We start from the raw sequence: 72089 nt of genomic DNA, 5'->3' as shown, positions 1-72089 counted from the left end.
TCTGCTGTCGTTGCCGTCGTAGACTTCACGCTGGAGACGCTAGAGTGCAGCAGCTTTTAGCAAAATTGTGTGTATAATAATATTTTGCATGTATATGGGAATTAAATGGGCGCCGCTAGGCTGGAGTTGTGTATGAAGCAAAGTAGTGTCTTGTGAAATATGCAATGTCATGTACCCAGTGAACCTAACTGGATGTGTCACAGTACCGAAGGCCGGCTGGCAGGATGTGACAGGTACGTTCTGAAATAATCCTTGGTATGTCCATATCTGCCTGTGCTTGTATTACTGGAATGAACCAGTACGAACACGTAGGACAAACTGGTACTTGAAACCAGTTCCACATTGGTATGACAGCTGGTGTGAGGGCCACCCCTGCCCGAAGCCTCGTAAGCACAACTTCCGCTTCGTGACAACTTGGTGACAACTTTTCTTGACAGCATTGTGGAACCTATATAACTAAAGCGCATGAATAGGGCCGGTCTAGAAATAGAGTACTTAAGTTTAAAGTTAATTTTCTCATTTGTCTTCCTTAAATGAATACTGCTTTATTTATTATAAGACTGAAACAATGGAGACAAGTTCTAGGATGTAGTTGTTGTTCACTTTGCAAGAATGGTTTCCTTTTTTCCATTTCTTACATGTTTTCTATGGAAAGATGATGCCTGGACGCCAGCGTTTGGACGCAAACATGCAGTTTAGTTGCAGGAAAAATGTTCTCTTAATAGGACTCTAAAATGTTCACCGAACGAGTGAAATGTTTCTGCCATTCGAAGTTTTCGTGCATGTTTTCCTTAACACGTTTAGCCATGTGAGGGAGCAAAACCAAAACAAACTCGATGCTGCCATACTACTTGCGGAGCAACACGAACATGGGAGACCGCCGCCTCCATAGCCTTCGCTCCGATGTTAATATAAGTTGTCGGATTGTAGTAAGACGAAGGAAGAGAGTGCAGACAGATAGTGACATAAGAGTTCGTGTATCCGGCTGGAGAACATGTTTACGCGCACGGAGCAGGTCCAGGGGTTGAAAGGGGAATAGCTAGATACAGTCGAACCCCTTTATAAGAGACACTGATATAAAAGACAGATGGGTATAAGAGACACCAGTGGGCCTGCAGTGAAATACAGGTTGATAAGAAAATGCATACGAGGTACCCTGCTCTTAAGAGGCATCTCATATAAAAGGCAAGAATTGCTGCCCAGAGCATGCCTCTGTAAAGGGGTTTAACTGTATAAGGTTCTAGACAGCAGCAATATTGTGAGGGTTTGCAGCATGGCCTTGAATCGAGTCTATCCTGACGCACGCTGCTGTATTATGGTTCATCTTATTTCCTTGCAGTTAATTAGGGAATCTCTCCCTCTTTGAGCCTGTTATGCACGTTTTTAGATGTGAAGCATCTTATGGTCGAGCTCAATCCGGTGAATGGCGAAACCGCCCTTATTGCGCATGAGCGTCCCTTCCCTCTTCTCCTCTACCTCCCCCCTTTTCTCTGCTGTGTTGTTGGAAATTTGAAGGAACCTGAGATGTTCCATCTGCGAATAATTGTCTTAACATGTGTGTTTGCTCCCTGGTTCTTCCGAACATCAAACAGCCAACTAGCTCACTGCCTGGCTCAGAGGTTTTATTTTTGACCAGATGTATATATATATTTTTACATTTGCCGCACATGTTTAGAACATTATGAGCACATGCGAAAAGTATGCTTACTTAATTTATATGAGTGCCTGATTTTTTTTTTGGCACACGAGGGTTCGTTTCCAGTGCACAGAGTTTTCCGAGCAGACATGATGGTCATGGAATTAATTTGCTCTTAGTCATCATGGAAAACCTGGAAAAGTCATAGAACTCGGAAAAATCAAATTGGTAGACATTCTGGAGAGGAGTGACGAACAATAGTCCTCTCTGGCTGCCGGTCAGCTGTGATGCGCGCCCCGCAAGTGTTTTTTACGTCCAAAATACTTGCTTGACCTCTTCGACATTCCGGGGAGGCCCCCTGTTCACGTCAAAGCCCAGAAAATGTCGATTGCATCTGAATTCCCAGACAAGCTGCACCCTTTTATTAAAACCAAAATATAGTAAACGCTCTTCACTAATAATAGGTCTGTATGTACTATAGCAATAACAGTGTGTAGTAGTAGCAGCAGTGTGTTGTAGGCATTGAGGTGATGAGGCCAGGCGAAGAAGCGGGTAAATAAATTAATAAAAAAAGAAAAACAATGGTGATGCTCGAAGTCACACGTTCACAAGCTTCGGTGTCCAATGGTTTCACCGCATGCAATTGTCTTGGAATTTTTCAAGGTATTGATTGACCTGTATAGCTGCTCACAGGGGTGTTAAAGAAAAGGCCCTCACCCACAAAAATCTCTGCCGGACACGAAACATTTTCAAGTATTATGTGCGATAGATGCTGGAAATGCGAGAGGTACATCAAATACAGCATTGCGTATCTAAATACGCACGCTTTCCCAGCTGTCATATAAGACTATATCTCTGCACAAGTGGGTGCATTTAACAACAACAACAAAAAAAAAACTGCATGTTCATGAAGTGAGCGATCATGAGTGGACGAAGCAGTGAGGTCGGTCATTGTTGCCGTAAATTACCTGTGTCCTTCGTGCATGTAAATGAGTTTCGAAGCAGTGTACATTTATATACAAGGTTTAGTCATAAATGGTATGTGTTGTGTTGCGAACTTCATTTTGTCTTCATTATTACTGCCGTGGTATGGGACATAGCCTGAAGTTGGTAAATATGAGGTCTGTGCATGTTCCCCTAGTGGTTGTATGACTAAATACATCATAGTTCATATCGAGACGTCATATACTGCAAAAGCCAGTCATCCGTGATCGTTATCGATCGTCACCTTCATTGTCATCACTGCTACGGCGCTCGCCGACACCGCAAATGGACAAGCTTTGACATTAAGGAGCTTCACTTTCAATATGGAACGCTGTTATTTTGACGGAGTATTTCATCAGAATATTTGTCTTTCAAGAGGAATTCGCCTTCAGCCACACATCTCCTTCTTGTAAGGAATGAGAACGTAACACATACGCCTGTACATTTGGAATCGGCAGCATAAAACCAATGTTCGCCTTGAATAATGAGAAAAAAAATATTCTTGAGGAAATGCTTGCGCACCCAGAGATTTAACGTAAAAATGGCTTCAATATTGTGCTTTGTGCTGGTGCTCTAACATCAATGTTTTCATGTGTACTTTCTTTTGCTAATAAAAGAAAAGCTCTGTACACATGAATCAATTGGTGGCGAGGTGTTAAAATTAGGGCTATAAATAAATATACGCAACAACCATAAACAATAAAACAAAGAGAAACGCAACTAATTTTCATTCATTGACATTGGAAATGGATCGTTTGATTCACTTATATATGGGGTTCAACGTCCCCCCCTCCCCCCCCCCCCCCCAAAAAAAAAGAACATATGATTTTGAGAGACGCTGTAGTGGAGGGCTCCGGAAATTGTGATCACCTGGGGTTCTTTAACATGCGGACACTTGAAATTGATCGACCGCCCATCTATCTTGGCTGTTCCTTCAGTCGAGGTACGAACGGTGAATCGAGAACGGGAACTGCTCATATTTTGTAATTACACAAAGAACAATTGCGAATATCGCTGCAAATAATGCTCAAAATGCCAGAAACTAATTTTGAGAACCTGCATGAAGTTTACTAGTTATAACAGTGAATCTGTTCTTGATTGGCTCTTCGCCGTCGTCGTTATGCGCTGCAACGATGAAAACCCATCAAGTGCCTATGTAGTTCCCATCCTAATAAAAAAAAATCACTCATTTCCTAGCAGTGGCGTGGCAATCCCATCTTAATTTCTTCGCGGTTCTCATTCGGCTGTGGCACTTCAATGACCGGAACAAATGTTTTTTACATTTATATTTATAGAGCACTGTCAGTTTAGTATGAAGATAACTTTTATTAGATTAGTTCATTTGTAGTCTGGAGTTGCTATTCATGTTATATTCCGTGTTTTAATGTTTTAATGACATTGCAATATTTCAACATTTTGTTGTAAGGTTTATTATATATATATATATATATATATATATATATATATATAATCTGAGGTAAGTCTGGTCACTTGATAAGCATTACATGGTAAGTAAAAACCACTGATTTTTTTTGTGTGTTGATCAGAAAGCAAGAAGACAACAAAAATTCTAATTAACAGTGATGTGTGACCCAAAAAAAGTGCTCCAGACACGCCTCTTTGTGCTCAAGAGCTGCTCCGAAATGCCCCTTTTACTGCTCTAATGCTGCATCAGAACAGTGTTATTCCTGGTCCCAAAGCTGCTCCAAAACACTGAAGCTCGCTTCCTGTCATTTACACAGATTGCTCTACTGTTTCATTTGTTTACAATAAAGGCTTCGTTTTGTATTCGCTTAAATGTTATCATTGTATCCAGGCCTCGTTGAATATGAGGCCCACGGGACGGCTTCATGCTCTCCCATAGAGTGCCTAGTACTCTAAATCGTTACGCACCTTTTCTAAACACACAATAAGACGTTCAGCTACGAATAGTTTCATTACCAAAGCGAAGCGTGCGCAAACCCGCCCTTGCGACTGGCATATTGATGTCGATCCGGCAAGCTCTCGCTTTCTGTTATTTAAATAAAAATGTGCAAGGGGTTTTCACACATGTGTGCTTGATTTCGGCTACTTTTACTGCCTTGCTTAAGTTTGCTATATTTTTGCCAGTTTTCCCAGGTGTTTTTTTTTTCTTTGTCTTTTCGGCCTGGCAACCCTACTTCCGGGATAACAAAGGGCCAGTGCTGGCTGTTTAAATCCGCCCTTTTCAATCCTATCAGACAACTCATGGGAACCCCGCACATACGTTCGATGGCGTACCACCCCACGATTAGTGGCGTCGTGCAGCACTTCCACCGTCAACTGAAGGCCACTCTCACGACAACCAAAGAACACAACTGGATGGAGACCCTTTCACTCGCCCTTTCGAGCATAAGGTCTACGCCCTAAGAGGGCATTGACTGCAGCGTCGCTGAGTTCGTCTACAACACGGCACTAAGGCTGCCGGGAGAGTTCTTCACGCGTGGCTCAAAGGAGGCATCCATAGTTCGTTGAGCCGTATCTCACATCGTGCCCATGTACGACACGCTGTGGTTCGGCAATCTCTTTAGCCACCCTGTGATTGGCCATTCAAATCGCTCCGCGGCGGGAACACACATTTCATTTTCAGTAAATGCGGCCGTGAGGAAGTTGTGTTTCTTCACCGCATCAAGCTAGCTCGCATATAGCGAACATGCAGCGGTGTTTCCGCACAAAAAAACTTTCGCCAGTAAACTTTACTTCACTGCTATAGCTCAAGCAAATGAGGCTCGGGTTGCCGCACTTCGGACGGCTATGAAGAGCGGCCACTCACGTGGAAACACTACAAAGACGGAGGTACTGTGGTGGCCGTCACCAAATCAAGCAACGAAGACGCGAGAGTTCCCCAACCTAACCGTTTCCCCCTCGCCTACTCAACTACACCTGACCACTCGGGGAAGAGGAGAGAGAAGACAGCGAAGAGACAAATATGAAGTTTGTTGAAGTTCGTGTTCACGTCGTCCGGTCAATTGTCTTCCTTCACTAGGCGTAGAAGCATCCCAACACCCTGTTTCGGTGAAAAGTCGTCAGCAAATAAATCGGTTTTGTCAGTGCTCCAAGAAATTCCAAAATTATCTCAAAACTGGAGATAGCTATATATTTATAGCTATATAAACTGGAGTTAGCTATATATTTACCTCTTTCTTCAAGAAGTTTGGCAAAAAAATTGTATTCACAAGAGCTTGGACACAAATCCAGCATGTAATGTTTAAAAATTGGCTGCATAATGCACAGACAAACATTTAAACCATGTTATCACGACCATGGCCATAGCCGAGTCGGTAAGGTGTCCAGGTCTAAACCGAAACGGCGCTGGCTCGAATCACGGCACCGGTAGTATTTAAAAAAAAGCCACAAGGGTAAGGAAGCTAAAATGCTGAAGTCCGTTCTTTTTGAACTAAGACCTGCAGCAGTGAGCAGACCAAGTTTTAAACAATGCATCCTTTGCCGTGCTGGTAGCTAAATGCGTATAGTGTTCAATTCGAAACCAAAAGGTAGGTGGTTCGAATCACAGAGCTGGGATCGCTGACACCAGGAAGTCATCCAGATGCATTACTGCCGAAATTGAAATGTACGTACTGTCACATAATTTCTGAAACTGAAGACAAAAAATTCGGAGAATCACATTGCGGGTGCGCCTTATAGGCCATAAAGTTATGGCGGGCCTTTTTTTTTTTTTCCTCGTAAGAAAAGTTTGTATTTATAAATATAGGCAGCACGCACTACAGCGGCATGTGACCATGAAACCCGTGGTTCTCGTGCTGCCAAGTTGCCACAAGCAAGAATGTGACAAAATGCAGAAGAATAAAAAAAAAAAAAAACTTGAGGTTTCAACAAGTTCTAGTTCAAAATTCGGGATCACAATGGGATTTGAACTACCGACTTTGCGGGTATGAAACGAATACTTAACCTCTCAGGCACTGTCACACTGTGGCATTGAACCTGCAATGTTAGGATGATCTTCGCCTTTTAGATCTTTAGGAACTGATAACAGCGTATGACCGTCAATGAAACGTGAAAAACTTCACCTGAATTGGTAAATGTACTTATTTAGTTATTTATTTATTTATTCAGGTACCTATGGCGCATAAGGGGCATTATTGTAATTATGGCGCAATTCAATGCAATTACAGTGGCTCGGGCATATAAATGAGCCATTTAATTTAAACTATGGGCTAAAATAACGCGCATGCCTTGTTGCATGTTCGTTTCATGACCGGAAGGTTACTGGTTTGAATCCCACTGTTGTCTTCATTTCAAACATGAATTTGTTAGAGACTTTAATTTTTTTTCTGAAGTTACTCAATTTTCCATTAGGTGGCCTTCAGCAGGCCCGAGGTATCGAACCCGGTACCTCCCACTCTTGAAGCAGACGTTCATGCGTATTTTGCGAGCTAAATGTTGCCTGGTACGTTGGCTTCCCTGCAAGACACGTCGAAAAGCAGTCGAAAGAGTTGAGGCTCTTATCACCCATGATAAGGCTCAACTTTTGTCTGACGTCACAGATGGAAACGATGCACTCGGAATGCGTGTTTTCCGAGCTGCGCGTTTCCCTGGTACGTTTTCTTTCCTGCAATACAGGTAAAAAAAAACGCAGTAGAAAAGGTTGATATGCATGCCTGGTGCATCGTTTTGAGCTGTGACTTCAGACAAAAGTTGAACCTTATCATGGGTGATAAGAGCCACAACTTTTTTGGCTGCTTTTCGACATGTCTTGCGGGAAAGCAAACGTACCAGGGAACATTTAGCTCGGTAAATACGCATGCTGGGTGCATCGTTACGAGCTGTGACGTCAGACAAAAGTTGAGCCTTATCATGAGTGATAATGACCTAAACATTTTTGGCTGTTTTTGACCTTCTTACGGGAAAGCGAATGTCTCAGGGAACATTTAGCTCGGTTAATACGCATGCTGGTGGTGTCGTTTAGAGCTGTGGTGTCAGACAAAAGTTGAGCCTTATCATGGGTGATAAGGCCCACAACTTTTTCGGCTGCTTTTTGACATGTGTTGCGGGAAAGCAAACGTACCAGGGAACTTTTAGCTCGGTAAATACGCAAGGTGGGTACATCTTTACGAGCTGTGACGTCAGACAAAAGTTGAACCTTATCATGGGTGATAAGGGCCACAACTTTTTCGACTGCTTTTCGACGTGCCTTGCGGAAAAGCAAACATACCAGGTAGCGTTTAGCTCGGTAAATACGTATGCTGGGTGCGTTGTTTTGAGCTATAACTTCAGAAAAATTTGAGCCTTATCATGGGTGATAAGGGCCTCAACTTTCGCGACTGCTTTTCTACGTGTCTTGCGGAAAAGCTAACGTACCAGGGAGCCTTTTGCTAAGTAAATACACATGATGAACGCATCGTTTCGAGCTGTGACGTCACATAAAAGTTGTGCCTTATCATGGGTGATAAGGGCCTAAACTTTTACGGCTGTTTTTGACGTCTTGCGGAAAAACAAAGGTACCAGGGAACCTTTCGCTCGGTAAATACACATGCTACTCACGTCGTTTCGAGCTGTGACGTCAGACAAATGTTTTGCCTTATCGTGGGTGATAAGAGCCACAACTTTTTCGGCTGCTGTTCGTCATGTCTTGCGGGAAACCAAACGTACCAGGGAACATTTAGCTCGGTAAATACGCATGCTGGGTGCATCGTTACGAGCTGTGGCGTCAGACAAAAGTTGAGCCTTATCATGAGTGATAATGACCTAAACATTTTTGGCTGTTTTTGACTTGTCTTACGGCAAAGCGAGCGTCTCAAGGAACATTTATTTCGGTTAATACGCATGCTGGTGGCGTCGTTTAAAGCAGTGGCATCAGACAAAAGTTGAGCCTTATCATGGGTGATAAGGTCCACAACTTTTTCGGCCGCTTTTTGACATGTGTTGCGGGAAAGCAAACGTATCAGGCAACATTTAGCTCAGAAAACACGTATGAGCGTCTGCTTCCGCTGCGCAACGTAGCGGCTTAGATAGCCAGGGCCTGCCGAAGGTCACCTGATTTGAGAGCACAGTGATCAAGAAACTTCAGAAAAAAACTTTTAAGCCTCAAACGAATTCATGTTTGAAATGAAGATGACAACGGGATTCGAACCAGTGACCTTCCGATTATGAAACGAAGATGCAACTAGGGCTGTGTGCTGTTTCAGCCCATAGTTTGAAATAATGACTCGTTTAGACGTCTGAGCTACTATAATTACATCGATTTACCAATTCAGGTGAAGTTTTTATGTTTAATTGAAGGCCGTATGTGGTTATCAGTTCGAAATGATCTAAAAGGCACTGATCGGCCTAACATTGCAGGTTCAGTAATTATTGTCATGTGACAGTGGCTTAATAACCAGAAGGTTGGTGATTCGAATCCAATTGTCGGCTCCCTTTTTCAACTTGCATTCGTTAAACCATTTTAAGTTTTTTTATCGAAGTTTTGTTTCCCTCTACCTTGTGGCAATTTGGCGGCATGAGATCCCAAGCCTGACGGTCTTGTGCCGCTATAGTGTGGATCCCCTCTTTTAGTAAAAACAAACTTTTTTACGAGTGCAAAAAAAAAAAAAATAAAAGCCAGCACTAACTTTGTAGCCTATAACTCCTACCCGCAAAGTTGTTCTGCGCATTACTTGTCTTCAGTTTCACAAATGATATGGCGGCGCGTACATTTGAATTTCGGCAGTAATCTATCTGGATGACTTCCTGGTGGCAGCAATCGCAGCACTGTCATTCGAACCACCGACCTTTCGGTTTTGAACTGAACTCTATACGCACTCGGCTACAAGCACGGCACAGGATGCTCTGTTTAGAACTTGGTCTGCTCAGCACTGCCGGTCATGATTAAAGAAAAACGAACTTCTGCGTTTTAGCTTCATTACCCACATCGTCCTGTGGCTTTCTTTTAACGCTACCCGCGCCGTGATTCGACCCGGCATCCTCTCGGTTTACAGCGGAACACTTTACCAACTCGGCTACCGACGCGGGCTTTTAACACGGTTTAAAATATTTGTCTGTAAATTATGCAGCCCATTAGTCAATATGAAATGCTGGAATTCTCTGCACGAGCCTCCGTGTACAGGACATTTTTCTGGCCTTCTTGAAAAAAATGGGTAATTCTATAGCTGTTGAAAATATTCAGTTTTAACGCCATTGAGTTAAAAAAGCTCGTTTCGCAGAAATTCCAGCGTCTGTATTGTTTGTTGTGAGCGAAAAATCATCATTTATTTGTGACCGAGAAATCGAGAATGAATGAAATAAATTAAATGATAAAAATTCATGGGTCACAGGGGGGACCGAACCAGGGTGGCTTGGGTCCGAGTGGTGGTCCAACCCGGGTCGTTTGCGTACCAAACGAATGTTCTTCCACACGACCAAGCGTCTGCTTGTGAATGCATTCGAAATAGCTTTCTCTGCTTGGAAATGCAGCGAAAGTATCGTTCACGCTTTAGAAAAACACGCGTCCTGTATACATGGTTCACAATGCCACGTGAAATATTGCAGTAATGGTGCGTGGTTCAAGGGCCCATTGCCAGCGGGCGTCGGAGCATCCGATTATTATGATGGATTTGTGGTATAAAGCCGGTCAGGCAAGATCTTGCACCTATTCCCTTAAGGCCACGTAGGGGGTGCATAGCAAGCTTGAAAAGGCTTCATTCACCAAGTGTTTGAAGTACGCACTAGGAACATGATGATATCGCGTTGAACTCTAGAAGGAGAAACTCTAGGGTCGCCTAATTTTTTGTGATTGTAATTTCATACAGTTTATGAAATTCATTTGTTTGCACTTTAGTGTCGAAATGGTAAAGTCTTTGCAGAACTTCAATCCTTTGATTACTTGAAGTTTTGTAGCGGGCTGATAGTTGCATTTGCTGACCACTTTGCACCGAAGGTGTTGGGACGCGTGAACGCGCAGTGTAGAAAAACAACCGAACAGCGTGAATCCCGACTGTGAACAAACTTTATTCTTGTCTCTTCTCTTTCCTGGCCCCGCCTTTCCTAAGCGCAAAACGTATTCTTGAGCGAGTCTGAGTGAGCTACATTTTATCTGCCGACCTATGCCAACTAGCCCAGCTTTCAATCCTTGTACAGTTAGTGGGTATCTGGCTTTCTGAGTCCCGTCCGTAGTTAAAGCAGGCCTCGGCGACTCCGGGTCAAAATAAACCATTTTAAATAAACGCGGCATATGGGAATGTTAGCCCAGAGACGAGACAGCTGTGCGGCGACCATAATGTGCGGGGGCAGCAGCAATCGCCAAGCGCGGGTGACAGCATCCGTCCTTCATGGAAGCCAAGGCACCTCTCTCCTGGAAAGCACGCAGGCGGACCCTATTGAAGAGCGCAGGTCCGCCACGCGCAACGCAATTGCGCAATACGAGGCGCTATTTCTGGAAAGCTGGTGTGCGTGGTTCCCCCACCCCCTCCCGCCCTTCCCTTAAGAAGGTGAGGTGAGGACCAGAAGACCGCTCTTGATATCCGGCCGCAGGGACCCTAAAGCGTAGCGAGAGCAAACAAAAACAAATAAAGATTTTCTTCTCGCCACCAACAACAGTATATGCATCCTGCGCCAAACGACAAGGTGAACATAGCAAACCTACACTTCCGGGAGAAAAAAAAATGAAGCACAAAGCAAGGAAATGCGTCATCTTCCCAAACCCCTCCCTCATACGTTACCACGCTCGCAGGTCGTATACCACGTGCTGTTGCTGACTGGATGGCCAAGCTCTGATGAGGAATGTATGGATGCCTAGCAGCTGAATCTTGTCATGCGAAAAAAAAAAGGGGGGGGGGGGGGGGGTTGAGATAGAATAGGCGCGTAGTGAGAAATTTTTTTCGGAGGGGGGGGGGGGTACCAACTCGTTTTCGGGAGAATCACCCTCCGAAAATGGCCATTTTTCGCTCTCTACGCCACGGCGAAAAAAATTTAGGGGGGGGGGGACACGTGCCCGGTGTGCAACCCCCTGGCTACGCCCCTGAGATAGGATACATGAATAGGGTCATACGCTTGATGAGTCAAGCAATCTCAACATGTACGAAAGCTTGGATTTAATCTCAACATGTACGAAAGCTTGGATTTCTATGCCATTCTTTAAGGCCCGTCCTATGCCGTTTGCTAAGGAAGCTGAAAAACATTTCCAAGCGCCACTGATCGGCTGCGTGCATTTAAGCACTGTCACTAAGCTCATAATCCTTCCGACTTATCATATTGTCTGGTCTAATCCGTCGAGGTGATGTCTGGATCGCTGTACCGCGGCGTTCAGCCGCTGCCGCTGGTTATCTGCAAACCTTACACAAGGCCTCGGAGAAGCGTTAGTACATATCAGAGCACCGTCCTACAGAAAACTCATTTTATTGCCCACGTTTAGTTGAGCAGGAATGAAGCCTGTTGAGCGTGTAACTATTCTTCTAGCCGTAAACGCTGTTTTTTAGAGTGACGTCCCAGTCTTTGTGACGCTCAGTACGTGCGAGAAGCATATATTTAAGATTTCGGATTACACTTTGCCTGATGTGGGCTAGCGAGTGTCACACAGACGTGCGCTTGTGACGAATTCCCAGGGCGTCACAGGAACCTGGGAACAGCTTGCTAGTGAAGCACGTCACGTTGTCTATGATCAGCTGGGCAGGAAATCAGAAACTGGCCATAGGCTTTGAGAAGACAGTCGGATACTTTCTCTGAAGTCCGCTTGCACAAAGAAAACTACGACCCACTTTGTAAAACGGTCAGTCAAAACAAGCGGGTATTGGCTGCGCCCCGGACTCGTTGAAAACGAGCCCATTACGACACATGCTACTATTTACAAAGGCGCCGTGCTCTCAGCCGATTGCATTGTTCCTATAGCTGTAAGCCACCTCAAGTTTTACTGAACAGGAACGCGCGTAACGCAATACATCCTGTTTCATGCCTGGTCAACTTACCGTACGACACAACTTGTCGTAAGTTTTCTGCCCTGAAGAGTGAGCAGCAATAGCATTGTTGTGGTAGTACATCATGAAATATTTGCAAAGTTTGTGATGAATAACAACTCGCAATCGCGATTTGGCATTTTCATCGCCAACTTGGGGAAAATACCGGCACAAGAGGCCATCCTTCAGCAAGCAGGTAGCAGTCCGTCTCCTCCTCGCTCCCTGTGACCGCTGGATCATGAGCCGCAAGCTTTTCTTTCACTTTGCGACAGAGTACAGAGTCCGACACTTTGCGCTGCAAGAAGCTTCTGTTTAGTCGCCTAAGTATCCCAACGTGAATGCATGGTTTCAGGTGCTGTCGCGACTATATACACACACACACGCACGCGCACGCGCACGCACACGCACACGCACACACACGCACACACACGCACACGCACACGCACACGCACACAGGATCAATAGATAACGGCGTACGTTGAATTGTGTCAGCAACTGTCCCTTGTACTCAATGACGTAATCATGGCGATGTAAAGTAAGCAGAACATCAGGCCAGTCATCCGGAGAGATTAAGTAATCGCTTCAACCAAGACAGTACTTGATCAGTCTGAACAACAAAGTGAGCTCCATTCCAAAACATGCCAAGCTTATTTAGGGGCGAAGCTCCTCAAGGCGGCACCCGTTCGTCCCTCGTAGCCGTTGTAGTGTGTAACAAGTATAAAACCTTCACCTCCAAGGTGGTGCCAGTGAGAGATTTCTTCTGTGCGTTGTTGAACAATAAAAAATAGGCTCAATGTACATGCCAATGGCTGCTAATGGGGAACCAGAGACAGGAGCATTCGGCATTTAGTTCATGCGCGCGCTGCGATCCCCATTAGCAGCCATTGGCATGTACATTGAGCACTATCTGACAAGAAAGGGTTGCTACGTTATACTTGCTGGGTGTAACCTCCTTAGTTTTAGAAAGGTTTAGCGAGCGTTGAGCCGCAGTGCCATGAATACAATGAACTAGTATATACCATGAACTCGAGGTGGTTAAAGGTGGGAAGTGGACCCGAAGCGCAAGTCGTAAGGAAGTGTGCGTGTGCCACCTCTCGTTTAGTCCTTGGAATGTCCACTGGAATGCGGTGCTTCTATATGGGGAATATATGACGAAAAGATGCGAGATGGTGGTACTTGGAGTGTTGAATAGATGGACGAACGGAAACACAGACAGATGCATGGATGGACGCATGAACAGACGCAGGGGCGGATGCATGGACGAACGCAGGGATGGACGCACGAACAGACGCACGCACGGACGGGCGGATGGACGCATGGACGGTCACACAGACGGACGCATGGACGGACGGAAGCAAGAACGAATGGGCGGACGAATGCTTCGCCCCACTCTATTATTGACTCGGCGGATATGCTGCCATTTTTTTATAGCTAAAATGATGGTCACACATTCCTTCTCTGTAATCGAGCAGTTACGTTCCGCACCGGTCAAAGTGTGGCTTGCGACAACAACGGGCCTTAAAGCTCTGGCGCACTTCTGTAAAAGTAGTGCGCCAAGGCAATAATAGCTTGCGATGGTCTGCAACAAAAAGAAAATTCCGCAGATCCCACGTACGAGAATCCACATTATGCGAAGCATGCGGAAGAAAGGTGACCGTGTTGCAATTTTTTGTTGAGCGATACGTCATGAAATGACGCTGAATTAATGCACAAATGTCACACACACAAACATATGTCGAAGAGTTGCAGATGTTTACATAACCAGTTGTTTGCACTTGCGCAACGGTGCCAAATGGAACATGCGTATTAGCAACACCAGAAGCTGATGCTCGCGAAGATGCTTGCCTTGGGTACTGCTGCATAAATCAACTTCAGCGCATGGCAACTTACCGCATCTGACGTTAACCCGAGGTGACAGCTGTATCGAAATAGTACATATGTAATGTTTATAAAATTGCGTAGGCAGCACTGAAACCACTATTGCTGTTTCACGAAGATTAGCGTCTATTTGAAAAGTAGTTCCGAGACCTGGCGTAGCTCTGTGGTGAAATGCTTCATTGGCACCCAGAATGCTTGGGTTCGATTCCAGCTGGGACTCGTCGGGTCGACGCTTACAACGTCGGGTATTTCTTAACAATCGCGCGTTAAAATTTCCTATGTGTGTTCTCGTCGTTTCTGAGCAGATACCAAGTGTCAATCAGCTGCGGCACATACCCGCATACCAGCGACACATATCCGCCCGTGGGTATGTGCCATTGTCTGGCGGGAAGTGTTTGACAACTTACGCGACGGGATTGGGAGATTATTCATGTCTTGACAAGTGCGTCGTATTCGTCAAACCATCTTACCATCTCATGCTAATTTTTGTTCACACCGAGTAAATGTGATGACCACGAGAGCACCCAAACGTAAGCGGCTTGATAGACAGATAGATAGATAGATACGCTGAAAACCGCCGAAGTTCGCTAAAAAATGCTTCGCATTTAAAAGAAAAAAAAGAGGTTTGTTAAGATCTGGCAGCTGAAGAAAGGCAATGCTGGTGATCGCTCTTAAAAGCGTGTCGAAAACTGCTTGTTGCTCACTGCTCCAGAGTAAATTAACGCCTTTCTTTAGCAGTAAGTGGCCCAGCGATGTCGGCGCACAGTGCAATGAGATCACGATGCAAAGCAGTCATACCCAGAAACCTTTGCAAATTCTTAGTGTTTGGAGCGGAGGCAAATTTGAAGTTCCTGAAGCTATAAGGGTTTGGTTTTAGTACACCATTGGCAACAAACTTAAGAAAGTTGATCTTTTTAGTAGCGAGCTGGAATTTTCCAGGATGAACTGTTATACTGGCTGCTAAAATGCGCTGCGGAACGGTATGCAAGTGTTCCAGATGCTCTTTGAAGGTGCGCAAAAATACAGCCACCTTATCAAGATACAAAAGTGCATAATTAAGCTTTACATCACGTAAGCCCTCATTCATCATGAGTTGATAGGAACTTTGAAAGATCACATGGCATGCACACGAACCCAAACTACGGCACAAAAATGCCGTTTTCTGGATGTCTATGTGAACCTAAATTTAGAGATACCTACGAGAGCAGGGATATCGGCGAAGAACTGCGCATTTCCCAGCCTAGGTCATGCTAGACATTGCTGGCAAAGGATAGAATCTCTCACCCTGACCATGTTGAGCTTGCGGTAATCCTCTCAAATACGTACCACACAGCCTTTCCGTGAGGCCAGTAGAATGAAGAGGGCCCACGGATTGTCTGAGGGTCGCACAGCTCCGGTGTCTATCTTGTCCAGCGCTTTATTGAGAAGGGCTCGCTTGTGCTGGCTTCACGGTCTCGGGTTGCAAGGCCAAGGCTGGGCGTCGCCTCAAGCACTAGGGCGTCGGTCTTCCCAGGACGCTCCATGAACATTCCCGAGAAGGACGTCACCAGGACCTCCAGCTGCTTTCGCTGGTGGTTCGTTCCCTTGATTTCGCCACTGCTTTGCTTGACTGGCGGCAAAGTGTTGCGCATGGCTGCCATGCCTTCCGTACTTCCTTGTACAAGCATGAAGTCTCCTTTCTCGTCAAAGGGCGTTGTCTGGGGCTATCCATGAAGGCGGCAGCCTGTTGCCGGAAAGTACAGCTTGAGCCCCTGGATTGTAAAAAGATCGCGGTCAAAAAGCATGGGTACTGACAGACCAGGCAAACAAATCACTGGCTCTGTTTTTTTCACAAAAGTTATCTCCCAGCGAACACGAGCTTCAAGGTTTAATACGAGGTTTGATGCCATTCGCAAATGAACATTTGCGTTACTCAGCTTTCGATTTTTAGCTTTACACTGCTCCAAGCATGCGTCACTGATTAAAGAGATTCCTGATCCAATATCAAGAAGTGCTGGTACGATAATTCCCAGCGTGTTAACATTCATTGTCGGTTCTGGTGACTGCACCTGCGCTATGCGGCAAAGGGAACGATGACCGACTCACCGGCTTGTTTCTCTGCACGTACCGGGCAGCGTTCCACGCTCCTGTCATTGATGAGCGTGCACTGACACGCACTGCCATTGTTTACTGTTGCCGGTCGCAGCAGTTTCCCGAACGACCTGTATTCGCGCTACAGCGAGCAAAACACTGCCACCTCACATGACCAGTTCGGCCTCACTGGCTGCATACGACAGCGCATGTCTGCGTTGGCTAGTTAGCCTATCATTGAAATCACGTCTTTCGGTGGACTAGCCTCGGAGTGCCCATCACAGGAGCACCTGGCACAGTCGGCTCTCGCAGGACTTGTGAACCCGGCATATCAAGACTGGGGATCCTCCAGATTATGCTCTTGTATGGCTCGAGCAAGGAGTGAGCGCTCGGACTGTTACGCTGCACCGCGGACAGTTGCTCCCAGGAGCAGCTTACTCCTGATACGGGGCTGAATGGGGCCCCGCTCGCCCTTGGTCATACGTGAAGGGGTCCAGGGCGAGGGAGGAGACACCCATGAATGCGTCTAGGATGGTCAGGTCGCATAAGGGACAGGCAACGGGGGTGCGCCAAGCCACTGACGGCTCAAGAGCAGATAGAGGCGCTGGCGCTGGCACGTAAGGGCTCGTCACTAGTAGGGTGTCTTGTTGACCGCGGGCCTTCCATTCGACAAGCTCAGAGTTTCAAATGTGCGCCCGTAAATAAATGGTCTTAATCTGGGATGACTGTCGAATGACCCGAACGAAATTGTCCATTTCCGAGGCCATATGTGCTGCTCGGCGATGCAGTTCCCCCATTGTTCGGACGTACAGTACTCACGGATTGAAACAGGACACTCGTAGCGCGTGGCCACCGGTGCATGTGCCGCCGCTCGTGGGTGCTCGGAACCGGGGTGTTGCATTGTGGTATATAGCGAGGACGAGAACAGCTACGAAGGAGGCTTACTCCTTCCAGTCGCTAAAGGATTGGCATTTAGTTCACGAAGTTCACACTACCAGCGTGGCGCTGCACTGCTCGCGCGCTTTTGCATGCATGCAGCTTGAATTGAGTGAATGGTGCGAACCATCTATATTGTGGCGCATGCAGATGACGCTCTTGATTGGTGCCCTTGGACGATGGGACACGTAGGCTGCGCAAGTAAGAAATTGGATACCGCTAAGATGTCGCGCCTGAAATGCGATCGTAGACATAATAAATAGCTGCACAAAAACATATAAAGTTTTTCAGGCATTTTGTCACGACGAAAAAAAAAAGCAGCAGTCACGGGCCTGTTTCCATGCAGCATCAAAACGATGACTTAGTATTTTGTTGTTTCGCTCCGAGCAGCCAAAAGTGCGGCTATTCTGCGCGGCAAGCATCTGTAAATTGATTCTCATGCCTCTTTTTGAAAGTATCTTTCTGTGGTCATGTGTTTACAGTTTGCGCGGTATACAGGCCACCGCCTTCCCCACCCGAGTTTCTAACGATGCTTTAGGATTATATGACAGCAACAAATCTGGGCAAGATTATTATGCCGGGTGATTTTAACATGCCATCTATCAACTGGACAAGTAACCACCTTGCTTAAACAGAGGATAACCCACTTCTTGACATAATGATGGCATGTGACTTAGACCAAGTGGTAAAGGAGGTCACCCGTCCGTCTGGTGATGGAGGCACAATTTTGGATCTCCTTTTTATCAGCAAAGCTACGTTACAGCATGATGTTTGCATAGAAGAGGGTATATCGGACCATAAGCTCGTTTTCATTACTTGTTCCGTTGAAAACTGTGCTAAAAACGCTAAGCCCAAGGCAAAAGTTATTAGTAACTTTGCCCGTGCTGACGACCAGGCAATCTTAGACGAGCTTTGGGCGTTTGCCGACAACGTATCAAATGCAAATCCCCTCTCACTCTGGCTCGAATTTAAGAGGATGGTCCTCGATTGTATTCGTACCTATGTCACTCGTAAAAAAATCAAAACAAACCAAGCTAGTCCCTGGGTAGACAGGAATATCGTTCATTTATAGCGGAAACTGAAACGGGCCAAGAAAACAAAACCAGCTAGAGCTGAACTCATTCAGAGTCTTAAAAAAGAGGTTTCAGCAAGTTTATCTACAGCCAGAAAGAAATATTTTTGACCACGTTGCCAAAGTTTATAAAAGCACAACCACAAAAGTTCTGGCGCTATCTGGGCGGCAGTAAAAAAAACGCTTGGAACAAATTGAACAAAACAACGTCCTTATAACTCAACCGAAGACCATTGCTAATACAATGAATGAGTATTTCCATTCGATCTTCTCTCCCCAGACTGAAACAAACGGGCTGTTCACGAGTGTGACTGATATTGATCCTGAATTTATATCTTGCGAAGGCGTTCTTGCACTTCTGCTGGATATAAATGAAAAGTCGTCAGAAGGGCAAGACCTAATTCCAAATGCTTTTTTGCGCCATTATGCCGAGCCGATATCGCAAATTTTGACCGCCATCTTTCGTTTATGCTTGCGCCACTCAGTCTTGCCTGATAATTGGCGCCTAGCTCGCATTGTGGCTGTCTTTGAAAAAGGAAATAGCTTGAAAATGGAAAATTATCGACCCATCTCACTAACATCAACCTGCTGCAAAATTTTGGAACACATGATCGCCTCTTTTATTAACAAATTTCTGGAAACAAACAGCGTCCTTTCCGAGTTCCAACATGGGTTCCACAAAGGCCTTTCTACCACTACTCAACTTGTTACAGCCACTCATTAAATCGCACAAGCTTTAGATTCATCCAGCCAAATAGATTTAGTCTTCCTTAACTTCAGTAAAGCCTTTGATCGCGTACCCCATCATAAACTACTCACTAAGCTTTCTTCTTTGGGCCTTCCTGCGTTCATAAATAACTGGATCAAATCATATTTAACGAACAGAACACAGTTTGTGGAAGTCGACGGGTGCGCATATGAAAGACTTGGTGTAACATCTGGCGTTCCACAGGGCAGTGTTTTGTGACCGGTTATTTTTAAATTTACATCAATGACATAACATCTGCTAGTGACCCGAGAGTTTCCATAATATTGTTTGCAGACGACTGTCTTATTTTCAAGGAAATCACGGGCACCGATGACCAAGTCTTGTTAAACAGCAGTTTGACGGGAATTGGTCAGTGTGCACTACCTGGGGTATGAGCTTGAACGCTGACAAAACAGTTATACTTCGTGTAACGAAGAAAAAACAACCCTTTTAGTTTTCTTATTCATTAAATGGTGCACCAGTGGTAGAAAAAAGCCAGTACAAATACCTCGGGATAACAGGGGGGGGGGATAAACAACAAGAGGGAAGGCAGGAAGGTTAACCAGGCACATGCCCGGTTTGCTACCCTACGCTGGGGAAATAGGAAGGGGGCATAAAGATGAGAGAGAGAGAGGAAAAAGAAGAGAAAGAGAGAGAGAGAGACAAAAAAAGGAGGATTGTCAGTCAATCCGCTGGCGCGTATACAGCGGTGGCACTACACAAAAGTTAAAGGTGGTCACATAGGCCTGTAGTCCTCAAAAAGCACAAGATAGCTTTGACTGCTTTTTGAGCCGACGAAAGGCGATGACGGTGTTCCAGTAGCATCTGCACAGAGAGTGGCCGATCGTCTAATTGTCGCAATGCGTCCGAAAGCTTCTGTCTTTCAGAGGCAAATCGAGGGCAATGACATATCAGATGGTCGATGTCTTCTTTGGTGCAGCAGACGTCGCATTCCGCATTGTCGGTCCATCCGATGAGGGTTCTATATGCTTTTGTGAAGGCAACCGCCAACCAAAGGCGACAAAGAAGTGAAGCTTCACGTCGACGAAGTCCGGATGGAGGTCAAAGTTCCAGTCGAGGGTTTATTTGATATAGTCTCGTATGTCATATGCTTGGGGTGTTCCACTCCTGCAGACTCAGACTACGTGCCAGGTGACGAAGTTGCTTTGCAGCGTCGGTCCTCGAGAAAGGAATCGGAAGGGTGTGTTCTTCTTGGTGCGATGTACGAGCCGCGTTGTCTGCGGAATCATTGCCACTGATCCCACAATGGCCAGGAAGCCACTGAAACTTGACCTCGTGGCCTGTTTCTGTGACGTGGTGAACAAGCTTGACAACTTCGTAAGTTAATTGTTCATGGCAACCTCGTCGAAGGACTGACTGCATGCTCTGTAGGGCTGGTTTTGAGTCGGAAAACACAGCCCATTTACTCGGTCTTTGGGATTTGATGTACTCTAGGGCGCCACGCAAAGCCGAAAGTTTTGCCGCTGTGGACGTAGTGACATGTAACTGTTTGATTCGCAGAGTGATTCCTCTAGCTGGAATCACCACCGCACCACCAGAACCAGATGCTGTGGTTGAACCATCGGTGGATATGTGCACGTGGTTGTTGTACATTTCGTGCAGATGGCTCAAGCTCAATTGTTTTAGGGCTGAGGAAGGCAAATTTGATTTTTCTGCATTCCTGGAATTGAAACACGTACTTGTGGAAGTGTCAGGCCAGATTCACCACTTTCTACACCAGTTTCTATACACCAGTTTCTCAGCAGGCGTAAAACCTGACGTAAACGACGCACGATGAGCACAGACAATTGCACTAAATTTCGTGCGGGGCCTCTCAGTAGCGAGGGTTGCCAAGTGGTGGGAAGGATTCCTGGCATGTTGCCTGAGGTACGTACGCATCGTTTCAATGGTGATGTGCGTCATGATCGAGTAGTCCTGTGCAATGGCAATTGTTTCAGCTGTCGATGCGCAGCGGGGTAAACCAAGGCATATCCTAAGCGCTTGGGCTTGAATATTTTGGATTGTGCGCAGGTTCGTTTTGCACGTGTTAGATATCAAAGGTAGGATATACCACAGGAATCCAGTAAATAATACCTTGTACAGCTGTAACATAGACTCGACAGACATGCCCCAACTTTTCCCAGCAAGAAACCTGAATAAGTGACAAATGGCAGTCAGCCGCTTTTTCACGTAATTTACTCGGGATAACGTTCACCTATACTCTATCGTGGTCAAAGCAGATAGAAGACATCTGCGCATCTGCCACACGCAAGTTAGGCTTTTTACGGCATAAACTCAAGGCGTCACCAACTCATGTCAAATTACTGGCCTTCAAAATGATAATACTTCCTGAACTGCAATACGCTTCGGTCTTATGGGCTCCCTTCCTTAAAAAAATAAGTACCGGCTTGAAATGATGCAAAGACGCGCTATACGCTTCATTTTCAACAAATATAGGACCACTGACTCACCAACTTATCTAATACTGGCGAATAGAATTTCAACCCTGGAAGATTGACGAAAGATCGATAGGCTGAAACTGCTGTTCCACAAATGTAAATGCATCGGTATACATTCAGCCGTTTCAATCGCGCCCCACGGGGCATGCCCACACGCACAATTTGCTTCCGTATCGATCCTACACAAACATGTTCAAGAATTCGTTTTTCCCACGTACAGTATCGGAATGGAATTCACTGCCCGAAGTGGTCTTCACATCTCAGTCTCTTTGCCATTTTGAGCGTGCCATAATGTCTGTACTGTAGTCAGTACTCGACTTGCTTTACCGTTTATCGCAATTGTGAATGTATAATATGGAGATAGACCCATCTCCGTTGTTCTGAAGGCCGTATTAACCTGTGTTTAAGCTCATCTATATATCTCGGTATAATGTACTTATCTTCTTGTATTTTGTGCACATCATTCATCTATTACGCTTACGTGTGTTTTCCACTTAATTTTTGTGCCTCTCTTGCTTGGTCTTTTCAAGACTGCAGTATGTTGTAAATAAATAAAATAAAAGTGCTGTCGGCCACGAAGAACGAGCGAGCGTCTCGCATTTTTTTCGACAATAGACCACAGATTGCCCTAACGATACTAATACATGATATCATTTCCATGTTGCATCAAGGCAAGTCTGTGACTCATTTTCTTTTTTGTCGAGGCAGAAACCACGAAGTAAACTTTCCATGCTTTTGTGCAGATGTTTATCATGGCTACGAATGCGCGCAAGACGCGATCTCTTGACCGAATCCTGTGTCGTACTTGCACAGCATGCATACCACATCGCCTAAGCGCACAGAACGAGGGGGTCGTCTGCTGGCGCGGCAATAAAAGTGGTGCGCAGCAGTGAGCCAGTTTGGTCGACACGCAAATGTGCGTGAGCCTTGCAGTGTCACCTTAGCAGTGTACGCATGGCGAACTACAGGCGACCGGAAGGAGTAATGCTGCTCCGCAGGTGTTCTCCCTCTCGCTCTATACCACAATGCAACACATTGGTTCCACGTGCAACCACGAGCGGCGGTACATGTACCTTAGGACACACACTCCGAGTGCCCCGTTCCAATCCGTGAGTACTGTACTCGAGCCAACTTTCATCCGGGTGCTGGGTTCTCTGTTCGAGCTCCTGCTGGACTCGCAGCTCGTACCCAGAGGGCAGAAATTCCTCTCTGAAGCGCTTTACAAAATCTGCCCATAGGGTGAAAGGTGATTGTAGCCTCCACCTCCGTACTGCGGCATCCCCTAAATCTAACCACAAGACTCGAGCCATCACGTACGTTCCGGAGGCGCCAGTAGCTCTGACATAGCTGTCTACCGTTCATATAGAAAGTCATCCACTGATTTCGGATCGTCGTAGCCCATATAAATGGGTCGCTCGACCTGCGGTTGGAGCTGTGGCTCACCCACCATATGTGGCTCCACAACCACACTACTCATGTGGTCCATGACCATGTTACACAGCTAAGCGATACGCTGAAGTGTGAGCAGCTGCTGGGCCAGCAGCTGCTCAGCCAGCTGGGGCGATGAATCCTCATTGCGGTCGGTAGCCAATATCGTCCCAGATCGGAGCTTCTTGCCGTCTGCCTGTGTCATTGCAAGAGAAAACAAAACATCGCGTCTTAAAAAGCACACGCACCGAAAAGAAAGCTTTGCACTTGGTACACGGCAACTCTGCAATAAAATAAAAAGAACCACACATAAATACGCCATGCTATTCCTACGGATGGGAGCAAAAACCACGTTGGGCGCCAACTGTGGGTATCGGGCTTGCGGTGTGCCGTACGTAGTTTAAGCAGGCAACGGAGACTTCTGTCAAAACAAACAGCAACAATTTACTTAACTAAACGTGTCATACGGCAGGGTTGGCCCAGGAATGAGACAACGGCGCGGTGACCATAATCCGGGCAGAAGCCATCGCCGAGCGCGAAATACAGCATCCGTTCGTCGTGGCAGCCAAGGCACCTCTCCTCAAGGCAGAACGCAGGTGGGCCACGCGCAATTGTTGCTGCGCAACACGTAGATAGATATGCAGCTTGGATATATCTCTGGATAGCCGGTATCAAGAAGTGCAGTATCAAGAGGTGCACGTGGGTTCCACAAGTTTCAGGGGCACAGCGAAAATGTTTTTTTTTTGGGGGGGTAGAGGGGCGTACGGTGGAACCATAGTTCCTATATGTTCTTGCGTGGGTTTATATGTGTACGTGTACATATACGCAATCAAAGTTGACAATTTTAGGAGAAAATTTGAATCCCAATTTGAATCACCAACCCTCCCAACACCCCCCTTCTTTGCTACGCTACTGGTTATAGGCTAGGGCAGGATTCCCAAAAACAATACTCCATTACCTTCTTGGTCAGAAATATCAGCACTATAACATATATCCAAAAGCGATGAAACTTTCTGAAATTGAAAAGTATTCCTTCTCAGAAATTCCGGCAAATCAAATTTTTTCTAAAGGTGGCGACACTCTTTGAAATAAAAACTACAGAGTTTTTGAAGCTCATAGGCTTACTGTATTCCTCAGTAAATTATCCTGCACATTGCGATTTATCGAAACACGATAAAACATTTTGAAATCAGAAACTACAAGATTTCCCAAGGCTTACCTTTTTTTGTCTGAGATGCCAGGGCAGAAAGACTCATCGAAATGTAACGAATGTTCCCGAAATCCCAAACCACACTTAACAATGCCTTTTTAGTTTTTGTTGTAGGATGTGCCCACCCAATGAAATTTATGAAAAATGCGATGCCCGCAGAATGTCTATTTCAATCCGATGAAACTCCCTGAAATCGAAAACAACAGAACTTCTAAATTCTATAGGCTTACCATATCGGTTAGTAAGTCAGTGAAAGCTTATAAGATCTCAACAAGGGTTGATCCTGGCGCAGCATAGTTGTCCGCCGCCAACGGTATCCATAACCACTATCGCACAAAATGAAAAAAATAAACCAATAAAAACTACCTATGACACTATGTAAATCTAACCAGGGCACTGTGCGTTGCAGCCCAGAACTCTACCACAAGGCTAAGTTCGTTTTGCTTTGTTTTTTATTGCTTCTTTTCACAGATTTTACAGTAATAATTTTTTTTCTTTATTTCCGGTAAACTTTTCACAAACGGGTTGCTAAGATACATTACAATTCACTACGAACAATACTAAAGAACTTAAAAATAACTAAGCCCGTTAAGCATAACTATAACACATCACGTCCTAGAATTCCTTCATGGTCAGTAGGGCTTCTACCCTTTCTATCCATAAAGGTACACATTCGTCTGTTCTTACTACCTCAAGTAATCTTGAGATGCTTTCTTTAAAATACTCTCTTGCTGGTCTTCTGTCTGGGTCACAATGAAATCCAGCCATTCTAGAGTGCCATATACTGTGCAAGGCAGTCATCATGATAAAATCCAAAGGTAATCCATCCTAATTCTCTTTGCTAAATACCTGATCCCATGAGGGTCTAACGGGAACTCTTTTTTGATTGTTCTTTGTAATACGTCCCAAAAATAAACTTCTTCCCAACAGTGCAGGAAAACATGATCGATAGTTTCCGGTTTCTTACATATTAGACAGCGAGATCCCCAAGGCTTATAAAACCCACGCTCCTCTAGGAAGGTTCTTACAGGAAGTGTTCCAGTGTGTAATTTGAAAAAGAACGTTTTCGCACTTGGAGCTGCTGGCATTTTTTTAACTCGTTTAAGTACGTTCTGACCCTTGCGTGCTGTATATAGCACCCTGTAAAGTGGGATGGGGAGCATCGTGTCACATAAATCTTTGTACAGTTTTTTCTTTCCAACAGACCACAGGTAGTCAGTTGAAAAACAAACACACAAAAACCGCACGCTGGCTACTATTTCTTTCATGTATCCTTGCACAGCCCCTGTGGTAACATGGGTGCTCACAACAAACTCGGGCAACAGTCTACTTAGTCTTGTTTGACACACTGTTAGTAGGAAAGGATCTCTTGGCTCACGAAAAAAGAAAAACCTATTTACTAACTGCTTGATAAACAGATGTCCTAGCCCAAGGCCTGCACACTTCACCCGTCTAAACAAATTCGTGCGACTGCACCTTTCCCAGTTAGACCCCCACACAAATATTGCAAACACCCGATGTAATTTTTGCACATTGACCCGGGAACAGTACAGCACTTGCATCACATACCACAGCTTAGACACAAAAAACCAGTTGCATGAAGTAGCCCTAGCAAACATGGACAGATAAGTTGCATTCCACCTATTCGCTTTCTCTTTAATTTCTTTTGTTTGCTGTGTCCAATATTCGTCAGTACTTTTGTATGACTCGAGCGGTACTCCGAGATATTTAACTGGCGTTTTCGCCCATTTAATGGCTGCGAAAAATTCTGGTTTTGAAGGCCAATATCCATGCCAGAAGCCGAGGCATTTACCCCAGTTTATGTGGCTTCCTGTAACTTCGGCGAAAGATTTAGAAACTCTGATTGATTCTTCAATACCGACATAGGAAGTGCTACAAATCGCAACATCATCAGCGTATGCGAGTAGTTTGACCTCTGAAGATTGTACTCTAAAGCCATTAATGATGTCATTCTGCAATATCGACCGACATAAAGTTTCAATATAGATGCCAAACAACAGTGGACTAACAGGGCAACCTTGACGCACTGAGTGCTCAATTCTAAGGGGGGGGGGGGTGCCCAATGTCTTGTTGATAATTAGTCTAGTACTATCATTCTGACATGCCATGGCTACTCCGTCAATAATTATCTTACCAACATTAATGTGCTTCAATACTGCAAACAAAAGAGCGTGGGCAACGCAATCAAACGCTTTCTCCAGATCCAGCTGGAGTATGGCCACACGAGCTTGACTGGTGTCAACACATTCGAGGATCGCATTTTATGAACATTTGTAAGTATGGACCGACCTTTGATTCCACATGTTTGGTGTGGACCGACGATATATTTTATTACTGACTGAAGTCTAGCCGCCAAAATTTTCATTAATATTTTGTAGTCTACGTTTGTCAGTGCGATTGCCCCGTACGCTGTGACGTGCCTGCGCTTTTCAGCCTCGTCTGTTTTCGGAATGAGAACAGTACGCGATTCACCAAAGGACGGTGGTAATTTCTTTTCCTCATATGCCTCATTAAAAACGCCTTCAAGTATAGGAGACAGTTCACTTTTAAAACATTTGTACCACTTGGCACAAGGACCATCTGGTTCTAGAGATATTCCGGGATTTAACTTATCAATCGCCCGTTGAATTTCAGATGCAGATATAGATAATTCCAAAGCGTTTTTCACTTCCTCACTCGCTTTCGGCATGCGTCCTAAATATTCTTCTTTAAATCTTTCTAGGTTTACCTGCCTACACGCAAAAAGGTTTTCATAATGACTTGAAAATACGGATAAAATGCTGTCCGTATCAGTTACTTCGTGACCATCCTTCTCTATTTTTTCGATATGATTCCGTCGAGCGTTCGTTTTCTCCACCCCTAACGCTCTTTTTGTTGGCGTCTCTCCCGCCGCTAAAGCCTCAGCCCTAGAACGGACGAGTGCACCGCGGTAGCGTTCCTCGTCATGCAGTGCAAGTTTCTGCTCAATATTGCGTATGTCAATTTTATACTCTCCCGGTTGTTTGCACTCCAAGTCTATTAGTCTTTCCAAAGTCTTTCGGAGTTCTTTTTCTGTCTTTTTCCTTTCGTAACTCAATGCGCAAGAACGATCAATAGCTTTTATTTTTATTCGCTGCTTGAACTCTTCCCATTGTTCTGCAAGTTTAACTTCATCGTCCATTTTTCTTTCATTGATACAGTTCATTACCTGATCTAAGAAATATTCGTCAGTGATCAAAGTGGAATTCATCTTCCACAGCTCCCACGAGAAAGTTCCGCCTTTTGTTTTCTCTCCCATATCATATTTAACTAAACAATGATCACTGAAGTGTATAGGGTAGACAGCATATGTCTTACAGTGAGCTATTAATTCAAGCGACACGTAAATGCGATCAAGACGCGCTATTCCCCTGAAAATGTGTGAAACGCACATCCCGCGTTCCCTCCATACAGCTGCCCACGTCTTCTAACTCGAATTCAGTAATTACGTCCGCTAGCGTCCTACTACTTTTATCGTAAATGGCGCGTCCATTTGCTCGATCTCGCCCGTTGAGGACGCAGTTAAAATCACCTAGTAATACATGTTTCCTTTCCAAAGTGAAGTGCTGCTTTAGGCTTGAAAAAAAAAGTGATCGCTCCTCGCAAATGGTTGGTGCATAAATACACACTATACGCCACTGACATTCATTGAATACAAAATCACAGCAAACCAATCTACCAGACGGGCAAGAGAAGGTATCTTGCACTACCAGACCCGGTAACGTCTTAATGAACAAAACACAACCTGCAGACGTGCCTATTGCTTGACTTACAATTGCGTAGTAACGCGCCGTAAACCTTAGCACCATGCCCCGGGTCTGCTTCTCACCGTCTACTTTTGTTTCTTGTACAGCTAGTATATCCAGATCTTGATCCACGAACAGCCTGTAGACTTGGCTCTGTTTCCGCTTTGCGGCAAGACCTCGAACATTTAACGTTGCCACTCTAAGTTTTTGTGCAAAAGCCATGTCTACACCATGAAGAAGTTAGCCCGGGGCATGATGCTTACCTTCAGCGTCTAGCATAGAGCTAGACATCTTCGGAGCCTCCAGGTGGACCCGTGCCACTGGAGGGCAAAGGAGGCCAGTGTTTGTCCAATGTCGGGTTGGGACGCATCCTTGTGCTGCTGCGTCTGAACGAAGTCGCCTTCGCAGGTAGCCCCTCTTCATGCTTTTCACTGGACACCTCACGTCATCCTGCAGACTGCTCGCGGGGTCTTTTGCTTGACGCCCCACCACTGATACTCTCGCACGACACCGGAAGTTCGGGTAATTCCCCCGGCTCCAGCTCCTTCGATGGGGTACTTGTGAAGCCCTCTTCGGTTTGGCCGGCTGGTTTTTGAGTAACCTCCCCAGATTCTATGTCTGCTTGTACTGTTGGTTCCTCACCCCCAGTCGGTGTGGCAGTACCTGTTGAAGCTTCTGGGTTCACCACGTCGCCTGCGCCTTTCGCCGCGTCTTCAGCCTCGGTCACGTCCATCACCAACTCCGCTGTGTCTTCACCTTCAGCTGATCCTACAGCCGATGCGTACGTGCGCATGCACGCGTCTTCGCTGTGGCCAAACCGCCGACAACGCGAGCATCGGGGTACCTTGCACTCTCTTCTAACATGGCCGGTACCTTGGCAGCGCAGACACTGCATTGGCCGACCAGGTGCAACCACAAGTGCCAGTTCACCAGCCACCCTGATTTGATGCGGGAGATGTTCAACCTTCACGCCACTCTTGAGCTTAAGTAGCACAGTCCGCGTGGTTAACCCCTTGTCGCTGACTCCTTGAACACGCCAATTCTCCCTATTGAGGTGTACGACCTTCCCATAAGCCGCCAACGCCGTTCGCACGTCTTCATCGTTGACGCCGTACAGCAGCCAATGAAGACGCAGCCGCACCTGCTGATCCTGGGGGTCTACGATGATGCAGCGTCGACCCTTGACTTTCAGTTCCTTCACGTCCAACAAGCGTTTCGTAGCGTCCGCGTTGTTCATGGTGACTGCCCAGACATGATTTATCTGGTAGGCCCCCAGTGCCAACACCTCCGGCAGCAGTCCTGTAGGTCCGAGCGCGTCTCGGGAATCTTCTACTCGATACGGTCTGCCGCGCACATCACCGTGTAAAAACACAGTGTTTTGCGCGACGCGTCCCTTGGGCAGTGGTGGCAAAATTACTTCGTATCCTGCGTCTTGCTCTTCGCTCATCCTGTTACCGCGGCTAGTATGTGCCGCAAACGCCGCTACTACGGAGCACATGATTCATGCGTCCGACGCGCGTGAGTGCCGACGAAAGAATGAGATCATATAGTAATAATACAGCGCATAAACAACACGAACAGAGATAACGAGGAGTATGGCGAACATATAATTGATTGTTATGTGGGGTTTAACGTCCCAAAACCACCATATGATTATGAGAGACGCCGTAGTGGAGGGCTCCGGAAATTTTGACTACCAAGGCTTCTTTAACGTGCACCCAAATCTCAGCACACGGGCCTACAACATTTCCGCCTCTATCAGAAATGCAGCCGCCGTAGCCGGGGTTTGATCCCGTGACCTGCGGATCAGCAGCCGAGTACCTTAGCCACTAGACCACCGCGGCGGGGCTGCGGTGAACATATAGTCATGATGATTCATTTATACGCCTAAGTGGCTGAAGTTTTTGGAGACACTCTGCTACAGGGGCCCTAATTCTTCAATATTCAACGGAGTTCAAGATCACATGGCCTAAGGATTCATGAATAGGCAGTGTGTTTGTGTCGGCTAGGCGGACTGCCAGGTATTTTCTCCATATACTGCAGAGGCCGAGCAACATAACAGTATGGTTAAACGCCCCGTCATTTCTTTTTCACGAACTTGTACAAGCCTGATCAAGTAGTCTTCTAGCGAAAACTTCCTGATCCCGTAAACCTGAGCCCGTAAATATTAAAAAATAATTATTAGCTATTATAGTATGAACAATACGCCCTAGGTTTGCTTCCCGTGACGACGATCAAATTTTTTATCGAGCTGTGAGATAGCTGGGACGTCTTTTATACACAACCAGCTCAATGTGCTTTCCATAAGAATTAATCGAATGAGCTTCGCGTTATTCTTGAGAAAGACTTTATATTAGAGGACTCTCGTTGCGCGACCTCTCAACGGAGGTTGCTGGTGCGGTAGGTATATTAGGGAAAGAACCTGGCCCGCGGCTCCTGGACACAAGGACGCTGACGAAGCATTCGTGCTAAGGTTATAGCCCATACTTTTATTACCGTGACCACTTCATTCATCCCTACAACACCTTTTACACACCACTGTCATGATTTAAGTATTTATATGTTTTACCCGTCTTTAGCGCGTGGAATATTACGCCCCTATACAGTCACTGGACATAACCATATAACTCACATTCGTTGTCAGTTCCTGGTGCTCTTTGGCCTTAGCGCCATTCAAGTTCACATAATCGCACTCATCGTATTTACAACGCCAAACTGAGCCTGTGAAGTTAGCAGATTGTATACTCATGCAAAGAATACGTTAAATGCTGCTGTAGTTTTTAAGAGTGACGCTAATTTTAAATGCGAATGCATTTCTTAGTCTGGCCATGTCAGACATCCGACGTGGTCCATGGCGTCTAGGCGCCGGCAGGTGTTATCTCTCAGCTCTCTCTCCCTCTCTCATAGCAACAGCTGCGGGCGCGTGAGGTTATCATCACCCCCAGCAACCGAAGCATGTGATGCGAGAGTGTGCCGGAGAGGGTAGGTGCCGTGTACTATAGTTTCAATTAAGCGAAGAGCATGGGAGGAACACCTATTACGGGGTCGCTTGAATGAACTTGGCGATGTGCGGCCCATTGTGTAATCGCTTGGACGCCCTCGAGAGGTCTGTCGCGAAAAGCATTGTCCCACAGATATTTCTAGAGTAGCGAGTTGAGGAGAGTTGGCATGGGAGAAAAGAAGTTTGCGGAGCACTCGATCATGACACGGAAGACTGAGGGTGAACTGCCACAGCCCGGGCAATGGTCTGCATAACAATGTGGGTAGAATTTCTTCAGACAACCAAGATTTGAAAACACCCTCTGTACCCCCAAGGAGGTTTTAAAATTTTCAGAAGCCCTTTTGCTACCAGAAAAAGGGTGACAAGCGAAGCTTCGGGTGTACTCGATATTTCTTCTTCTGTTCTTTTTTTATTTCTCTCTTTCCTTCTTTCTTTATTTAGGCGCAGTACTCCTTAGGCTCGCATGATCTTCGTTGTCGCTGCCGTTGACGTAGTTTCCCGAAGGACCGAGACATAGGTATTCATCGAGCGCATACGGTTCATGGAGCGCATACGTTCTAAAAATGCTCTGTCCGTCCGTGCGTCCATCCATCTGCCCATGCATCTGTTCATCCATCATTCTGTCACTTCGTAAATTTCGAAGTGTGTTCAGTGAACACACCTGTTGCCTATTGAGACGGGATCGGTCCGAATTGAACGCAATTGGCGCACCTCCCTTCTTGCATCATCGGACACGCTTGGCAAAGCGGCGCCACGCAAGCAAAGCGCGAGCGTTGTAGAGTGCGATGCGATGCGCGAACATGGTGTAAGATACAAACAATTGTGCAGCAGCCGGCAGCAGCGGGCTTTGTGGTGAGCGTGCTGCGGGTGAAGACGAGAGTGACGTCAGCACGCACCTGCGAGGGGAGCGTGACGTCAGTGCACAGCTGTGACGTGACCTACTTGGCACCATTCCAACACATTTGCAGTGAGCAGCGAACACATTCAGCGAAGGGAACGTTTTGCAGCGTGTCCGTACGGACGCACGTACGTACGGCGTTACACACTTGAGTCAAAGAACTGCTTCGCATCTAGTATAATATACCTTGCACCTGCGCCAGTCAACAGTGTGCCAGATGTGTCAATATAATGTTGCGACAGCACGAATATTCATTGAAGGGTGATGTTTAGTCCCACCTCGCCAGCCATTGCCGCGATTGTGGTTGCACGCCTTCCTTCGCATAGACCTAGATCACCGATCGCCATCACAATCAACGTACACGTGTGATAGCTTCGGTGTATCACACGGCGAAGTGTGTTGGCAATTGCGTAAGCCAGCCATTTGTTCCATTATCAGAACAAGAAATCTGTTTTATCAATCGGGTGTAATGTTGTGTGGCGCATGGTTTTCTGAATTTTACAAATAAGTTTTCAGTTGACAGACCAGAGCTTGTCTTATTTCCTTCTCTTGTTGTTTCAATTTTGTGCACCTCGATGAATAAGTTCCAACTCGCCCACCTTTCGGTTTTACTTCAGGCTACGTCTGCAGGGCACTTTGCGCCGAGCAGTAGCTCTCGTGCCGGGGTGAGACACCGCTGGCTTTCAGCCATACGGTGTCCAGGGTACGTCCACTTCGTGTGCAGTGACTAACCCCCGTATTCACAAATGCTCCTTCCTCAAAGACTCTCCTCGATTTGAAAAAGTTGATGGGAGCGCCATCTCTTGGCAGAACAAGTCACTGTATATCAGAAATATTCTGCAGCGATTCTTCAGAAGCGCAGCGTCAATTTCAGTCGAGAGCGGTGCAGGGCACTTCGCGCCGAGCAGCAGCTCTCGTGCCTGGGTGAGACACCGCTAGCTTTCAGCCATACGGTGTCCAGGGTACGTTCACTTCGTGTGCTGTGCTAACCCCCGTATTCACAAATGCTCCTTCATTCAAAGACTCTCCTCGACTTGAGCCCCGCCGCGGTGGTCTAGTGGCTAAGGTACTCGGCTGCTGACCCGCAGGTCGCGGGTTCAAATCCCGGCTGCGGCGGCTGCATTTCCGATGGAGGCGGAAATGTTGTAGGCCTGTGTGCACAGATTTGGGTGCACGTTAAAGAACCCCAGGTGGTCAAAATTTCCGGAGCCCTTCACTACGGCGTCTCTCATAATCATATGGTGGTTTTGGGACGTTAAACCCCACAAATCAATCAATCATCATCTCCTCGACTTGAAAAAGTCGATGGGAGCACCATCTCTTGGCAGAACAAGTCACTGTATATCGGCAATATTCTGCAGTGATTCTTCAGAAGCGCAGCATCAATTTCAGTCGAGCAGCGGTGCAGTGCTCAACTCAGTCAAGTGAAGGATGGAATTCGAACCGAGGAGCGTTTCTGAATACGGGGTTGAAGCTCCTGCGCCAAAGGCTTGCAGTCGTGAGACAGGGGAAGTCTGCTATGCGCAGAGTGGCAGCTACCTTCCCTTGTGCGTGTAAAGACCGTATGCTCAAAACAAATCTCGTCTCCTCCACAAGCCCGGGAGAAAGTCGGTGCCAGGACAGACTTTCGGATGATGATGGGCTGTTCAGTATCTTAGATCTCTGGGACAAAGCGCTTCCGGGCACCGTGTCTCCTCTCATCTAACAGCGAAACTACTTTCATTACAATGTAGTGCTCAGTCTTGTCAGAATACTTGAAGATGATTTACGAGCATCGTGCGTGTGGATGTTTAAAATGGTGTAGTGGTATCCAGAGATGTGAGAGACGTTCTGTAAGTTTGGTTTCAAATACGACGAAGACAGGTTCAACCACTCTCAATCTCCGCTCGTTATGGTGATTGGGAGGCTCTAGTAGAGCTGTTTTTATACACTCAGGTTAACGCCACGAGCGATTTTTCTAAAAGGAGCACATAGCTATCCAGAGTACGTTCGGCCGAAAAAACGACGAAGGTAGGTGGAGCCTTCTTCCATTGGTTACGTGTGTGGCGACAGCATTCCTCTTTCCGGATGCTGTTATGAATGCTGTGCGCTCGAGCACTATGTGGTAATTCACAGTACAAAAGTGTGCCCAGCTGCACTCCTTGAACGCTGTCAAAACAGCGAAGTTAATGCCCACCTTCGCCCGGCTCGCATTCATACATATTTGTGTGTCTCTCACCGGTTCAGCCTTTCCACCGAGCTTCACTCTCGTCCATCTTGGAGTGGCGCAGCCCTTACTGAGTTCAGCATCGCCGATCTCGCTAGTCAGTCCACTCACTGGTAGGTGTTCTGTGGTCCAGTATATCCAGTGTCGCCGTGACCAGCGCTACGCCAACGGAGGAAAAACATCAACTGAGATAAGATTCGTGGTTAAAAGGATAGTGTGTTTACATTTCGGTTAGTAACGTCAGTGTTTTCTGGCAGATCGTGTTTACTTCCTGTGCCTCCACGGTGGTGTATACCGGTTACGGTGATCGACTTGAGGCACATTCACTAAGATTTAGGTGCACGTTTGATGAACACCGTGTTGTCAAGCGGCTCAAAATTCTTCACTACCGCGTCCCTCATGATCATATGAAGGTTTTGGGACGTAAAACACCAATAATTATCTTATATATTGCTTGCTGCGTGAAAAGCGAAGGGGCACATTATCTTCAAAAACTGTACCCACCACCACCCTTTGGCATGTCTGATAAGAACTACGAAGCGCTTTCATTCCCACGGGCCCCCGGTACGAGTGGACGTATCACGATAAAGTTCTGATTGCCCGTACATACACGGCGAGGGTGATATGATCGCGCAGCTATGCATCCGCCTCACAGTGTGTGATTATATGTCCGCATATCATTGTACGCAACCTCAACCTACTTTGCCAACAGCATTCTGCGAGCGTACAGCGAATATACGTTATCAGCTTGCTGGTGATACATACGACACCGTGTCAATGTAAACGTGCAAGTAATCAAACAAAGTGAGATACACGAACCGCTGGCTTGATTATGTATAAACAGGAACTGAAAGGACCACCACGAATGTTTCTTTTTTTTTTGTGAATGAAATAAGATAGTCGGGTTTCTCATAGTGCTATTTTGTAACGCAAACGTCAATAAATGAAATAGACGAAACGCAAGAGACAGGAAAGTCTCATCTTACCTATTGGGCTGACCCATTTTCACCCTAAAAGATTGGTGCGTGCCATCACGCTGGAAGATATGTTTCGCGCTGGAAGGAATGTTTTAGATTGATTGATATGTGGGGTTTAACGTCCCAAAACCACCACATGATTATGAGAGACGCCGTAGTGGAGGGCTCCGGAGATTTCGACCACCTGGGGTTCTTTAACGTGCACCCAAATCTGAGCACACGGGCCTACAACATTTCCGCCTCCATCGGAAATGCAGCCGCCGCAGCCGGGATTTGAACCCGCGACCTTCGGGTCAGCAGCCGAGTACCTTAGCCACTGGACCGAAGGAATGTTTTTGGCTCAGTGACACACTGCGACTGATGAGATTGCTTCATAACTGTCAAAATTAACACACAAAAATAAGACTTGCTACAACAGGTGAGCACGAAACGTGCAATAAAGAATTTGCAGTTTTATCTGGCAAAACTAAGTTCTAATGGCACACCCAGCCATTGGCGTAGGCTAGATGGGTGGAAGAGCTTTATCTATAGACTACTCTCACGTGAAAATTTTGAGTACATAAGGGTGGTTGAGTAGTGTCAAAGGTTTAGGGCTTCATTGAACTTCGCCACCTGGTCGACGCGATCCAGGACAGAAAACCGCGTCTTAGGGTCCGAGCTGGCGAAATTTGTCTCCCACTGCTCATTTTTAAAGCCCACGCTTCATATCCATGGGAGGTCGTGCTTATGCTGGATCGCCTCCACTTTATTTCTGCAGAAATAAAACAGAATGACGTGTTAGTTTGCACGGAATGCTACTTTATGCGTATTACTGTGAATGACGATTGGAAATATGCTAAACACGCGGCGCAGTTCCAAAAGAACTAGATGTTCATATGTGGGGTTCAACACCCTAAAACCGCCATATGATTATGAAAGACGCCGTATTGGAGGGTTCCGGAAATTGCGACCACCAGGGGTTCCGTAACGTGCAACAAAATCTGAGCACACGGGCCTAAAGAGATTTCGCCTCCATCGAAAATGCAGCCGCCGCAGCCGGGATTCGATCCCGCGACCTGCGGGTCAGCAGCCGAGTACCTTAGCCACTAGACCACCGCGGCGGGGTACAAAGGAACTAGCATACGGCATTTAAGTTAGAATATACGTCACTGCTTTACAATTTTGAGCTCAATTACCACGTGCAGCAGGTCAATTCGTAGAGCATTAACTATTTTTATTACCACACAGGAACACGTCTCATTAAGCTCACGTCGGTAGGATACAAAAGAACGAAAGCATAGCATTTGAAGTTTATTTCACGGCGCACTAGAGGCTCACTTATTTCAACACTAGTTGCCACTTTTTTCACTGCGAGTATTATCCATAGCTGTTTATTCAGCGAAAACTGTATGCGGCTAGGAGAAACGAAAAACCATGCGGCATCGGAGTCACGAGCGGTCGCCATTGACTGAGCTATCAGTAACGTCATTCTCAGCGTCGTATCCAAGCACGCGCGCCATTTGCTACTCTGTGAGCGACGTCATTCATCCCGTCACAGCCGCGGCGCCGAGCACGCGCGCATCAAATTTGCTGAGAGCTTCCACATGGGAAATCCACGGATCGTATGAACTACCGAACAGGGGGCAACTTTAGAAGAGCGGCGATAGTGGAAACGTGAGAGCGCTCACATTCGCTGAGCCGACGCTGCAGTCCGGGCACAGAAACAGGCCCAAGAAGCCGCGTTCCGGTAGCAACTGCGTGACGATGATCCTTCCAAGCCCCGCTAAATAGCGAACGGGAATGCAAGCGTTGGTGGCAGGGTGGATCCTGCAAATCGTGCCGTCGAGTTAGGTTGCGATGTCAAACGTTCGTAACAACGGCACGCCGAACAAGCGGCGTTGCGGGCCCAAAACGCGCCAACTGGATGACTGCGGGAGCGCGTTCACCGGGCCAAACACCCGCTTTCGGCGGCACTTGGGCTTCGGCTCCGACGTCTGTGTGTGACATGTGAAATAAACAGTGTGGTAAACCCAAGCCAAGCGTCTGTCTAGCTTCAATAAGAAGCGCGAACATGTAACCAGTAATTCTGAATGGCTTCAGTGCAGCGTCAGGTTGAACCCACAGCTAAGCACTGGGGCTGCACGTTTCAGCATTAGCTGGTTAACCCCTCGTACGGAATGCTCGGGCGACGATTTTTTGCACATTCTTGTGCAGCTCTTTCTGTTAATTGATTCAACAACAGCACGGTACTGATTCAATGCAGCTGCACTCTGCAGCCTTTGGCAGCATCTGGGCCTTATAGAGCGCTGTGCTTTGAGACCTTCTTCTGCATATTTTTTATCACTCTTTCTACTATGAACTTCTCATACCTGATAATAATTTTCAATGAAACTTCATTCCCGTTTTTTTTTTAGAGAAACAGCTAGATTTCATTGAATGAAAATGAGAACGACACGATCAGAAATACACGTTTCTGCCCTGAGTTTCATCGGTGGAACGAAAGAAAGAGATAACAAGATAAATAAGGGAGAGAGAAATCAGAGTTGGATTCGCAACACTTCAATGATCTACGTGGAAAGCTCGCAACAATGAGGAGGTGACCGTGCCCAGATGGTGAAGGGCAGAGCAAACGCTTACACAAAAACTTGTTCATGTACTGTAGCCCAAAAGTCGAAATTGGACTGTCAAAATGTCGCGCGGCGTTCTTTGTCCCTCACTCACTGCCTCTCTCTCTCTCTCTGTAAGTGTTAGAAACCCAAACTTGGAAGATTTTGCCAGCCGCGTGTGACCGCGCGTGTGGGATCGTTTTTATCGCCCGTTTGCTCCGCACACTCGCAATAAGCAACAACGAAGTAGGAAAGAGGCATGATTCACAGCACACAACAAGCAGAGCGCCTCCCCCGTAGAGAGAGAGAGAGAGGAGGGGGAACCATATCGCGTCTCCTTTTTATGGGCGATAATGCACGTCAAAGTATCGACACAATGGCACAGAGAAACACAGGCGATAGGAAGAGCTCAGTTATCTCGGTGTTAGGCGTTCCGGCCGATAGCTGAGTTCTGACGACACTGCACTCTTCATCGCTCACCTGGCCGTCCGCGCACGCATGGATACGCGAGCACCTGCATCGACTGGTTTTCTTTCTACTTCTGAAAGCTGAGGAGACCTCCCAAGAAGGTGAGTAAATGGCTTGACCCTTGTTTTCGTGAATCGAGTCGTTTTTGTATAAGATAGCGCGATTACTCGTGTTGCTGACTTTGTGCGCCTCCTGCGTCCAGCCTGTTTAGACATCCGCATGCTTTTCGACGCAAGCTGCGATACCACATGTTATTCCTTGGACATTTGAGCGACATAAATAACCCTGTGATCCTATTGCCTTCATTTTACTGATGCGTAGGGACAACGTTAGTCGATACGCATGGGTTCTTCCGCTTCACATATAGAGTTAGGAGTGGAAGCACTGCGATGGCATACCTCATATCGGACGTTGACGGCAACTCACCAGCGGGCCAGAGTAAGGGGGTTTGTGTGCGCTTAAGCAATAGCAAAATGACGATTGCTGCCGAAGAGGCTTGATTGCATGGCGTGGCACGGCACAAAGACAAGAGGCACGTTACTGACCCGGTAGTGAAATTTACCCCGTCGACTCGCTGTGACACCATTGAATCAATACGCCACGTCGCATACCGGGAAACGTGTTAAAGTTCTTTGAAGTTTGTGACGTCACGTATCCTAAAAGTAGGTGCAAGTGGTGCTCTGTTTACAACGCGGAAATCTGAAGGGTGGCGACCGCTGTTTCGTTCCCACATTGCAATTGAATGTCCCTGAAAAATCAAAGGGCGTAAATCTATTAGAATTTAACCATGCCCGCTCTCTTGTTGCCGGAGTCTCATGCACGCGGCCTGTAGGCCGCATGTGACCCGAGGCTTCACAAGCAATGAAATGTTTGTCACTTTGCTACACGGCCAACTGGTATTATTTATTCGCGTATTATGATTATTAACGCTTTATTCGGGTAAGCTACGAAGACGGGACTGGCCTCAATCATTTTTTTTTTCGTGTGGCACACCATGCGGTAACCACGTGTTAAACCAGAATAGTCGACCGACTACTTCATAAAGTACAGATTCTGGCGACCAGAATCTGTACACAATGAAGTATTCATTCGACAGTTTTGGTTTAACGCATGACCGAAATAGACATGTGTCTCGCATCCTGTTAAAAAATGTCCTTTTCGAGAATGATACATTGGTACACGAAGGCCCTTTTAAAAAAAGCATCGTTAACCAATTCACCCCCCCCCCCCTTTCTGCTTGCTTGACCTTCTCCACTGTCGGCCCTTCCGGGACTAAGTTTTTTTTACTGCAGTCTGCTAGGTGAGACAAGTTTGCAACCTCTACTTTATAGGGTTGTTCTTTGTATCACTAGGTGAAAGACAGAATTATTAACGGCAGGAATAGTGCATAGGCCTAGCTATTCATCGTTTTCATTACTACTGTACACTGGGTCTGCGTTTATATGGAGAGGGCGAAAATCACCGCATCTCCCCTATTGTAAATCATGGCGAGTGGCGAAGCACTAGGTATCGTATACCGGCATGTCACCGTACGTCAACCGTGCATTGGCACTGCGAATGGAGATTGAGTGACGTAAATTGCATATATATTTAAGTGTACTTATTTGGTTCCTCTTTAATGCTCTCGTATTTTTAATCCTCTTGTTATACAGGTGCACCCGCTTATAGCAATACTGAAGTAACACGAAAAGTTTATTGTTGTAACCGATAATTGATGGAAGTGGGCTGCTCGAAAAAAGCAAAATAGATGGGCAGAAATCTCTTGTGGGGAGACTATAATATCGGCTGGGATATGCCAACTGACTTCAGTGATAAGGCTGCTTCTTAGTTGAGTGATTTATGGTTTGTAAAGCTGTTTCTTGGTTGTCTCCAGTCATATAAACTACACCGTAGAGCGTGTTAAGACATTATAAGCTGCATGATTCAGTCGCTGTCAGTAGCGTCTACGTTCAAGTCACTGACTAGTGTAAAAAGTTTGCGCTTGTTCTTTGTTTGGTAATCATTATCGCAAACTACACACGTATATGCCGCCTTCGAGGAAGAAATGCCGCGAAGTTCTGAAGTTGTTTCCGACTCCGCGATGTAACCGTGTCGACTGACGAAGGAAATTTTTTTCGTACATGTAACTTGTAAATCAAAAACAAAACAAAGAAAAAACAGTACATTTGATAAATCAGCACTAAAACACCAACTTATATAGGTGTATCCGAATGTTATAAGTCAAAGGAAAATTAAAATAGATCAAGTTGTTCACATTTCGAAGAATGCCACTCATGCATGTGCACTATGGTGGACATTTCGTTATATGAATCAACTGGAAACTCCAGCGTTCCATTCCTTGCTCTGAATAAACGTGTGTGCTATCGTCGAAGAAAATCCTGTTCGCCGTGTGTTTCCAGCTGCTGATCGAGGTAACTCTATTCAATGAGGCGCATTTTCTAGACTGTGGAATCGGCGTCCTTGTGAGGCTTGTGGCGTACTTCCGCTAGATGGCGTCGCCGCAGCAGATACAAGGTTGCCGTAAAGACCAGTTTTGCCATCAGCCTACGTTCTGTTTTCATACGCACTGTGTGAAAGCCAAAGAGGTGTTGCACCATGTGGCAGACCTCTTTCGCAACCGAGTACTCGAACAAAGCATGTTGTGCCATTTCCTCTTTGCTGCTATTGCGACAGTGATCATTTTGAACGACTCCCCGTTGTGAGAACCTCTAACGCGTAGGCCATGCCCTCTATCTTCGCAACAAGTCAAACTCGCGCATTTTGTCAGGTACGCGATTGCAATGCCATCGTTTCCCTTTTGTCGTGCTGGATTGTTTCCTTTCCTCTTTGGTCAGTGTGTTACTTGCCACCATTTCACTTATCTCCTGCGATGAAACATCTTCCAGACGGCATGAACTTATTGATTCAACTGTTCTTTTTAAGCCTCTAGCAGCTCTTTGAAATTTAAGCGGAATTTCTGCTCAAGGTCCAATGTACAGAGTTGCCATGAAAGTTCCTTTTTGTGCACTAATCCAGTATATTATTACCCGAGGGTATTTCCATCATCGAAGAACTTCAGTGTTGTTTTCGCAGCAGATGTTCTCGTTAACGTTGGTATGAGTGGACGACCAAAGCCCCCATGACTTGCTGGAAGCTGTAAAAACTGCCTTTGACCTTTGCTAATTTTCCTCCGAAGCAGCGATGGCGTTGTGGTTAGAGCATCCGCCGCGCATGCAAAAGGTCCGTGGTTCAAATCCCGGTGCCACGCAGCTCCCAACCGGATAAAAAAAATCCGCGTGGTGATCGAACTGCATTACGAGGCCTGGGGTGCGGCCTCACCGGTAACAACCGCCGGGAACGCACTCCCTCACCAAAGAAGGATTGGTCATCCTGGTGCAGTATCTGGCCACTACCTCCCACATGCATACGTCAAATAACTCACGGCCCTCAGTCCCCAGCAGCTGTGAAGCAACTGACCATGGAGGCGGTCAGATCTGCAACGCAGCTGAGGGTGCTAAGAATCTCTGGATACGGACAGGCCGCCATTGGAACCTGAACTTGGCAACGTTTAGCGCTAGAACCTTATCTAGTGAGGGAAGTCTAGCTGTACTGCTCGAGGAGCTGGAGGGTGTTAAATGGGATATAATAGGGCTCAGTGAGGTTAGAAGGACAGATGAGGCCTATACGGTGCTACAGAATGGGCATGTCCTTTGCTATCGGGGCTTGGCTGACAGAAGAGAACTGGGAGTGGGGTTCCTAATTCACAGAAACATAGTTGGCAACATAGAGGAATACTATATCATTAATGAAAGGGTGGTAGGTATCGTAATTAAACTGAATAAGAGATACAAGATGAAGGTGGTACAGGCTTACGCGCCTACATCCAGCCATGATGACGCTTCAGTTGAAAGCTTCTATGAAGACGTGGAATCGGCAATGAGTAAGGTAAAAACACAGTATACAATACTGATGAGAGACTTTAATGCAAAGATAGGGAAGAAGCAGGTGGGAGACCAGGCAGCAGGAGATTATGGCATCGGTACTAGAAACGCCAGAGGAGAGCTACCAGTAGAATTCGCAGAACGCAATAATTTACAGATTTTGAATACCTTCTACCGAAAACGAGGAAACCGCAAGTGGACATGGAGGAGCCCTAATGGCGAAAATAAGAACTAAATAGACTTTATAATGAGTGCACACCCAGGCATCGTGCAGGACGTGGAAGTGGTTGGCAAGGTACGATGCAGTGACCATAGAATGATACGGTTTCGAATTCGCCTAGATTTGAGGAAGGAACGACAGAAAGTGATACGCAAGAAGCCAATCAATGAGCTAGCACTGAGAGGGAAAGTGCAGGAATTCAGAGTCTCGCTTCAGAACATGTACTCGGCTCTTAGTGAGGAGGCAAACCTTAGCATACATACAATGAATAATAATCTGACAAGTATCATTACGGAGTGTGCAGTGGAAGTTGGAGGCAGGGTAGTTAGACAGGACACTGGCAAGCTTTCCCAGGAAACGAAGAATATCATTAAGAAGCGTCAAATCATGAAAGTCTCAAGTACAACAGACAAAATAGAACTGGCAGAGCTTTCGAAGCTGATTAATAGGCGTAAGGTATCCGATGTAAGAAGGTATAACCAGGAGAGAATTGAACACGCTCTGAAAAACGGAGGAAGCGTCAAATCAGTGAAGAGGAAACTTGGGATAGGCAAAAATCGGATGTATGCACTAAGGGACAAAGAAGGCAAAATAACTACCAATATGGATAGGATAGTTAAAATAGCGGAGGAGTTTTACAGAGATCTGTACAGTAGCCGGGACAACCACGACTTTAATATTATAAGAACTAGCAGTAACCCAGATGACACCCCATCAGTAATGATAGAAGAAGTCAGAAAAGCTTTGGGCAAAGAGGCAAAGCTGCTGGTGAGGATCAGGTAACATCAGATCTGCTAAAAGAGGGATGACAAATTGTGTTAGAAGAACTAGCCACCCTCTTTACGAGGTGTCTCTTGACGGGAAGGGTACCAGAGTCTTGAAGAATGCTAACATCATCTTAATACATAAGAAAGGAGATGACAAGGACTTGAAGAATTACAGGCCGATTAGCTTGCTCTCTGTAGTATACAAGCTATTTACAAAGGTAATTGCTAACAGAGTAAAGAAAACATTAGAATTCAATCAACCAAAGGAACAAGCAGGATTTCGAACAGGCTACTCAACAATCGACCACATTCATACTATCAATCAGGTAATAGAGAAATGCTCAGAATATAACCAACCACTATACATAGCCTTCATAGATTACGAGAAGGCGTTTGATTCAGTAGAAATATAAGCCGTCATGCAGATACTGCGGAATCAGGGCGTCGATGAAGTTTATATAAACATCCTTGAAGAAATCTACAGGGGATCAACTGCTCCCATAGTGCTTCATAAAGAAAGCAACAGAATACAAAACAAAAAGGGTGTAAGGCAGGGGTACACAATCTCCCCAATGCTATTTACCGTGTGCTTACAGGAGGTTTTCAGAAGCCTAGAATGGGAACAGTTAGGGATAAGAGTTAATGGAGAGTACCTTAGTAACCTGCGCTTCGCCGATGACATTGCATTGCTGAGTAACTCAGGGGACGAATTGCAACTCATAATTACGGAGTTAGACAAGGAGAGCAGAAAGGTGGGTCTTAAAATGAATCTGCAGAAAACGAAAGTAATGTACAACAACCTCGAAAAAGAGCAGCGCTTCGAGATAGGTAATAGTGCACATCAAGTTGTAAAAGACTATGTCTACTTAGGGCAGGTAATAACCGCGGAGCCTAACCACGAGACTGAAGTAACTAGAAGAATAAGAATTGGGTGGAGCACATTTGGCAAACACTCTCGAATTATGACAGGTACATTGCCACTATCCCTCAAGAGGGAAGTATATAACAGCTGTATCTTGCCGGTACTTAGCTACGGAACAGAAACCTGGAGACTCACAAAGAGGGTTCAGCTTAAATTGAGGACGACGCAGCGAGCAATGGAAAGAAAAATGGTAGGTGTAACCTCAAGAGACAAGAAGAGAGCAGAGTGGATTAGGGAACAAACGGGGGTTAAGGATATCATAGCTGAAATCAAAAAGAAGAAATGGACATGGGCCGGGCATGTAGCGCGTAGACAGAATAACCGCTGGTCGTTAAGGGCAACTAACTGGATTCCAAGAGAAGGCAAGCGGGTTAGGGGGAGACAGAAGGTTAGGTGGGCAGATGAGATTAAGAAGTTTGCGGGTATAAATTGGCAGCAGCAAGCACAGGACCGGGTTAACTGGCGGAACATGGGAGAGGCCTTTGTACTGCAGTGGACGTAGTCAGACTGATGATGATAATGATGATGATGATGATGATGATGGTGGTGGTGGTGATTTTCCTCCACAGAGGAAGGCTCTCACACAATGGAGGCGAGGTGTCCTGTTACACGGCGAGGTAGAAGGGCAATGTGTGTGATGTAGAACGATGAAGAGCACGACTAAGACTTGATGACTGTTGCTTTGTGTGTTTATAAAAATGACATCATATCCACGGTGTGAAGATGGAGAGTGGGGCGAAGCTGGGTCCACACGCCGCTGCCGCGCTGCTTCGGCCTCTCGTTCTCGTACGCCGGGATCTTGGCGCTGCCGCGCAGCTTCAGGGCACGCTTCTGCCTCGCGCGCTCGCACATCGGGGTTCCGTATTCGACTGTGAGGCGCCGCCGCTTTCCGCGCACTCCACTCTGCAGCCTTGTCTATCCGCCCACCTGAACGCGCGGGCGCGCCAGAACGGCTTTTATTTTGCTACACCGCGCCCTCTAGCGTACGGTGCCGCCAACGAACACGCGATCGCCAACGCCTTCGTGTGACGTCATCCCTATTTTCTTGCGCACTCGAAAAGCGGGGTACCATCTTCGAGCGCGAGCCGCCGCTGCCTTGCGCGTATCACACTTTTTATCGGCAAACCGTGAATGATCCGCTGGCCGCGTCCGTCCGTCCGTCGTCTGTCTGTCTGTTTGACGCACGGATGGACAACGGACGCACGGACGGACGCGTGGAAGAACGCAGAGACGGACGCACGAGTAGACGGGTGGATGGACGGACGCACGAATGGACGCATGGACGAACGCACGGACGGACGGATGGGCACGTGAATGAACAGATGGACGCACGGAGGGATGAACGGACGCTCGCACGGATGAACGGAAGCGCGGGCGGACTGATGGACGCTTCACCCCACTCATCATCATAAATTTTATGGATATGCTGTGATTTTTATTATTTATCATACTAGTAGTAACGTCCTCTAGTATCGTACCATTTGCCTTTTTCAGCGTATATGCATTTCGTTAAATGTACAAGTACCGCCCTCCAGAGCCGGTTCAAGAGCTAACTATAGGTGGCTACATACGATTGCGACGGGACGCTCATCACACGTCTTGAGGAGCTTCGCTCCTAAAACGTGGCTAACAATCAGTACGAGATACTCGGCTATGAGAGAGCATAAAGCCATTCCGTGGTCCTCACATCTAATGAGGCCATGTCGACAAAAATTACGCCGTGAACGAGCTCTCGACGAACCACTGCTCATATCAACACCTGGAACGTTGGTATGCTTGAAAAACGTGTTAGACGATTCAGAGTACTTCGTACTCTAGTATGGGAAAGCGAAAGCGTTTCCGTAAAATATGTATGTACACTCGTCTGGTCAGAAAGAAGATAAAAACAATCTCCTATAAGAAGCAAGCGAAGGTGCATTCCTTCAGGATTTCTCGTTGAAGACAAAGTGACAGGCACGTCATTTTTCACATCTTAATGTTATCCTTTAAAATTGTGATAGTTAAATTTGTGATTTGTGGATTTTTGCAACATGTGCCTTCAAGTACTATTTGATTTCATCATTCATTAAAATATTGCAGGAGTGGTCTGAGTGCTTTTATCTGAAACTTAACTTCAATCATAATCGTTATCGCATCATATAAACTCATGTTTTGTCTATATATAGCAACGGTTTGTTATATGCCTTGATAGCGTACAGCGAGAGTCGACGACAAAGCTGTCCTGAGGTACTTCGTCCCTAAAATGTGGCTGATATCTCTCATATAAGAATCGGTATAACACACAAAAGTGAAACGTGTCTTCAGAGAAGTAGCAAAATGTTTACTGCACATTGATATATAATATCCTTGGGTGTTTAGTGGATACAGTACCGCTACGCGCTGACGTACCAATGTTGACGCCTGGTGAGACTACGTCATCACGACAAGCAATGACTCGTGACTGGGATACACTTTCCGGAAACACTGGATTGCACGCACCGGAGCATCGCGCAAATCGCACGTGAACCACAGGCGCTCACAGACAGAGCAAGCGAAACCCCGAACGGGTATTTACAAAATCGTTTTGTGTACTCGTAAGCCCGCTAAGGGTGGGTGACTTACGGGTCGGCGACCGTCCTGGGGATGTGCTTGGCATATAGCGCCGGGTTACCGAGCAGCGTACTGCTTGAAGGTTGCTTCGGCGAAGCTACAATAATTTCGGGCCTGCTTCGGTGTGTGTATGACAGCCAGTTGAGTCGTGGAGCTCTCAAATTCGGAAACGTGAGAGACAGAGTTCTCATGCAGCTCGAGTTGGGAACGCGCGAAGGCCCCCTGCTCTCCCCTGTCATGTCCCTCGTTGCACTATTCACTTTCACGGCGTTCGCCCTTTGGTGCCGTTGTGTTTCGGCGGCAGTTCTTCTAGTGGGCGCCATCGCACTCGTATCAGTAGACGGTGGAGAAACACCGTTGGTGCATGCGGAAGTTGCACACGCTAGCACAGCGCGAAATGCAAGGCACGCAACTGCACCGTCCCCGAGCCGTATCCCTGGTGGCCACAGAAGTTAGCTGCAGAACGTTGCCGAAGCTCATTGCAGAGGCCACGATCCGCTGTGCTGAGTTGGGCTAACGCCGCCTATGTGCGGTTGGTAGGGCACCCTGATTAAAGAACCTTGATGCCAGCGTCCGTTCAAATGCTGGCGTTGAGGCGCCGTACCGTGGTGCTGAGACTACATAAGCGTTCTGTGTCGGGGCTCGTTAGTGTAACACTGCAGCCTTTCTCCGCTCGTATAGGCGGCGTCACCACCCCGTCAAACCTGAAGTAACTGTACATGCTCCAGTAGGGACTATATACAGTTACTCTAGTCAAACCAACAGCGCAAGTTCAGAGAAAAGCAGTGCGAGATTTATAAGGTGCGCCTGAAGTACTTTTCCTATATGCGCAGGTGGCGCAATTTGTTAAAAGCCCGATATTTATTGGTGTGGACCCAGTGGTGATGCGTTTGACTCCCGAATCTCCTTAAATTGCAAAACGTTCTGGTTTATTGCTTTTCCTTATGTTCGTGTTAATTGTCACTACGTCGTATCCATGATGGAAGTATGGCAGCGAAGCCTTCGTGGACCCGGGCATAAAACACGTTCTTGTTACAAAACTTTATGCGAATCAACTGTTTGTCACAGCTTGGCACGAAAGGCCCCAGATGAAGATAACTGTAAAATGTTTGCAGATACTATTGGTGATCTTGCGGAAGTAAAGAACACCGATGAAAGTTGTTATTTGGTCGAACATAGTGGCAGGTTACTAGATCCAACAAGCATTTGAAGTAACACATGAAAGGAATTATGCCCTGAATCCCTTCCAAGGATAGATTTCTTGGAGAGTTTGCAACTCGTTGATAAATAAGTGCTTAGTGAAGAACAGCAAGAGAACAGAAATAAATTACCTGCCAGCTCACCTCATCTAACTTTCTAATTTGTGGAACATATCCCACTCCTTTTAACAGTTTTAAAAGCCAACTTTTTTTTTTCAGTGTTGTCTCCTGCTTTTAAGCAAACATAAGGCTGTTAATAAGTGCCCACACCATTCTGTTGCTTCGTGTGACTTGTCTGATATTGTTTCTGTTATTAAGACTATATTAAGAGTGGTGCAGATTGGTGAAAAAAGAGTATACCCCAGAGGTGACTCTGAATACCGCGGCCGCATCGTGTTATTAAAAAAGTACCAGCGAAAACTTACACGAACAGCGCCACTCTTCCGGCGCCATCGCATTTACTTATTATTAGCCTAAAATGTTCTGCACAGCCATTTCACGTACTACAACATAAAGTCCTCATTAAACGGTGCACAAGCTTCCTATCAACCGGATAAGCTAATGGTTTTCCTAGCGTGATCTGAATAGGTCTTTACGCTTTAGAAAGCTGACGCTTTCTTTTTTTTTTTAATGTCAGCATTTTAGCTATAGGACTGCCCATTATACGGTATGCTGCTGGTTATGTATACAATTTACAGACGTTGCCATTTGCTGATTCGTTGCCATAAACTACACTGTGCAAGATTATGTTTAAAACTGTTCGCGCGTACGCAAACAAGCTCACTTGATCGTTACATTGTTTATGAAGTCCACCTATGACATTTATTCACCTAATAATTCACGTAAGCATTTTGTGCTAATCATTGAAGCAACTTCTGAACGTTTACAGTTAATTTAGCTGTCCAAATTCTAACTTAACCGTTGAAAGTTTACTGAACCTTTCTCCGCTGACCTGCAAATGAGGCCAGGAAGTGAGAATATAAGGGCAAGTGAACGCCAGTAATGTGCCACAAGATTACGCATATGGGTCTCTGCATGTTAACAGGTCATGCACGCTTGATACGTCAGGGTGTTTGGCATTTGTTGTATTTCACGAGATAATTATCTAGGCACTGTAAGGAAACAGTCATATCCTAACAAACGTTCCTCCCTCATTGGTCTGGTAACAGACCTTGTAAATCATATGTTTGCTGCAGCTACTTTTCCATGTGTTCGAGAGGAATGAGGGCTCTCGTTAATGCAAAAGCCAGACAGGGCTATAGTAAATCTTAGGTGGTAATAGAGAGCACTTGCACGGTAGTTAGTCAGTGTTATATATTATTTCATGCTAGCCAACATTAGGCAAACTCTAGCAAGCACTATAATCAGTCGCAAGTCAAGAACATTGTGACTATTCGAAGTCAAAAGGCCCACCCCTCCCTTCCTCCAGCCAATGACATCGCCATGTCGTCGTGACGTCATGTAAGAACACGTTTTGGAAATTTAAGACAGTAATTCATATATATATATATATATATATATATATATATATATATATATATATATATATATATATATATATATATATATATATATATATATATATATATATATATATATATATATACACAAATGACAAGGAATGTGTAGCGTTAGTCGTGATAATTTTAAGTTATAGTTTTTTTTTTTGCCACAAACGTAGTGGACAACATTACTTTCTTTTGTGGAGCCTCCTATCTCGTCCAAACGGAACGGTGCGTTCACGACAGGCCACACAACGGCACTAAAGAAAAAAAAATGAGCATGCTCATTTGACTTCCAACTGTAGAAAGTGCAAACGTTATCCTGTCCTCATTGATACGTGTGTTTTACCTCAATATAGCACAGCCAGAGAAGCTCTTCACACCAAAAAAAAAAAAAAGGAAAGGGGTTAGATCAGTTAGACCTCACTATTCTTCTACAAAAGGAGATTCGCCTTACAACTGATACTAAGGGTGTAAATTATGACGCTGATGCTGAACTCTTGCACACTGTCACTATAGTTTGTAGCCGATACATATGTTGCATCGTGTGATTACCTGCAGTATGTTTACATTTTGCTGCGTAAATAAAACTTTCAGCTGATAGCCTGCACTTGTGTCATCGGCTTCTTTATTTATCGTGTTCGTGCGTGCACGCAATTTTATGTTGACACAAAAATACGTAATAAAATGAACGGGGGAGATATGGCCGCCGCAGCTCTTTTCAGAGCATCAGACACGTGAATGGAAGGTTTTGGTTTTTTTTTCGTCCACTCGAATTTCCCTATGCTTACTCCATTACTTCAACACCGTTTAATATTACAAATGATGTTCCCTATGCTTTCGCTGGCTTCATTGTGTAGTATACCCAAAGTGATACGCCAAGCAGAAGGAGCAGTGGGCCAAAGTGTTCAAAGGCTCTTCCTTAGCAGACCAACTTCGGATTGTCCAGGAGGCCCGCAAGATGGCGGAGAACTTCGGTCTCTCTGTTCCGACGTGGGAGATGCCTTCTGCCCCTGACACCTAGCCGAGTGTCCTTCAGGACCCCTCGTAGGGTAATAAAGTTTCACCACCACCATCACGCTCGAACCAACGTTGTCGCCTTTCGTCTCCTCTGACTGCAAAATATTAAGCTACACGTACAGCATGCATGTATCCATTAAGCCATACAACTGCATACACGGCTGCTGTGTGCATGAATGCCACAGGTGTGCGTTTGTGACGTCGTAAAAAAGGCCATAAAGACCCACATAGCCGGCGCGACATTACCCCTCGGCATCTGTTGGCAATGATACTTGCTGTCACGCGGTTGTGCACAGTGAACAATCCGGAACTCGGCATTTTCCATGCGGCCAGCGCAGTGCTGAATCAGTGGCTTGATATTTTCGCCAGCGCAAGCGGCAGCGTCAGCTAGACTACACATCACCAGTTTTTTCGTCCACCATACCAATGGTATCAAAAGATGGTGCCTTAAAGGTATTAGCCGTGCGGCGGTTACCCAGCGACGTCGCCGCACAAGTAAGTATGCTAACACTCCAAAGTCGGCAACTTCACACTGTGATATCAAACAACGATTATATATCAGTCTGATTTAGTGAATCCGTTATTCCACGGCAGTTGCCGAGATACAGCTTCGTCGCTTAGGTGTTCAGCTACTAAGCCACGGATTCGATTCCCAGTCACGGCGGCTGAACTTCGAAGGGAGAGGTATGGAAGAAAAGAAACGTGCTCTAATAGCTTACCATCATCAGCAGCAGCCTGACTACGCCCTCTGCAAGGCAAAGACCTCTCCCATGATCCGCCAATCAACCCGGCCCTGTGCTTTCCACTGCTGTATACGTTATACGAGAAAACTTGTTTGTCTCATATGGCCACACAATTTCCCGTCTCCCCCTCACGCATTCCCCTTTTCTTGGAATAAAGTCAGTTACACTTAATGACCAGCGGTTATCCCGCCTATACGCGCTACATGCTCAGCCCATGTCTATCTATTCTTCTTGATCTCAAGTGTGATATTCTTAACCCCCGTTTGATCTTTAGCCCACTTTACTCTTTTCCTATCTCCTAAGGTCACACCTATCATTTTTCTTTCCATTTCTCGACATGTCGTGCTCAATATAAGTTGAACCTTCTTTGTAAGCCACCAGGTTTCTGCTCTGTAGCTAAGTACCTCTAATATGCAGCTGCTATTAACCTTCTTCTTGAAGGATAGTGGTAGACTGCTATTCATTATTTGAGAATGCTTGTCGAATGTGATCCGCCCCACCCTTAGTCTTCATGTTACTATAATTTTATGGCTCCAAGTTTACTACCTGTCCTAAGAAGACATATTCCTTTACAACTCCCCGCGTCTCTCCACCTATCGTTAAGTGCTGTGTTCTGCCGAGACTGCTGCACATTAGTTTTGTGCATATTAATTTTCAGACCTACTCTTCTGCTTTCTGTGTGCAGTTATGTAATAATGAGCTGCAATTTGTGCCCTGAGTAACTCATCAAGGCAATGTCATCAGCGTATCTTTTCCCACGGATAGTAAGAATTTGTTCTGTTTCATTTGTTTCATAATTACTTTGACTGTTATTATATTCACACCCATTTATTTGCATTGCCTTTTTACAACCTGTATTACTTTACCTTCTTTCAGATTCTGTTAGAATTATTGCTTGTTATATTCCTTTTTTTTAGTGTTTTGATGTTTTTGTTTTTCCGTACTGCATGCATGGGCCATGTGCCCAGCAGAATTTCTGTATACAAAAAAGAATATATATATATATATATATATATATATATATATATATATATATATATATATATATATATATATATATATATATATATATATATATATATATATATATATATATATATATATCCCTACAAGTAATTGCCTGATTGCCTGCCACCCAAGCTCACGAACAATGTCCGCCCGCGACGTTCAAAGACGCGCCGCGTAAGCCGCCCTATCCCCCTCTTTCTTTCTTTTTCCTCCTCCATTTTTTATTTTATTCTTATCCTTTTTATTTATTTTTTTACTTTTCTGAGTTTTAGTCTGTTTATTTGCATTCTGCGGTCCCATTTATGTGTTTTTCGCCCATACATACGACCCGTGCAGCACTTTGAATGAGGCCTCTCGCAGCCTTCTGTCTTTCTCTCTTCTCATGTTTGCTTGCTCCAGCGAATGAGACGAAGAGAACTGTTCGACACAGCATATGTCACCCTGTTACAAGCTGCCACTCTAGCGTCGCCAGCGCGAAGTCGGCGACGGGAATGACAGCAGGTTAGTTCGCTCCGTACGCAAGCAGAGACAGTGAAGAGATCAGAGACGTGAGAAAACAAAACAAACTTTACTCTAGTGATATTGCAGCACACAGGATCTAATACAACACTTCAATACAACTAACCAAATACATCAACACTTGATACAACTAAAAAATACATACAAAAAACAATAAATCAGCTTACGCGAGAGAACTATTACAAACTACACAATCTAACAACAATAGAACTACGCAGGAGAAAGTTCGTTGATATAAACAGGTGAAGGCATACGTGTGATGACCGGCAGCGTTGCGTCCCCGACGATCGGATGCGAGAAGTCGAAGAGAGTTCTGGCACGACTGCGATGTCGGCGGTGTTGCAACGCTGGTGGCTCCGGGAGGCTAGTGCTTGCAGGTGACTTCGAGCAGGTTGAGCTAACTCGAGGCGAAGTCCCGATGTCTACGTTGCAGACGTTAATATCGCGTCACAACTAGACGAACGGCTAAGTTTAGGTGGCCAGCCGATACAGAGCCACACTAAAAACTTCTAGAAGAGATGCTTGTTGATCTGTTTCCACACCATGTTGGTCAGCGACTAGTCTGCCTAGCAGGGCAAAATCCTGCGCCTAAATCCCCCTCATGTCTCCTCGCTCTCTTCCTTGGGGACAAGAGACCTCTACCTGGGTCCAATCATGCGCGTTTAATTGATGGGAAACTCCGCACCAAAAATATTTTGACCCCACCCCTTTTTAATTGGGAGAGGGCCCGCAACTAGCGAGAGTGACAACCTGTCGGGTTGTTGTCATACGGCTTGGCCACCAGAGCGTTTCCCACGCTTTTCCCCGTGGGAACGGTCAAACGTTTGGCTCTCAGTCGGTGCATCTTGTAGTCTAATCCTTGTTCGGGGTATACCGCGGCCTTCTACGACCTTGCAGACGTCGCCACAGTTACAAAAAGATTAACCGTCGGCGGCGACGTTCTAAGAAGAGCACCCCATTTTGCACTTCTCGGCTCCCTTTCATGCGCCGCCGTTTCTCACGGTCAGTCGGGGAGTACGGCGCCCGTTAATTGCCGTGACGCGGTGTCGCCAAAAATGGCCGTCCGTGACACACCCATGTAAAACACCACAAATTTGTCGCTCTCTTCCGTTTCCTTCTTGCACTACCATGTCGATGCGGCATGTTCGCATAGCGTCGCACTTGTTCGCAAACCCTGACGAAGACCGGTCCACCGGTCGAAACCATTGCAAATAAAATGAAGTCAACGGCTAAGTTGTGTCTCTTCTCTTCCCAATTACGTTTGGCCCATTGAAAAAACTTCTTCAATATATATATATATATATATATATATATATATATATATATAATATTTTAAACGTTGGTAACAATTGACTTAGGAACAACTGTTGGGAGGATCGCAAGCCTTTCTAAATCAAAATAAGCGCTGTGGACTACGATCGCATCTTCCAGTTCTTTCTTTGTTGATCGCTATCCAGGAACGCTGGAGAAGATAGAACATTCAACTTTACCGAAAACTGGTTGTTCCGACAAATTTTGAACGGTGGAACTGCTTAGAGGAGCCGTAAAAGTGTTGATGTCTACAGAAAACCACCGAATGGGCCACCGGATTTGGGAGAGCCTCACAACGAAGCAAAGCAGCTGCGAGCGTCAAACGGAAACTCGTGTTTGGCGAAGTGGAGCACGTGAAATATGTGAAAGAGAGGGAGAAAAGAAGATGGAGTGAAAGAAAGCGAGTGAAAGACAGAGAAAGCAAGAAATAGAGAGTATGAAAAAACTAGAGGCAAATTAAGATAATAAAGTGAAGAAAAGGTCGGAAGACCAACCAAGACATAGAAAGAAAGCGAAAGAAACAGAACGATAGTGAGTAAAAAAAAAATTGCGCAGAGCAGAACCGAAAGTGAAAAACCGAGAGAAATTAAGAGAAACAAATAATGACAGAGCAATTGGCAAAGAGAGAGAGAGAGGGAGAGAGTGGAAGAGAGAAAGAAGAGACAGGAATAATGATAGAAATACAGAGAAATACGCACAATTGGAGAGAAAAAGAAATGAAGAGACCCAAAAAAAAGAGATAGAAGAAACAGAGAGCAAGACGAAGAAAGTTAGCCTCGTAGTTTACCAAAACCTAATTAACATGGCCACTTACACAGAAACGTGCTTATATGTGCACCGTTGCGTTTGGTGTGCTCGTAGTACCTGCCGAAGTGTTCCTCTAGAGAGGAGAATACCTACCAACTGTAGTACTTTATTATGATTGCTTAGGGGTATATTATACCAAATGATAACTATAGATTCACTGCAAATAAAGGGAAAAGACGGAATTCAGGATTAAGTACAACAGTATAATCACTTGTGTTTGAAGGGAAGTACCGGAAACTAACGTGGACAGCTGGCCATGGCACCCACGGTAGAAGCACGGGCAATTCGCCACTTGTACTCGTCTCGTGCCACGCCGCGCCAATTCGGCGCGGTGGCTACGCGGGCTGTCCGCGTCAAAGCACGTGGTTCGGTTGCTACTGCTCCTCAACGCATGCGCGGCGAGGCGAAAAGCCCTCAAAGTTTTGTGTAGGTAGCGGACGTTACATACCGCAATCTTCAGGAGTTTCGTTCGTAAAAGAGAGAGACAGAAATAAACGAGAATAAACATAATGAAGAGAGAAAAAGATTGAGACAAAAAGAGAAAACTAAATAGAAATAAAGAAGGCCACCAAGCTTCACAGAGAGAAAAAGAAAAAAATACAGATATAGTACCGTTATGTTTCGCTGAGCCAAGCTTCGCTGACTCATTGCAACCTCCCCGATGTGTTTTTTTTTTTTGGCGCATATTAGTAGCAATCTTTAAAGAGTACAAGTGGAGGGCTCCGGAAATTTCGGCCCCAGGTGGCCGAAATTTCCGGAGCCCTCCACTACGGCGTCTCTCATAATCATATAGTGGTTTTGGGACGTTAAACCCCACATATCAATCAATCAATCAACTGGGAGGCAAAACTGTTAACTTTCCTGAACTATTGGCAGCGCAAAATAACAGGACATAAAAAGAGGAGACAAAGTGTGTTTTTAATGTCCTCTTTCTATGTCCTGTTAGTTTGCGCTGTCGATATTTCGTTATGAATCTATACCAACTAGCCAGCCTTTTAACCAATACCTTTCACCACGCGGCGTGTTCTGACATGTACTTATATTTATATGCTCACGAGTTCTCTTGCATTCCGCCCCCATGGAGATGTGGCCGCCATGGCTTGCACTCGAACCCACGACTTCGAGTGTTTTGGTGCAGCACTTCAGTCATTGCACTAACACGGTAGGTCTGCCTCGTATGGTGATCGACCGCCGACCTGAAAGTCGCGTGTTTGGTCCCAGTCGCAGTGGTCACATTTCAATAGAGGCGAAATGCTAAAGGCGCGTGTACGGCTCGATGGCAAATAACACCAGATGGTCAAAATTTTCGGCTGCTTCCCTTACGGTGTTCTGTCATAATCATGCGGTAGTTTTGGGAAGTATAACCCCAGGCATCGTTATTTTACCGCGTCGGTTATCACACACTCTTAAAGGGCTGTGCGACACAACTCAAGCGTGTCGTTTTGTAGCGTTAGCTATACACTGGCCTCGCTGAGCCAATTTCGCGTGGCACTGGTCTGTGCATGCGCAATGATACTCCGTCGCCGCCGCACGCGGCTCGCCGCCGGTGTGCGCGCAATTCGATGTGCTGCGCAGACGATCAGTGTTGTAACGCACCGGAGCCGGCACTTCCCTCGCACTCGGACGCGGCCGCGCGCGACTCGCCACTGCCGGTGTGCGCTTTTTTATCACGTGTTTCGGAACAATGCATTGACATCATCGCTGATTGATTGATTGATTGATTGATTTGTGGGGTTTAACGTCCCAAAACCACCATATGATTATGAGAGATGCCGTAGTGGAGGACTCCGGAAATTTTGACCACTTGGGGTTCTTTAACGTGCACCCAAATCTGAGCACACGGGCCTACGACATTTCCGCCTCCATCGGAAACGCAGCCGCCGCAGCCGGGATTTGAACCCGCGACCTGCGGGTCAGCAGCCTTGACATCATCGCGCAAGTGTCAACAAGAAAAAAAAAACAAAATCAAACAAAGCTGTTATAATTCTATTTCAACGGTGAAACGACATTAGTCTCGAACTAAGACAACGACGGCGGGGCTTTACACCGCCACTTTGGGCAGTCAAACGATTATTCTCTTAAATATGAGTCTCGTGAAGTGAATTTATAAGGCCAGGAAAGGTGGGATGCACTAACCAAACCGCTTTCGTGTGTTGACGTCCACTGTTCGTTGAGTTGTTCCATACACAAACCATTAGGTTATCAGCTCGATACGACATAGCGGCTGCGAAACTCATCCGTGAAAATAGTCAATAACATAGGTAAAGACTACGTCTATCGATCAAGGACCACTTATATAGTGCTCCAAAAGACTTAAGGGCGTGAATGCATTTCAGAATATGTGACGTCACGCTTTTGTTGCACGCGTCCGGAATCTAAAGACGGCGCGGAATTCAAAGAAACTGAATTTATCACCGTCATTATCCGGCTGCGATTTAAGACATTCAAAGCCAAATCAGTGCGCTCTGAAGGATGATTTCACTAACTCTATGTCATTTAGAAACACCCTGCATGATTAGCTTAAAGCTTACATTCCATGGTGAAATTTCAATATAACACGGGCATGAATGACATCAGTATGCAAGAGAGAAAATAGTCGACAAAAAGGCATCGTTCGTATGCCACTTTGGTGCGGTTCATGCGGGCCACTTTCATTGGAGGACTCGTGCATGACGTGAACATGAAAGTGGTGATAACCGGGATCACACTTTCTCGTCCTTTCGCAACCACAATCGCGCGCAGTAGTCTTCAATCCAGTAGATGCGAAGTATCAACGTAACGCTGCCACCCCTCAACCCACCCCTCCTCTCTCGATTGGCGAAATTCGAAGGAAAAACAAGCTTCGAAATACATGCGAAATGAAGACGAAGAAATGACGTGCTTCTCACAACAGCCTACCATTGGTCCCAACCTTTTTGGGGGTACTCTGCAGTCAATATCTTCAAAAACATGCTTTGCCGTAACCCCTCACACAACAGGGACGGCAGGGGTCTGACTCTTTGAAGTCATGAGGGAGACTTGGCGCCCCCTTAGATGATTATAGAAAAGAAAGTGACCACACCCTCCCCACCTCCCCTGGGTGCATGCCTATGTAATTCACTACCTTGCTCAGTATAAGACGAGTTGTGCACAGTTCAAGCTTGGTCGACGGACCTCGAGAAAGAAGAATCACGAAAATTATTTTACTCACCATAGTACGTGACAAAGCAGACAGGAAGCGCTATGCGGGAACGTTTTGCTGCTGAGTCTGGCCACACATTTTGCTGTCGTTCTTTCACGAGCCCTATTTGACAAGTGTTGATCCTTGGGTATAGTTGGTCTGGGTTCATTATGGCGAATTTCACAGCGCGAGGGCATAGAAAAAAATGCTACTGAATAACAAAAAAGCGTTCTTTTCTACTCTGTCCCATTTTTTCTTATGCCCTCGAACTGTGAAATTCACCCTCTTCGACACTACTTTGATATGCGCTTTCTGTAGTTCATGCTTTCAATTTCTAGCATGCCTTTTGCTGGGAGATGTTTTCACGAAAGCTTATACCATGTTAATGAGAATGACTGACAGTGCGGCATACGACGTTTGCGGCACCGATGGAAATATGGAACACCTGCTGTGCCACGGTCCTCGATATGCCTCAGAGAGACAAGTACTTGCCAACGCATTGCGGCGACTAGATGAGCGGCCTCGTTCTGTGCAGGTGTTATTACAGCACCGTCCAGATCCCTCGACAGCCCACAACGCAGTGAAAGCTTTCTTGTGTTTCTTAGGGAAGACGGGTCTGTGTGAACGCCTCTGACTTGCTGTGTAGTTAGCTGTACACGCAGCAGTGAATTTACTGTCTGTCTCTCCCCAATTTGTTTTCCATTTCTTCCCTCTTTTTCTTCTTTCTTGTCCCCTAATCCCCCAGTGTAGGGTAGCCAATCGGATGTCCTTCTGGTTAACCTCCCTGCATTTCTCCCTTTTGTTGCTTCCCCACCTGGCATGCCACGCTGTTTGCAAACGGCGTCGCAGTCAGCAGAGCACACACAGTTTCGACGAATCAAGTCAACAACGTAAACAGCTGCCATCAGCTGTTCCACTGTTGCTTTTTTAAAGAGCAGTACACAGATAAATTGCGATGCAGTCATCATTTTTGTTTTCTTCTTTATGTGGGAAGGAAGTATGAAGTTCACGCCAAAATAACATGCCACTTATGCTGAGGCAACCAGGGCAGTGAAGTTCACAATCGTCTAACTGAATGACGCACATTGCTAGGGTAGGTTAATTCGCACCGACCTATAAATGCGCATTCTTCATCTCCGAGTGGCCGTAGCAATAACGGTGAAAGTTAACTATGAGCGCCGTGTGCTACAGGATCAGGCAGCTTTGATAACAGAGGTTCTTAGAAGGGCTGCAACACTCGTGATGGAAAAAAATTATCTGACGCTGCTTGAGCGCCTCCCTTAACGTGGACACTCAGTGCAAAACGAAAGATTTGATTGACATGTGGGGTTTAACGTCCCAAAACCACCATTTTTGATTATGAGAGACGCCGTAGTGGAGGGCCCCGGAAATTTCGACCACCTGGGGTTCTTTATCGCGCACCCAAATGTGAGCACACGCGGGCCTACAACATTTCCGCCTCCATCGGAAATGCAGCAGCCGCAGCCGGGATTCGATCCCGCGACCTGCGGGTCAGCAGCCGAGTACCTTAGCCACTAGACCACCGCGGCGGGGCGCCAGCATTGATTGATTGATTGATTGATTGATATGTGGGGCCTAACGTTCCAAAACCACCATGTGATTATGAGAGACGCCGTACTGGAGGGTCCCGGAAATTTCGACCACCTGGAGTTCTTTAAGCTGCACCCAAATCTGAGCACACGCGATCCTACAGCATTTTCGCTTCCATCGGACATAGCGAGCATTCAACCAGTATTTCAGTACGAGTGTAATGCCTGAGTACTCAGAAGCTTAGCTCGTCAAGGCGTATTTCATAGTTTAAATGCAGACAAAATCAAAATGCTAGATGGCGCGCCTGTACTCTACTTTATGGCTAGGTGGCGTGAGCCACCGCCCGATCTAAAGGGCACAGCCGGATACATCCATCCATCTATCCATACACTAAACCAGTAAGCACACTCGCAAGTCTTGCTTTGTTGTGCCCACACACCGCACTCCGTCCCTCGGACACGTGTATGATATGTTTAGGGTTAGACTTCGAAGGACTAAAAAATTCCACAAGACAAAAAATTAGCCCTGAATCTGCATGTTACACTGCAAATGTCATCGAAAGACGATAGTCTTGAGTCTGGAGAGAGTGAACAAAACGTTTGTTTGATGTTCTGCGCAAAAAAATCAGTGAATTGTGTTCTGGAGGCGCTACGTTAAAGTGCCTCGAGCGTGTAGCGGAGGCGAACGAGCGCATCGAGGCTTGTTAGACACGAGCGCCATCTGGCAGCTATTTCCAAAAACGAAGGCGTGCGCGCCCGCTGAGAAAAATGCGCGCCTGTCTCGGAGGTGATAAGGTGTAGAACACAAAGCGACGGGCAGGTGCCACCACCGTGTCGTCGTAGCAAAGCGTTGGAAACGCTTACCTTTTTGAGCATCGCGTTGCACTGTCAGCGCAGCGCGATAAACGCTACAGTCCTTAGAGTTACTTGTGTGTGCCTCTTCCAGTGTAAAGGCACACATACAAAATATCGACGTGCTATTATGACGCCTCAGATATGTGCAATGATTGCTTTTTAATTGACAATTGCTCAACTATAAACGATGAATCTTGAGCAATATTGGTGGGTGCTGCGGATGGGGTCGGCCGTTTGAGATATCGTTGAGGGCGGACAAAGAGACAAATGGACAGACAGACCAAACGTTTTCTGTCGAAGGTCCCCAAGAAAGACTATCGTCTCTAAAATAAACCAGAAAAACTAATCCCACACTCATGCCGTGCATATCAAACAGAACCTCGTTGATACGATCCCGTTCATACGATTTCTCGATGTCAACGTACGTGATGTTGTTATCAAGCGAAATTACACGATTATTTAGTGAATTTATTTTTCTGGATTGTACGTTGACATTCGCATTATTATTTTATTCAAGAACGTAAGAACGATGTGTTACTGTACCATGTGCTTATCGGTGTATGCTTATGCGCCTTGATATTGTGCCTGTTGTTTTAGATAACTGCAGCATTTGTAAAATAAAACTTGTCATGTAACTTTGATCCAGTGCGGCAAAGCGCCGGGAAACCAGGCAGAGGCTCCGGTGGTCGACGCTCGCCGCCATTGGCGTTCGCCGATGGACGAACAATGGCGGCGCCAGCGGCGGCGGCGGTGCCCCTGGACGAGCAGGTCGATCAACGAAGACTCCGATGGACGCCTGCACTTATTCCTCGCCGAACTGGCTGCCGCGATGGCGGCGGCCTCTTACGGACTCTCCGTCGGGTACTCGTCCCCGGCGTTGCCCGACATGCGCAGACGGATGCACTTGACCGAGAGCCAGAGCAGCTGGTTCGGATCGCTGCTCAACATCGGAGCGCTCGTCGGAGGACTGGTTGGAGGCAAGTTTATGTACGATTGACCTGCGCCTTCGTATTCACTAATATTCTATAAATTTTTGAGGACCTAGCCAGGTGACGTTGAATTTAGTCTCGTCTACTGTGGACAAAATAAAGTTGTTTCACTCACTCACACACAGACACCGAAGCTGCTTACCTCAAACCCATGCGCATGGCATATTTCGGCCGACATGCGTCCGAGCGTAGACTCTGCTTGTAGACAAATAAATTCAGAAAGAAAGAATGAAGACGATGTATCTGCCGGAGCGCTCTCACGCGGTAGGCGCTTGCTCCAGATTTGCGTAGTACGCCATAGTGTATAGTAAGACATAGAACACTGCGAGATAACCAGAAGGGTGTTAGGAGCCTAGAGAGGGCATCGATTTTACGCTGAAGAAAACAAACAAACAAACAAACAAACAAACAAACAAAAAAGTTAACGGAGCAGATACAGGCGTCAACAGCAGCAACACGAATACAGGCAGAAAAAGCAGAACAGTGCAAAAGTGCATAATGCATCCAAAGATATAACTTCGATGAAGAGCATCCACGTCTGCAGTCGCTCATTTATAAGAGACGAGTGAACCGACACTGACAGCAGAAACGCGAATGCAGCTTCACTGATTAATCCATCCCCACATTAATGTTGCGGCGCCTCGCAAGTTTCAATAGTTATTGGCGTCACCTATTTGAATCGACGACCTGTATCCAGCGTTTTCACTAGGTGCGTTTTTAATTATCATTAACGAGTTTGTTTGGTGAAAGAAGTTCAGATATATTCAATCAATCCTGCAGTCTGCTATACTGAATGATTGTTCTGCTATGCTCAAAACATTTCAAAAGTATCTGGCACAACAGTGCAATTTGTCTGATTTCATTCTATGCCTATATTTGTCTCAAACACTCTCCGGCTACACATTAAGAGCGCACTCATGTGACGCAAAGTAGTTAATTGTCAGTGCCTTATAGTTCGTAGCGCATTGATCATAACGTGACTTTAGCGTCCTTGCTCGTCCACCGCCTCTTTACTTAGGATGTTTCGGCAAAATTTTCTTTCTGCACAGAAATCGTGCCCTCAAAATTTTACAGCACATTCATTACAGTCCAAGTTAGCAGTTTTGCCGTAGACGGAGAATCCACATCACCATAAACCGGCACGCACTGCCTTGTTCCTTCTTCCACTGCTTCACTTCCGGAACACGTGCACCGATTTGTCCAGCGCGGGATGCAATAACTCTGATGTACGAGAGAACAAGCACAGAATGAAAGAGAGAAAGAAAGGGGCATAGAGAAGGATGTAAATTTTATATTTCTTCGTGAGGCGACACTCGAAACAACGTCCCCACGATCCGATGGCGAGCGTACGTCGTAACCACTCGTCTATCCTGGCACACCGACAGAACATAGCATTGTATATTATAATATAGCACAGTATAGTAGAGCAATGGTGTGGGAAACGGAAGTTAGGGTGAGGTGAACAAATATGAGTGTGCGAAAAATGGAAGCGTGAAGGGAGAACGAGCATATACAGACAAAGAAAGCGATAGAAAGAAAAAAAAATGATAGACATAGCCTCAAACAGATCAGGCATAGCCATGTACACTATAGTATAGTATGACAAGAGATCGGAAAGAGTCACAATCGTTCATGATTTTAATGAAAAGTGGGACAAAAAACAGCATCATGCATCCAAGATTAGTAAACTGCGAGGCGGCCCGCAGAAGATTTGCTTTAAACGGTATACAACAGTAGAAACACAAGAAAGGCAATTGCTTGCTTCTATCCAGGACAATCTATCCGGTACCTTGGGCGAAGATACACCTTCCTGCTCACTGCCGTATTCCACATAGCCGGTTGGATTTTGATAGCCACGGGCAACACAGTCTGGATGCTCCTGCTGGGCCGGACGTCCACGGGGCTGGCAACGGGTGTTGCTGCACTAGTCGTGCCAGTGTTCATCTCCGAGGTAACTATAGAGAACCGAGGTAACTATAGAGAATGTGTATTCTTGTGTTTAATGTTAAAGATGTAATCTCGACTCGGAACAGCAGCATTTGATTGAATGTCATAACAGCCCTGAACACGCCCAGCTTTGTGGTCAAACAAGATTTACTAGCACGTTTTAAAATGACCCTGCAACAATTTACCATGTAACCATTGAATGGCTTCATTAAAGGAGTTTATTGGCTCACTAATCGGCTGCTGAAAAATTTTTACAATGTGTCAAGTACCAGTGAAGTCATACAGATTTGTCGCACGCTGTTATTGCTTTCTGTTCTGGTTCCAACGAAGGAAATTGAAATTGAGCAGAGAGGGATGGCGCGGAGGAAGAAGGATACGTCACAGGGTTGTCATGACCTGTAACAGTTCTTGTTAAAGACGATAGTCTTTCTTGGGGGCCTTCCACGGAAAAATTTTGGTCTGTCTGTATGTCTATCTGTATGCACATTTGTCTCTCTGTCCGCCCTTAACGATACCTCAATTGGCCGACCCCATCCGCAGCGCCCACCAACAGAGCTCAAGGTTCAGCGTTCATACTTGTGTGATTGTCAATCGAAAAGCAATTATTGGACATATACGAGGCACCATAACAGCACGTCAATATTCTGTATGTGTGTTTTTTTACTAGAAAAGGCATACATATATAATTCTAAGGACCGTAGCGCTTATCACGCTGCGCTGACAATTGAGTGCTTGCACGAAAAGGCAAGTGTTTTCAACGCTTTGCTAAGACGACATGGTGGTGACCCCTACGCGTCGCTTTGCGTTCTACACCTTATCACCTCCGAGACGGGCACGCACGCCGCGCGCTTTGTTTTCAATATAACTGCCAGATAGCGCTCATGTCTCACGTGTGACGTGACTTGATGCGCTCATTCGCCTCTGTTGCATGCTCGAGGCACTCTAACGCAGGGCCACCAGAATACCATTAACCAATTTTCTTGCGCAGAACATCAAATAAACGCTTTGTTCACTCTCTCCAGACGCAAGATTATCGAACATGCAGATACGGGGCCAATTTTTTTTTTTTGTCTTCAGGCGTGCTGCTTACCGCCTGTGTGATCGCGAACAGCAGCGTCATTTCTAAGGGGACAACATGCAAAGAACACCCATGTACTTATATTTAGATGCATTTCAAAGAACCCCAGGAATCGAAAATTCTCCCGGAGTGCCTTACCGCAGGATGTTTCATATTTATACCCTGGTTTTAGCACCTAGAACCCCAGAAACTATTATTAATGGAAGACAACGGCCAATAATTTATTCGTAGAAGCAACGCCCAGTAGTTGTATTTAACCATCATCTACCAAGAGCAGCTTCTGGATTTATCTGACGGATGGCTTTGGTTTGTGGGAACCAGCCCGCTCCGGCTTCAAGTACGGAAACGAACGCGAAAATAGCATGCGTGCGAGAGTGCGCACGCTACTTTCGGTCAGCAGCCAAGTACCTTAGCCCCAAGACTACCACGGTGGAGGGACCTATCTGGTTTTAGTAGACAAAAAACATCTGGTTTTAGTAGACAAAAGTAGAGAAAATTTGCCGACATCTTATGAGCACCTTGAGTACAAATATTGTAAAGAAGGATGCGCGATAAAATTGTTCATTTTATTCATTAACACAACTGCTTTGTGAAGGGAAACATATATATAGGATGACGACAATTCCAGATGCAAGGGGTCACAATTCTTGTTGATGGAAAAGGTTCAAGCTTCTGGGAAAAATGGGTTTTTCTGACACTGATTCGCACTTATGTATATAGTGTTCGCCTCTCAGAACAAATGACAAATCTGACCAACGCAAAACGATCCCAACGCCCCCATCTGACAGGGTATAGACGCGCTCAGAATTGTGCATGGTCTTCTATATTGGCCGGCAGTATCGCGCTGCCGGCAAATCTGAAAGGCCATGAAGTACGGGGTTTACAGCCACCAAGGACGGACCAGTAAGGAAAAGCACCCAGGAGTAAGATACAGCGCTGCAATCGGTCCGATAGATGAATCAAGGCTTGTGAATGCATATCAGAGGGTGTTCAATTTTCTTGTCTGCAGGTGAGTCCCAAAGAAGTACGGGGTTTTATGGACACCGTCTGCACGATGGCAATCACTTTCGGTATCCTAATGGCCTACGTCATAGGCAAGTGGTGTCATTATGAAGTGCTGGCAGCATTCTGCATCATTCCACCGGTCATTATGGCCGTCCTCTTGCCCATGCTTGCCGGATCTCCCCGCTGGTTGCTGCAGGTGGGACGACAGGATTCGGCGCTCAGGTGAGAGGACACTATGGCGAAAGCCTTAGATGCTTCATCAAGTATGAAAATTTACCCCTGGCGTCAACACGAATGATGAAAAAAAACATTATCGTGCGATTACGTCCCAAGATGACATCTTGACGTCATAAACCACAAAAACCTGTGACGAAATCATGACATCACAGATCACAAAAACCTTTGAAGCAATCATGACGTCACATTACGACCTCAATCCTTTGGCATCGTCGCTTGGTCATAGGACTGAGGGCCCATCTCGGAGGCACATGAGATGCAGTCCGATTGCAATGCCTCGGTTCCCGGAGGAAGTACAAATTCAAGCTAGTTGCAGAAAGCGTTCGGGTACGAGAGAATCAATGCATTTGAACGAGAATACCAATACGTTGCGTTTCGCCTTCAATTCATCCGAGAAAAACGCCTAAAGGAGCGCATGAGTTTTTGTTTGACCACAAAAATGGGGACAATAAACGTCTTTTCCTCTATCAAGAGACTATTATTAATACTTTTCGTCGGGTTCGGTGCAATGCGCTGGATGCATAAGAGTCGGATCACGGGAAGCTGGAGTAAATGAAAATTTTTATGTGCTCACAGACAATGCTGGTAGGTCGTGCTTGGACGGTCATAGCTTTTTAGTGTCACCACAGATTCTCCTTCTTCGTCTCTTTTATTCTTTTACAGCCACTGCCTCTTTCCCCATTGAAGGGTAGCTAAACGAACAGTTCCTCTATTTGACCTCCTTATATTTTATTCGCCGTTCTCTCCAGCTCATTGTGTCTGAAATTGATGAACGGTGCGCATTATGTGTTTAAGTGCGCAATAAGTATGAAATCTATCCCGTCTATTCATTGAGGGTCTAAACGAGACTTGTCATTTATATAGTTTTTTGAAAGATTAGACATTTGCCTCAAACATTTCCTTTCCTCACCCCTTTATAAAATTCAGTCACAAATGCTATGGTGCGGGCATTGATTTCCGTTTCTTCTCGAGAGGACCTTCTAAGCATGACGTTATAACCATAACATACTGACCATAAAGGGCGGTGAAGATTATCTTTCTTTATGCTCTGCAAACACGAAATTATGATAATCGTTATTCACTCACCAACAAAGCCTCGTGGTTAGCTGCACGATCTGGTTAGTTGTCGCGTCGAACAACCAGAGTAAACTAAAATTGAACTCGCTGCCTACAGCGCTTCCTTAATTCATGCGATGGGCTAAGTGGCGGTCCAATGACTTGTTTACGCTCATTATAATCTCATGCGTTCGTGTGCTGGGACCAGCTGTCCTGTGTAAGCGAAATCTTACCACACCTCTTCACCTTCCAGAGCCCTCCAATACTATCGCGGACCGGACGTGGCCGTAGAGTTCGGAGCCATGCATGAAGCAGTCACCGCCGACCTTGAATCCCCGTTGACCCTGGCTGAGCTGGCGAGACCCTGGGTGTACAGGCCGTTTCTGTGCACGCTGGGCGCCTTCTTCTTGCAGCAGTTCTCGGGCATCGTGGTCATGCTCTTCTACACCCAAGACATCTTCGCCACGGCCGGCACAGGCCTGTCGGCGGCCGACAGCACCATCGTCGTGGGCGCCGTGCAGGTGATCCTAAATTTCCAACTACTAAATGAGGGGCTCAAGAAAATTCGTTCGCTTTTCGCGCCGAAAATAACGACACTCAGAACAACATAAAAAAAGCAACATTGTTCCAAATCGACGCTTTATGCGACGAATGTTTGGGGAAGAATAAGCACGCTTGTGCATGATCTTACACCGGGTTGGGAGCATAATCTGTATGCTGTTCAGAAAACTGTCAACGACGCCATCTTGTCAGCTGTCAGTTACCAGCTATCAGTCATCTGTCAGTTATTGGCTATCAGGGTCGATGCGCCGTCACTCATTCGCTCGGATCACCAACCTGGCATATTTAAATACACCCAATGGTATTGTACGCTTGGGTGTTTTTCTTACTATGCATTCACACGAGACTGGTCCGATTCCAGCATTCGCCAAGCGCAAGGTCGAGCTAAGTCACTTCGTGAGGCAGCAGCGAAGGGAAAGAAGGGGGACATAGATTATGATGAATCGACGCCACGTCAATACACATGTTGCCGGTCACCGTATCATTGCATCCTGTGCTTCTCCTGCCTGCTACTATGAATAATGTGTGCTAAGTACGAGCTGGAGCTAATGTATTTGCTCCCTGGTTGAAGACGTGATATCACTCTCTCCACCCCCAAGGCGCGGATTAAATCGCAAATTGAGTGCAGTGAGTCACTTGTTTTAGCTATGGGGCTCAGCTTCCACTACGTTTCCCCGAGGAGAAAGCCCTTCTCTTTCAGACAATTTGCTACTTTAGAAATCTGAGGAACGCGCATCAAGGCACAGTAATCAGGGTAATCCAAGTGCTGCCTGAATGGCTCAAGGGGCTCCTACCAGAGAGTTCCAATGAATGTCTTCGTTTCGTAAAATGAAGTATTTTGTTCAAGCTGTATACCCCCTTTTCTGGTCGCAGGTGTTGTGCGTAGGCCTCGCCACGCAGCTCACGGACCGCCTTGGTCGTCGGCCTCTCATGCTCTTCTCGACCACGGTGTCCGGCGTCAGCCTCGTCATCCTCGGCTGCTTCTACCACTTCAAGCGCACACTGGGCCCCAGCTTCGTGCACTCTTACGGCTGGCTGCCCCTGTTCTCCCTGTGTCTCTACTTTCTGGGCTTCTCCGTGGGCCTTAGCCCGGTGCCTTCGATACTCCTGGGCGAAATTCTACCGCTGAGGGTGAAGAGCGAAGCCGCCAGCTTGTTGATATTCTTCTACTTCTCCTGCGGCACGCTCGTCGCCAAGGAATACACCGACATGATGGCGTTGGTGGGCGAGGCCGGCGTCTACTGGTTCTACGCGAGCTTCATGGCCGCTGGCTTCGTACTTGTGGCCGTTTTCCTGCCGGAGACAAAAGGAAAGACTCTGGAAGAGATCCAAGAGATTTTTGGCTCACGGTGGTCCGAACACGAAGAACTCGACGACTAGCGTTTCAGTGTATTGCATCTTTCGAATGCGCGCAGCGTGAAGACGAATTGACGAAGATTGGTGGCCACAACGTCACGATCGTCTTTTTGTGTTTTAAACGCGGCGAGTGAGAATCATTCCAGGGAATTTAATCTAGTCCACATTTATTGTTAGCTCGATCCCCTCGATGAAGTTTGCGCGTTCTCGCCAACATTGCTCAGAAGGTGATGTTTATGGAAATCTCAGGGGCTTCTGCAGCGGTTTTCTAAAGTACACACGAGACGAATTGATGCGGGTACGTTTGCCTCTGTGCTTTCGTCACAGTACTACGTGAACTGATGGGGAACGTTAACACCCACGCCTGTAGCTTCCGACTGATGAACAGTCAAACGGGCGGACCCTCTGCACTAGCTTTGTTAACTGTCTATGCGCGTTGATTTCGTACATGACCCTATTATCTACGTTTGTGAAGCAAGAACTGTGGTGCTGCGAGAAAAGCAGTGTTATGTATTGCTTGTGCTTCCGACATTCCATACTAGAGGTGGTGTGGCTAAAGGTGGTGTTTATATAGCCACTGAAAACTTCTACGGGATCTTACTTTATATACAGTGGATGCCCCAAAACATATAGCTGCATAATTATGCTCGCGATTTTTATCAGAAGCGTATTAATTCACTTGTTTTGTTTCGAAAAGTGAAGGAAAAACTCCCGGAGACTCAACAGCTGTTTTTTTTATCTTCAAAATAATACGTATCGCAATTTTGGAGATTCACTTAGAGCTCATCGTGCGAGAGGATGGGGTGTCTTACCAACATTTTCACAGCAGGCTCCCTGGGCGCCACCATAATTCCATTTGGACTGTGCTCAATGAGCGTATAACTCCACAGAAATGCACTGCCGAGGCTGCGATGCGAGCCTCTGTGCTCTTGTTCGACCGAATGGAATGAAGCTGTTAGTTCTCTTCTACAAAAGGCCCTATGCACGCATGTGATAATAGTAGAGCGTTTGTTTACAGACGTAATATCTGCGCATTCTATATAACGCTGTGATATTATATACATCCTAAGCTCTACGCGAAACTACCCAAACAGATCAAAGTTGAATGCAGTTTTAAATGCGCACAGACAGCTATCCCAAAATATCCGCTCTCGATTGGGAGAACAAACAAACAGAGTTGTCCGTGTATGCGATGAGCGGAGTGACAAGCTATTAATATTATCTATCACAGAAGTAAAAGTAATGTTGTGACACCTAATTTCTGGCCTTTCCTGGATTATTTGTTTTTTTTTACAGCAGCCGTAAATCGGAGCACCGTGAGCGTATTTCTGTGACTCATTTCGTTACAATATCAATGGCTGGCTGCTTTCTTACACTAGCTTTCGAACAATATTGGTGTTAGGCAAACTATTCTGAAGTTATACTGACCCAACAAGCCGCAAGATGGGGCTTTACCGAGATACGGTGGTGATTTAGTTTGGATTGGTGACGGTGCAGCTGATGACGGATGACCACGTAGCCTCACGCACGCCTTTGAATTTCCGGACATGTATTTGAACTTGAAATGGAGCCAGAAACTTTTATAATTGCGGCCAAATCATTTGAAATGCTTGCCACATGGTTTAAACATTTTTTTTACAACAAGCAGCAGAATTTATTCCGCTTGCGCTCCCCCTATTCGGCTGAAGCCTCCACGATTTAGAAAAAAAAATACTGCTTCATTCGATATATACTAAAAACATGCAATTCTACGTCTATATATACTACCTCATGGGCCCATCTATCAGGTCTTTATTATTTCACTTATGTTCTTACACGACAAAAGGCATAACATTTTCTTTGGGTGTGCAAACGATAAGTGGAAGACACTATAGCTTTTCACCTATTATCATCGCCCCGTATGCATAGTTAAGCACGTTCTAGATATCGTGATCGCTGCATGTACCGATACTTCTAAGCACGCCTGCGCAGGCTGTGTTTGAGATCGGCCCTGAACACAGGTTGCTCGTTCGCGTAAAACGTGCAACGTTAATTCGATACTCTAATGTTTGTGATGTAATGTCTGATAAAATTCCACCTTCGTGAAGCTTTCGAGTAGCGAAAGCTTGTGTGACAGGCTACTATTATAAATTTACGCGTCCTATTCAATGCGCCCCCCCCCCAAAAAAAATAACAGTAATTTACGGCAGGCATCCCCTGTTTCCGTTTCATTTTATCAAGCTCTCTGAACTGATTCACGTTTGTCAGTCAGTACGTGAAATACGTTTCAACTGTATATACGTAAGATCTTGTATAACGAATCTTACAGAAGTCATTCAGCGTTCGCCCGAGTCTCTAATTTTGTGCATTCTAGCTAATGCACGAATTACACGGACCGGCGAAATCTTTGTAATGGTAACACTTGCATGCAGGGCATATCTGTATTTCAATCTCTTGCAAAAGTATACAGATCAACTTATATTTGCGTACAACTACCGATGGTTGACACAACTTCTTTTCATCAACTAGAGCCCTACACGCACAATGTTCCCCCTTCAGCTCGCCGTTAAGAAGCAGCAAGCATGAAAGAGGCTCATTCAAGAGTTCCCTTTATGAGACTGTTAACAGCGGACAGTACAGTACATTTCCATTGTCAAGAATCGCCACAGCTAAGTTTTCCCTATGCATCACTTTTTTTTAATTATTTGTGTACTATTGTTTCAAACGGCTCATCATAGGTCAATGGCTGCCAATACATACGTTCATAGCTCCAATTAAAATATTTGTGTATTTTCGTTTATTTCCCTGCGTTGCCAAATGCGGAGTTTTTGATATTAAAACGGGTATTTGCTGCCACTGCTGATTTCACTCGCAGTACGTTGTCTTTCTTTTCTTCAGCCGGGTTACATGACGCTCTGCTTAATACACGCGCTGAATCGGCTGCGCACTTAGGCCTGGTAGTCCAAACAACGTTGCAGCAAAGGAGCACGCACCTAGCCTTAGTGAGGTCCAGTCCAGATCATTGGAACGGAACTGTTACCGAGCGATTACCGCTCACTTGATTGCAAACATACTGTTGACTTGAGAACGGCGCGCTTTCTTCAAGAGACGTCCTGCTAAAAGCATTCAGGCAAGCTGGTGCCACATTGCCTCAGCCTCACCTTACTCTGTGCCCGTATCGCGTTACGTTCCTTACATATAACGTAACAGGGAACCTACAGCACGCACCCAGTTAGGGTGCGTCTGCCACACGACATTCCTTCTGGTAAGTATCACAACCTTCTCGGTGCCCTTGTCAAAGGGTGAAGCCACAGTTACACTTCGTTTCGATAAAGTGGTATTTTGCATGAATACTCCAGCGGCGCGCGTTTGCCAAGCTTAGAGACCAATCACAGAGTAAGTCAGATAAAATACCCATTATCTAACGTCCCCTGCTAACTTTAGCCAACGTACCGTTTTTTTCATTATTTAGTTGGTTTTTCTCATTCTCTAAAGTGGCTGATGTCCTCAGACCTCTACGAAAACCAGCAACAAGTGTAGTTGCAT

The 72089-nt window shown here is 46.0% G+C and overlaps 2 protein-coding genes and 1 long non-coding RNA gene across 4 annotated transcripts in view; 2 read left to right on the top strand and 1 right to left on the bottom strand.

The window, feature by feature from the left end:
• LOC119172138 (uncharacterized) overlaps positions 1-142 on the top strand; it is an 18953-nt gene extending 18811 nt beyond the window's left edge. The window contains exon 3 of the mRNA XM_075893059.1: positions 1-142. This exon is cut by the window's left edge and continues 21 nt beyond it. Within this exon, the coding sequence (XP_075749174.1) occupies positions 1-77 (77 nt within the window). The 3' untranslated portion in view covers positions 78-142.
• Positions 143-10562: 10420 nt separating this feature from the next.
• LOC142814355 (uncharacterized) lies at positions 10563-17542 on the bottom strand. The gene is made up of 3 exons (XR_012894929.1): positions 17290-17542; positions 15727-16151; positions 10563-11109 (listed from the first exon to the last, which is right to left on the bottom strand). It is a non-coding gene; the product is annotated as an uncharacterized LOC142814355 (long non-coding RNA).
• Positions 17543-38183: 20641 nt separating this feature from the next.
• LOC119172741 (facilitated trehalose transporter Tret1) lies at positions 38184-71417 on the top strand. 2 transcript variants are annotated; one of them, XM_037423888.2, is made up of 6 exons: positions 38184-38344; positions 60982-61312; positions 63097-63275; positions 65359-65576; positions 66901-67168; positions 68082-71417. In XM_037423888.2, the coding sequence occupies exons 2-6, from the start codon at positions 61051-61053 to the stop codon at positions 68586-68588; spliced, it is 1434 nt and encodes a 477-aa protein (XP_037279785.2). In that variant the 5' UTR covers positions 38184-38344; positions 60982-61050; the 3' UTR covers positions 68589-71417. The 2 variants fall into 2 exon arrangements, with proteins under 2 accessions (XP_037279785.2, XP_075749165.1); XM_075893050.1 differs by lacking the exon at positions 38184-38344 and adding an exon at positions 50660-50877.
• Positions 71418-72089: the final 672 nt, after the last annotated feature.

Source organism: Rhipicephalus microplus, chromosome 4 (assembly GCF_043290135.1).
Source record: "Rhipicephalus microplus isolate Deutch F79 chromosome 4, USDA_Rmic, whole genome shotgun sequence".
NCBI classification, from domain to species: domain Eukaryota; kingdom Metazoa; phylum Arthropoda; class Arachnida; order Ixodida; family Ixodidae; genus Rhipicephalus; species Rhipicephalus microplus.
The sequence above is the reverse complement of the archived record's forward strand: the minus strand, read 5'-3'. Positions and strand labels throughout refer to the sequence as shown.

Coding starts and splice junctions, on each gene's coding strand:
- LOC119172741 (XM_075893050.1), top strand. CDS start 50,809: ATGGTATCAAAAGATGGTGCCTTAAAGGTATTAGCCGTGCGGCGGTTA. Junction 63,276..65,358: donor TGCCAGTGTTCATCTCCGAG/GTAACTATAGAG, acceptor TCTTGTCTGCAG/GTGAGTCCCAAAGAAGTACG. Junction 65,577..66,900: donor CGACAGGATTCGGCGCTCAG/GTGAGAGGACAC, acceptor TTCACCTTCCAG/AGCCCTCCAATACTATCGCG.